Source organism: Anser cygnoides, chromosome 3, assembly GCF_040182565.1.
Source record: "Anser cygnoides isolate HZ-2024a breed goose chromosome 3, Taihu_goose_T2T_genome, whole genome shotgun sequence".
NCBI lineage: Eukaryota > Metazoa > Chordata > Aves > Anseriformes > Anatidae > Anser > Anser cygnoides.
Genome location: NC_089875.1, coordinates 112,042,787 through 112,106,461, shown reverse-complemented (window position 1 = coordinate 112,106,461; position 63,675 = coordinate 112,042,787). Strand labels below are relative to the sequence as shown.

Genomic DNA, 63,675 nt, shown 5'->3' with positions numbered 1-63,675 from the left:
AACATCTTTGCTTTAATACCAACACTATCCAGTGAGTCTTGAATTATTATTATTATTATTAATAATTTATTTTGTAATTTTAACCACTCTTCCTAAAGATCCTAGCTTTACTTCCTATTTGATCACTGCTGCACACATATTGCTTGTTCATGTGATATTGCCACTCACTGGCTATGTTTTTCTCCCTTCTCCTCCTGTGCCCAGCAGTCTGAGTTTCCCCTCTCCCTGCTCAGGGCTATTACTCAGCCCTCCGTTTTGAGCGGCTCCTCTCAGAGTGCAGGTGTAAGATACTTTCCATGTCCATTGGCTTGTTGACCTTGGAACCTCTAAACTGTAGAAACTGAGTTTGCCACACAGATCTGGATTTAAACCACCTGACAAATCAAGTGTATAGCTACTGAAGGAAGAGACCTCTTCTTCCCCTGCAATTTACCAAAGTCACTGCTGTCAAAAATGAAGAAGATGGATTCTGCTCTCCAGCCAAATGTTCTGCTCAATAGCTTAGCCTGTTGGGAAGCCAAGATCCACAACCTTTCCTGGCTTCCAGATTACTGATCAAGGTGGCCCCTAGTAAGTGTTCAGTGCTAAACAAACTAAATGATGACTTCCTTTACCAATAAAGGGCCTCTCCTCTGTAGAACTTGCAAATCTGCCATAATGTAAACATCCTTCCATCATAACAGAAACAGATGTCTTTCTATTAGTTACGTTGCTCTGTCTGCAGGTGCCAAAAGCATCACACATACTATTTGCTCTCTGCTTGAAATAGCGTCGGGCAAACCTTAGGTATTTTGGTGAAAATTCTGTTATGGCTGGATGGGACCTGAACTTTTGTGACTTATGAAATCAAGAGAAAGGAGCTGTAGAAATATATAGTTTTTTATTTGGAATTGTCAAAATCTGCAGGAGTCAAGCACAGACTTATTTGTCCACTTTCAGCTACTCAGCCTCTGTAGGCTGTCGGAAGCCAGCCCAATGGAAAAAAAAGTTGGACTTTAAATTGCCCATCTACCATTTATAAAAGAGTAACCTGATGGATCCCGATCCAATGTTTCTATCATTATTCATTTCAAGAAATCAGGAATAAAGTTTTATTTAAGAAAATAGTTATCTTGCACAGACTGTTTTCTACTTAGGGAAAAGAAAATATAGCATGTAGGGAAATAAGGATCCATATTTCTGAGCATTTCTAAGAAATGCAACAAGCAGATTTAAAGGTAATTTTTATCACCTTATAAGCCCTTGATGTCTTATTCTGGATAGATAAGAAGTGATCAGAGCTTACTAAGCACAGAAACCATATAAATCCCTTGCTATCCATCCTATAGATTCATCATTCTTTTTGAATTTGGGAGGAAATGTAACAAAAACTTATCCTATGAATGGGTCATCGAATATTTAAGAGTCTTCCACAGCTAATGACTCCTGTCTCTGAAGTGGAATGACATCCCAGAAATTCTCTAAATATTGCCGAGGTGTTTTCTGTGTCTTTGATGGAATATCTTCTATATGTCACCACATTTACCGCTCAATATCATGGTTCTGCCTCACATCACTAGGTGAAGAGGTAAATGAAACAGAAGACATACAAATACATTCCCTTCAAAAAATGGTGTTAAGCTTCCTGACAATGTGTGAGGTTTTACCCAACAGTTGTCAAAAGTAGTGATGGACCTGAGTGACAAACTTTAATCTCCTGAATATATCTGCAATGGATTTATTCAGTTCTGAATCCTAAAGCTAGTCCTACATCAAAGCTGGCTCTTGCCTAGATTCTCATTAGCTCTAGGTGCAAAAGCCCACGTTTCAGTTTATACTCATTTGAAAACATCCCACTTTTATTGGAAAAAAAAAACACAAAAAACTTACAACAACAAAAAAAACACAAAACCCAATCATTTATGTGCTGTGTTGTGTTTTCTAATAATGTATTTCTTAATTATTAGATATTGTAGTTAGAATGTTAGAAATGTAGTTGGAATGTTAGAAATGCTGCTATATGCACCTCTAAGACTTCTAGCTATTGTTTGTCTCCTGCTATCACTGGTACTGCTATTCTGAGCTGATGGCCACATTAGAAAAATCTAAAATCAATGTGTACCTGAAATCCTTATGCTGTGACTCTTAACAGCTCACCAGAAGTGATTTAAGAAAGAATTCCTTTCATAATTGTTTTTTTCTGATATTATTTGTGTGACATTCCCTCATGTTGTGAGATGGTATCTAATGAGCTAGGGATTCTTCTGAGACAAAGCCAAATGTTATGAGTTAATTAGTAATAAAATGTGAATGAAAGACAGTCCACTCAGCCACCTTAGGCTTGGTGAATGAAGGAAAGAGATTTATCATTTTGAAAGTCGCTAATTGTGCCTGTTTCTCTGTTTGGAGAAGGGAGTCTGTAGGTCTGGGCCAGTTGCCCTTGGGGACCTATCTGTTAACTCACTGTCACCTTCTCTTGAGATACCATCATCTTGTAATGCTGAGCAATAAAATTTGTAATTGTAGGTCTTTTGAAGCCCATAGCTGAAGGACACTAGCACAGTTTGTTTACACTCAAGAAGTTCAGAAGAAAAACTTAAGTAATCAGATGAGTATAATGGGTAGGTACTAAGAATAAACTGCATCAAATATAAACTGGCATTTCAACCTGTGTTCTCTTTAGTGTTGCTTTGTAGTAGAAATAATGTAGTATTAATATATATATACATAATATTTTTTTTTATTTTTTATTTTTTTTTTCAGAATTAAGGAACTGTATTCCCACAAAACATCAGCTCATCATGGAATTAATTATTATTGTAATTGCAATTACACCAATTTATATGAGTTTAATTTCATTTCTGTGAGATATTTACTTTTTGCACAGCTAGCAATAGGAAATGCACAGAGATGATCATTTATGGCATCGATGGCTTGCTGGAAAAAAAGAAGTCTTTGTTTTAGGGATTTTTCTGTTTTTCTCATAGTTTGTTTCCAAAATACACATATGGGCTCTATTTCAAGGCATCTACTTTACTCCAAGTCTAAATTTGCATGTGTATTTCAATAGATCAGCTCACATGCATGATACTTGGGGTGCACTTCATTAGTTCTCTGAACTGATGTCATGACAGACTTAGCTGCATCAGTTAATATGTAAACAAGCGTCCTTGCATGATGAAAACATTTTTCCTTCATTGATGTTTGATTTATAGGCACAAACACCTCTCAGCTTCCTCAGCCTGCTTTGGATCTGGCTAGGTCAAATCTCTGTACTGCAATGCTTTGTATTTCTGGTTCCAGATTTAGCCAGGTCAGGATAATCATCAGTCACTTTATCTTATTTGTAACGTATATTCCTAAAGCAAGTTGGTGCAACACCATCTTTGGTGTAAAGAAAATGATTAATGACTTGCCAGAATAGTGATATTTGTTGGCATTGGGACAGTTCCTCACCACACGTGAACTAGTCCAAGTAATCCAGATTCATACGAGGCATGCTCTATTGCTCACATCTGCATCAGAAAGCAGCACTAGGGCCTCTTATATGGCTGGGAGGTTAGGTGACCGGGTTTGGCCATGTTCATACAGTTAAATTCTCTTCTTACAAAGCAGGGGTGTTGTATCCAAATTATCCATTGGGAATTGTCCCTGTACTGTGCCAACTATTCAGTGATGCCTGGGAATTTTTTAAGGGAATGCTGGTTGGCATGGGCCAAAAAATATAAATCTTTTAAGCAAAATTATTATACAATCAAGCTCCAGTGCTTGGGACCATGTGCCAGTATGGATGTAATCATTACTTCTATATCATATAGGAACTCCAGAGGAAGCACATCACCAAGTGCTGAGGAGCTGCAAAGTCTGGTGCTGCACACAGAAGCACTGTCAGGCTATTGAGGGTGCTTTTAGACAATGGTGATGGTAGTGCCTAATAGAGGTGGCAGTGGTTATGCCTCCAGACTCACTCCCTTGTACTTTTCTTCAGCTCTGAGAGCTAAAATGTGGATGTTCAAAGTGTGAAAGCTCCAAGAGGTGGATAGAAATGGAGTGCCTCCCAAACAGGGTCTGAGCCAGGCTTGTGGAAGTACCCTGGAGAGTTTTGTAGTACTGAGACAATAAAGTCCATGTTGTCAACTAATTTGCTTGAGAAGGATAAGAATTTGATAGTGAGCATGATGGTTTCTAGAATAAAATAACTAACTAACTAAATAAATAAATGCCATTCACCAGCAGGACCAGAGACAATTTGAGAAGAAATTAATCCTGTACTTCTTTTAGCCTATAAGACAATTCCATAACATCATAAATAAATATATGTAAATTAACCTTCTTAGATTAACTTGGGTATTGTTAATGAAACTGGGCTAATGTGTCACTCACCATTTATATTTTCTTTATATTACTCTTTTAACATTTGAGTCCAATATACTTCCATCAAGAATTTGCCCTTGCCCTATCAAGATGCTTCTTGTTTCCAAACAGTGCTGTTGATGAAATATTTTCTAACATCTAATGTCTTTTCTGGTACAGAAAAAACACCTTTGAAATACTGAGTTTAATGGCAGGTGAATTGATGGAGCCACCACTTGGTTTTGGTGTGACAGCAGTATTTATGGGCAGTATTAGATGAAAGTTAAACTGGCATTTTTATGCCCATGCCCTTCGCCAGATGCTTGGAAGGACCAGATGTTGGTCTTGCTTTCTTCCAGCATCACCTACAAGAGAATGTAATATAAAACATGCCCACTGAAGCTGCTGGAAATTGCTAACTTTGTCTCCTGAAGGTCTGGGGGATGTTCACAATTACTAATCCACTGAGTCCCGCTCTGCTGATTTTTACTGTGATATTGCTTGTCTTCCAGCACCTGTGGGAATACCCCCTGACTATGGGCCATCCACAACCACCACAGAGCCTATCCCCTCTAAGCTGACAGCTGATGTAGACACATGGGATATGTAGATGAACAAAATTTGTTTTTCAGAATCATTTGAAACTGCTTGTTTGTGCCAGATACAAGCCTTTGTTTTCTCCCTCCACAAGTATATGTGAGAATCTTGGAAAAAAAAGTTCTTAAAAAAAAGTGGAAAACAATTTCATCATTCATGTTTCTGCTTTAGTTTAACATATTTGATGTTCCTATTAGTTCCACTTGGAGAGAGAGAAAGGCTTTCATTCTGCATTAGTTGATTGTTTCCATCAGTCTCCCTTCCCCCTTTCCCCCCATTTTTCACACCTCCTACTGTGTATGAACGCCTGCTGCACCATTTATTTTTGCAATGTGTAAACTGTTACTTCCTCCAACAAATCAGATCTGCTTAGGGTGAAATTAAAGATCTGAAGAGGTGGCCGTCCTGCTGGTTTTGACATTTTAAGATTTTAGTGCTGTGCAAGAAGCAGCTGCCCTTTTTTGACTATAGATATTTATTAAATCTCCAAAGGAATTATGGAATCAGAAATGAATTATTTTGGCATAAAAAGAAAAAGAGAGGAGTCTATTCCAGGAAATACATTCTGCACTGTGAGATGAGGTCTGGCAAGTAACAGGGTGAGAAATAATTAGCTTCTCTTTGGTGCCTCCAAGCAGTGGGCAAGAGTGCCTGGAACTTAGATTTTAGTGCCAAGGTTAAAAGTCACAGCACAGACTGATTTAAAACTGACAGATCTGTGTGCCTAAGGCAGAAGTTGGAGTGTGGCCTCTTTACACTGATCTGGGGCCCCAATCTGCAAATCAATGCCCTTGTAAGTTATCCATATACTTCAAATTAGCTCCTCTAGCCACAACGGGAAGATTTTGCTTCTGCATGAGGGTTTGTAGGAACAAACCTATATATTATGGGCCAGGAAAAAAAAAAAGAAAAAAAAGAGGAAAAAAAAAAAAAGGATGTTGCTATACTGTAGTCTGGCATCTGCAATGGACAGGTTCCAGGGCAGGACCTGACATATATATCTAGAAGATGGTATGATTTGTCTGACATGTCCTAGGATGGGAGAGGCTGTAAAGGGAACAGCATCTGCCAGATGGGAGGACAGACCTATGTTTTAGGTGCGTGAGGTGAATCCTGCCCCCAGGAAAGACAGGCATGGGAACAGAAGAAGACAGGACCTCTGTACAGGAATAACATAACTCTATATCAAAGCAGGCTTGTGGCTTTGCATCAGAACTGCTTTTTTTGTAACTATTTCCAGAATGGTGGACATTAAAAAGAAAACAATCAACCCCCTGGCAGACGGACCTTGGGCCAAATATGCAACATAATCATTGAAAGACTGTCCTCTTCCTCCCTATCATACCACGGACTGTTCCACTGTTCCAGCTTTTTTTTTTTTTTTTCTTTCTTCTTCTGAGCTTGCTCACTGTCTCTGAAGAGGGACTAAATCTAGGAAAGCAAACTGATCTGCTTGCAGGGGAAATGAAGACCATGAGAATAACTGGAGAACACTTCCAGTTAGAGGTCAGAGTCCCACCCACTCACTTTTTAGCATGTCACAGTAATTCTCTAGTTGCAGTAATGCCATTCCTATCTTTTATTCAAGTTTATTTGCTCTTATTTCACTGCAATATATATATCTCCCAAGAGCAATGACTACTGCTTAACCTCACTGGCTGAGGTAAACATCATAAAACAACTGGAGTCACTTGTAGGGGCCAGTTCAAAGCTCTATTGAATCTTTAAAAAATTGTTATATCAGTGCTTCTTATTACTATGACAACTGCACATCTTCCAGTCACGTGTTCAGTGATGTGACTAACATCTGTTGCATGTAGTTTGTTCTGTTTTGCCTTTTTTTCCAAAATCACAGAATTAAATCTATTGAGTTGAGTGTTTTGCTTTTGGCCTTTTCCTCTTAAATGTACATGAAATGTAAGAGAGGACAAAATGAAGAACTGCAGTGCACAGGGGAGGGGAGGTGACAGCCGTGATGGCCTTAAACCCCTGTGGAAGTTTGCTTTACCCTAAGAAAGCTCATAGACATGCTTTATTTTTTTGCTATAAAGCAGTCAAACCAGGGAAGAGCACACACACACATACACACACACACACACACAAAAAGAAAAAAAAATCCATCCTTCAATGCTCATGACCACCCGGGTGAATATTCGGGCACCAATCCTAAATCACTTGTGGGCTGCAGAAGCGGTGGTGGTACCACTCAGGAAAGCAATTTATGCTATTTGGGTGGCTTTACATGAGCCACCTTTGGACTGCAAGATTCCTTGAACTGTGTACAAGCCATGTAGCCGCACCTCTTGGATGCAAAGAGCAGGAGAGTAAGGCTGCATGCATACTTCTGAAGCAGTGACCTAAGTTGTGCTGTGGTCACCCCTGAGACCGCCTGATATGATCTGCACATCTTGACACTAGTAAATGTCCTCTTTCTTCAAAACAGGGTGGTTGCATGCAAACTGCCTGCTGGGAATGGTCCCTGGCCTGACATTACACATGATAAATATTGTGAGATGGGCTTGCTTAGATTACTAACATGGACATGTCCTACAGAAAAACAGTGTAGCAAAGGGAAACCTCTCTTAACTTGCTTTTTCTCCTCATTCCACACTGGCATGTCTACAACTTTATACACTTTATGCTCTTGCTGACCTCAGGGGCAGCTCTTTCATAAATGAGGTTACTCAGCTTGTTTTAGTATTGCCAGGATTAGGGCCTTAAATCACTACAGATTTTCTTAAACTGTTTAAGGATTATCAGGAAAATAGCAAAGGTGAGACAAAGCACTATGCTAATGTCTGTGCTAAAGTAAGGAGATGAGGCTTCTTGTTCAGCTCTGTGCTGAACTTGCCTTTTTTCATCCACAATGCTCTAAATCCAGCATGCTGTGCTTACAAGCAGCTCCTGCTTTGCAAGCTGGCTTGTTCAGTTTAGGATGTAGGTAAAAGGCTTTTCCTGCAAAAAGAACAATTATATGCTCTCAAACACACAGAAGCATCAGAATTCACAACATGCTTTTTACAAGGGCAATAAAGTTTTATATGCGTACACAGAAGAAACAGTTTGCCGCAAAATACTTAATGCACCCAATTATCTACTGAAATAAATGGATGGGAAAAAAATGGCAAGATTTGGCTCACTCTTAATTACTTTAAATTTGAAACTTTCTGTTCTTACCAATGAACTCCTATTCTGCCACCCATTCCTTGGTACTTTGCTTGGTCTGGATTCTTGTATCTGCACTCTTAGCAAGAAGGAGGCTGCCCAATGTCAGTGTGAAGAATATGGGAAAGGCTTGACATCAATTACAACATTACACACAACATAAAATTTAATGGCTTGAATCAGCCCTTCATTGCTATTTAAAGCAACTGCGTGTTTTTTTTTTTTTTTTTTTTTTTTTAGATACTAAAAATTAGCCATTTTCTAAAAGGTCTAAATTTTTCAACAGCACAGGATCTTACCCTGAGGTTTTTAAAATGTTATTTCAGTTCTGTGGTATAATTGTGGGGAAAGTTTGACAGGTAAATGGATTTTTTAAAGTCCAAAAGAAATTGATCTCTTGGGCAAATAAGAACTCTTTGGGGCAAATTAAAAGACATAAAATAGATCACTCTCTACTGGCTCACACTCTTTGCAACCCCTTGGAGAGGATGCAAGCCGAGGCTGGTGGGCTGAGACCTCAGGAAGAATTTCATCCACACATTTTTATGTTTGTTCTTAAATAGCTGGGAATCGCACCAAGGACTTGGGTGGCTGGGTGATAAATTGCTGGTTTTCCACCTTTGTGGCTGGAGTCAGAATATTATGTGGTGGCCTCAGCTTTGTCTCTCATCGACACGCGATCGTCTTGTAAAACACCAATTTCTGCCCCGGGGAGGAGCAGGAGTGGGGCTGGCTCCCCCTCGCCCCTGTAAGGGTGGTCCCCCCAGGTCAGCCCTGGGGTCACCCCCAGGGCAGCGTAAGGAAGCTGGCTTCTTCTGCAGCTGCAAACACTGCACCGTGGGTAAATAGAAGGCTCGGTTTCTAATTTTTTGACTAAATAATCAGATAAAACTTGAAAAAATAAAAATAAAAAAAAGACCCTAGAACTGTTCCTTAAAATAAAAGACCTTAGGAGATCTGCAGACATATTTTTCTCAGTGCACTGGAGTATAATTAAAAAGCCACTTTGATGCGGTGTGTTTTGCACACAGACCTTGACCACCTCACCTTTAATAAGGACTTAGTAGGAAGAAATATATGACCTTTACATTAGGAATGTTTTACTGATTTTATTTACAGTCCATAAAATTTTACTTCTCAGAGCTGCTGCTGTCTGCCAGGAGTAGCTTTAGGTTGGGTGGGATGGGCAAGGATGTTTAGTGAGTTTCATTTCACAGTGTATGAACACTGGTGTTGTTTTTTCGGAACTATTTTATTTCCATCTGAAGTATAGCTATAACCATGATCTAGGTCACAAGCCTTTCCTGGAGGGGTTGTGAAATTTTCCACAGACTCTGATATTTACACTGTTGTTTTCCCCCATTTAAAATATATTTGGTTTTAAATACAGCATTTTGACTGGAAATCATACTCAACAAAATTATTGACTATATGGAAAGAAATACCCATGGACCTTAACTTAAAAGCCTGGAAATATTTCAGAAAATCTTGTAAAGATCATGGGAGGGCTAGTCATAACTGCAGGTACTCAACAAGCAGCTTTTCACCCTGTAAATCTGGGCATCTTCTGTCATCCCACCCCAGTCCTGGGGGAGCATCCAGAAAGTAGAAGGCTTTGGGATGGGACCATGTCTTACCTCCTTTCCCAAGGGCTGATGTAAAGGAAACCAGGAAGACCAAGATTCCCTAAAGTAATTGGCACTGTCTCGTGCCCAAGATCAGTGAGTGATAGTTTTATTTCTATTAGATCTCAAGCTAAGATATATTTATATATGTGTATGTGTATATATATATGTACAGACACACGCATATACATTTTCTGAAAAGCTTTTGGAACAGTGTAATTCCTCATCAAAACACCACACTTGCTGAAGGAGAAGACAGGATTCAACTCTAAAGTATACCTTGTGATCAGATAGCCAGTATGAATGAAATTCTCCTACAAAACATAAACATCAGAAAAGAGAAATTCATCCTGAACCTTGAGGAGGAAAACATCCCAGATTAAAAAACAAACATTGGCCATAATGTGGTTTAGAAACTACACTAGCTGGTCTTTTACCTGGTACATGTTTGGAATGTAATAAAAATGAATGAGCAACCAACCATTTTTATAATGTAATTTTTCTAAGAATTTATTCTTAGAAAACAAAACCTATTTCATTACCTCAGAGGTTTAAAGGCCCCCAAATCTCTGTTTATTTTAATGGACAAAAAATATTTAAATAAAACATTATCTACCGTTGGACAGCAAGGCTTTCAAACCACAACTTATACTGTGGTTTTCTGGGGGCTTTTAACAGTCCCCAACAATTCAGCCACGCAAGGCATAAAAAACCCTAATCAATGCCATTTTTACATAAAAAGCAAAAGACTATGCTTCCCATCATAAAATGTTATGGCGTTTACACAAAAGCTGCAGCTAGCCTCATAAAACTCTATTGATTTCCCAGTGGGGTCCTCAGAGGACACTTGGCTGTGTTAGAGGACACACTGATTTCTATCACCAGAATAACCCTGGTTTCCTTTTGGAGACTAGATTCATAATACTGGTCTTGTCAAGTGAGCCTTTTGATGAGCTCATACTGGGTTGTGCAGAGAAAGAGCTGCCTCTCAAGAACTTCACCTCCAATGGTCTTTTATGAGGACAGACAAAAACTCTGCAAATACATCTCAGAATTGGAAATTTCTGTTATTTTGCTGTGAGTTTTCTTTGGTGATAGGTGAGTTTTTGTCCTTTTAAATGAGTGCCTCTTCTAGAGTATTATTCAATAGCTACATTAAATAGTCCAATTCTTAGAACAGCTAAAGCAGATCAGGAAAAAAAAAAGTAAAAAAATAGAAAGCAATCAGAAAACAAAAGAAAGAAGGAAAAAAAATAAGATTAACAGAAAATCTCCTGCTGACTTAAATTAATTTTAAATGAGTCATATACTGAGAATTTCAATTTGTAAAAAGTTTTTACATCAGACAGTTAAGCACTTTTCTCCAAAGACAACAGACTTACCAGAGACTGCTTTCAGAGACATGTCAAAGGATTTTTATACAATAGTCAACATCAAATGTTTGATTTTTCCATAGGGTGAGTAAAACAGAATGATGTGAAAAAAATAATAAAAATATGACCAAATTCTCTGTTGTGGCTTAAAATGCTATATAAGATTTAAAGTCTTATAAAACCTAAAGTCTTCGGGTAAAAATTCATTGTTATAAAAGAATAAGAATGGAAAAAAAAAAGAAAAAGAAAAAAGAAAATTGTTTTCTTTCTGTTCTTGAATGTTATACTCCCAGAAGTTAAATGAACTGAAAAAATTAAATCCTTTCTAAACAGACTCTCACACCAACTCCGACTATATTCTGTTGCAGAAGAGCTTACTCCCCACTCCTATTATTTACTTAAAAGCATTTAATAATAGTGTCAATATTATAAAAGTCATACACTTCTCAGCTAACAGGAGCTGGAAAATGCTTCCTAGGGAATAGGGTCTAATCCTGCAAGATTAGAGATTGCAACATCAACTGAATTGAGAATAAAGATGAACTGTGTCACATCACAGGTCTTAATTTTAAGATGACTCATTGCAAAGAGACTAGAGCAGCTAGATTTGAATTACAGAGAAAACTTGGAATGAAAAATGGAGAGATAAACCATGTTTGTTGGGAAATCCTCATCTTTAACTAATAAAGGCTTTTAATACGTACTTTTCTTCCCCCTCTTGCTCAATTAAAAATATGTTAATACAATGTTAAGTTTGAGATTTAAACCCACAAGAGTCAGGAAATTCAGAATTAAGACTCCCTTGGTAACCTTAATTCTGTTCCCATTGTGCATATTATATTTTATGATAGGGTCTTTCATTACGTGATCACATAACACTGGGGCAGTGTGACATGCAAAGAGTGGTGTTGAATAAGTGTGTGGTTTGTTATGGAGGTTAAAGAAATGTCAATGTCACTAAGTAGTCTTGCAAAAATGTAGCAACTGCACTTTTTATAAAATTATTGTTTCATTATTGAAATAATCACGTTGGCCATACTGTTGTATACAAGCACTATTTTATTCTTCAAAATGGTATGTGTAGCCAGATAAGAAAAGAGGTTTTTCTCCACAGACTGCTCTCAAACACTTGTGAAGGGGATCTTCAAAACCCATGTAGTTTTATGTTAGGAACTGCTGCTTTCGCTTTTTGTCTTTGGAAATTGTATGGGTGGTACCAAGCCCTGGGAAGATGTTGGACTACTGTTCTGGAATATGAACTATTTTGTTAACCACTAAAAAAGTGTCTGGGAACTTTTTACTATAAAAATAAAAATGCTTAAAAATATTGCCCAAAACTATTTAATATTCTGTAAGTAAGGTGTGAGTCTTGCCAGCTTTTGAGTTCAGAGGATATCTTCAGTAGTGGTCTCCTAATTTCTGGGAACAATTTTTGATTTGGAGATATAAAGCTATATTGGAGGCAAAGATCTGAGTCTTTCCTTCTTCAGACCTCCTAACTACATGGACACTAAGATTTCATCTTCTGTTAGGGCATTATTTCATAGAATCATAGGATCATGAAGGTTGGAAAAGACCTTCAAGATCATCTGGTCCAACCATCCCCTTACCACTAATATCACCCACTAAACCATGTCCTGAACCACCATCCAACCTTTCCTTCAACACCCCCAGGGACAGTGACTCCACCACCTCCCTGGGCAACCTGTTCTAATGCCTGACTGCTCTTTCTGAGAAGAAATGTCTCCTAATTTCCAACCTAAACCTCCCCTGGCGCAACTTGAGGCCATTCCCTCTAGTCCTGTCACTAGTTACCTGCGAGAAGAGGCCAACCCCCAGCTCCCCACACCTTCTTTTCAGGTAGCTGTAGAGAGCAATAAGGTCTGCCCTGAGCCTCTTCTTCTCCAGACTAAACAACCCCAGTTCCCTCAACTACTCCTCATAAGACTTGTGTTCCAGACCCTTCACCAGCTTTTTAGCCCTTCACTGGACACCTTCCAGGGCCTCGATGTCCTTCTTGTACCGAGAGGACCAAAGCTGAACATAGTACTTGAGGTGCAGCCTCAGCAGAGCACAGTGCAGGGGGACAATCACCTCCGTGGCCCTGCTGGCTACACTATCAATGATACAAGCCAGGGTGGCTTTGACCTTCTTGGCCACCTGGGCACAGTGCGAGCTCCTGTTCAGGTGAGCATTGACAAACACCCCTAGATCCTTTTCCTCTGCACAGATTTCCAGCTGCTCTGCCCCAAGCCTGTAGAGCTGCATGGGGCTGTTGTGACCAAAGTGCAGGACCCGGCACTTAGCCATGTTGAACCTCATCCCATTGGCCTCTGCCCATTGACCCTCCCAGGTCCCTCTGCAGGGCCTTCCTACCCTCCAGCAGATTGACATTTTCCCCCAACTTGGTGTTTGCAAATTTATTGAGTGTACACTCAATTCCCTCATCCAAATCATCCATAAAGATATTAAAGAGGGTGGGTTCCAACACTGACCTCTGGGGAACAGTGACCGGAAATGGTCTGAGTTTAGTCAACCACATAAATAATACAAAGATACTTCCATGGGCTAAGACTCTCCCCCCAGTCATAGGAAATCTGTCATATCTATGTTTTATTTAATGGCAACCAATGTGTGTTAAGGGCATGCCGATATACTGGCTTCCTTTTTTTTTTTTTTTTGGTTTTGTTTTGAGTGGGACAACTCCATGGGTGGAAGAACTTTTAAAGAAGGACTAGTAGTTTCCAGGTGGGTGAAAGGAGAATAGTTCTCCAGCTATGCATGTGTCCTGGCAAACTCTCTTTGAAATGCTGCATATGTCAGGATCAAAAGCACCAGAGTATATTCAGAAGGATGATTTGAGAGCATGTAGACATCCCAGATGTCTTGTCCAGCTAGGGTATGTACTACAGCCCATCACAGAAATGTTTGAAATGTTTCAAAATAGAGTTCACATTTTTGAACATAGGGACTACTTTTTGGACAGGAAGTTGGTCAGCTCTATCCTTTGGCATGATTGCTTGCAGTTTTTCTTTATATTTTGATTTCAGTTATTATTTTTTATCCTCTTTTTAAGCTTGTTTAATTTATTGCACAGAGGCAAAATGGTGGAATTTAATGATCTGTGAGAAACATAAGTTAGTTTAGATGATGTATAGGTCTCATCTGGCCCTAAACTTCATGAATTGATCAACTTTGGGAGCAGCCTGGTTTCCTACCTTAAACATCTAACTTGCAATGAAATTTTTAGTGCTTAGTGAATAAGCCTCAATGTGTTAAAGTTCCCTCTATAGGCAATGAAAAGATTCAGGTGCGTCTGGAATGTAACCACATAGTTTGGAGAGAATCTTTTCTGCAGGATTCAAGGATGCAGGATCCTCTTGCCAACACCTTTCTGTCCTAGCCCATATAGAAATCAGGGGGCACTAAACACATAACTTTGACTGAAACTTCTGTACTATTAAATTCTTGTAAGAAATATTCTAAAAAACAATATAACTTCTGATGAACATCAAGCTGACATGGCAGTAGAAATGCAGTGCTTCCTAAAATCAGTCATATTGTATTGGGGAAATTAAATTAAACATAAGCAACCAAGAATCTGGCTTTTCATTTCTGATCTTCAAAGCTAATTCATTACCTTAAGTAAACTATTCAGGAGTTATGAAGCTCAATAAAATATGACCCTGATGTAGGCACACAGGCCTGAGTTTTCTTATTTTGTAATGTGGCAATGACAGAAATAGTGAATTATTTTGCATGGGGGAGGGCATGAGAATGAAAGAGCCTTACTGACACCTCTTTGGAAAGAGGACCTGAGATTCTTCCCAGCTAACCTAAAACATGTTTAAAGTTTTATTCACTAAAGTTAAGAGCTGAGCTAAGTTATGAACTTAGAGGCCTATAAAGGTGGTGCCCTTCCTTTGGGTAGTGTGCATGTTAGAAGCTGAAATCAGTTGAAAGAATTTTTGCATATAAATGTGACAAATTGTAGGAATTATTGCAGTATGTTCTCTTATTGTAATGTTGTAATGGGTAATGGGTACATGTTGTCTCCTTCCTAAGAGCATCGTCTTAACCAGAAAGTTGCAGGAATAGCTGGTGTATGGCAGGATGGCAAAGAGAGGTGTTGCTCTGCACGCCATCACTGCAGCTGAGGTTCAGTGCCCCAGCCCTGGGCCACTGGATGGGATGTTTTCCCCTGCAGCTTCAGGTAAGCTAGTTAATCTCTGGATGCTCCTAAAAATTGAGGTATTATAATATTATACCCCTCCTTTTATTTTTCCCCTTAATCTTTTACCCCACTGAGTTCTTTGCGGCACACCCTATCCCTTGCTATGCTTAACATTCATACTTGTAAGTAATTATTAATGATGACTTCAAGGCATAAAACTAAAAGCTGCAAACTCTGAGGGCAGACACATGCTATACAATACCAAGGAGGACTTTAAAGGCTTCTCCTTCCTCTCCTCTTCTTTCAGATGCTAAAGATATAATTAGTACCGTGTTTCCTGCCTTTGACATTAAGTACCACCTCAGACAAGAAACATAATGATATTTTGTCAGCACAGACATAAAAAGGTTAGATTCAAAATGGTGGCATTCCTGTACTTAACTAGATAGTTTCAAAGAGATTTATAACCAGCTATAACCAGCTATAACCAGCTGTGAGTTTTCCTCACATGGCTGCCCTTTCAGTTCCAACCTGTTAAAGTCTCTGATGATCCTAAGACCTTGTACAGTTTGACATTTGAAGGGTATCATTGCTTCCTTAAAGCAACAAGATCTTTCTTCCCCCTGGGATTTAAAAATAAATAAATAAAAATAAAAACAAAAGGAGAAGAAGAAGAAGAAGAAAAAGGTCCTAAAGCAGAATAGTGACTAGCAGCAATGGGAAGGTTTAGGAAGCCAGAACAAGGGCTGTGGGTGGTGTGGGTGGTGAAGCAATCTGCTGCTCAGTCCTGCAGCAGGAGGGATATGAGAGGAAGAACCTGCTGTCTGCTGATGAGTGAGCTGAACAGGCCTCATGGTGGTTGGGTAAGGAGCTGGGTTAATGGTGTGGGCTAGACAACAGAGGTGGGAAGGGGAAAAAATGTTCTTTTTTGGAAGCAACAAACTGCAGAACTGGTAAAAGTTATCTTTAGGCACAAAAAATCTTAAATGCAACAGTTGATGGGTGAACCAGCTCCAGAAATTAATTGGAATTGATAATAATAATTTTTTTTTAGTGGTATCCATTCTCTGATCTGATTCACCGGGTGACTGCACAAACCTGAATTTCACTTACCAGCATAAGCATGAACGTTGTCTAAATTAAGCAACAAAATGCAGATACATAAACTGAGATGACTGTCATGATGATCTGTACTTGTTATTTTGGCTCTTGACATAAATATAAAGTAAAGGGGAAAATAAAATGTTGGAAATTCCAAGTACCACTATTATTGATTTTTAAACAAAAAGAGTATGTGCACAAGAATTACAACTGTCTAACAGACCTAGATTTGAAATCAAGTAACTTAATTTGAAATATCTACTTTTTACCGATTTTGAAAAGTGACAATAACAGTGTTATTTTAAACATTACTCCTAAAGCTCCTTCACTTCAGTTTCCAATTCATGTGTGTTAAGTCTCAGGAAAAATGAGAAAAGAGCACGAGCACTCTTTTTGTAACTAGCAGGAATTTATCTTGTCCTTCACAAACTTCTTGCATAGTTTTCTGACAAACTCTGTCCTTTGGGTTGTTATTTGAAGGTAGAGGGTCATCCTTTAGCCCACTTAAAAAAAAAAAGTTAGCTCAGGGCAATATTTACAATGACAGAACCCCTCACTTATTCAGGTCTGTTGGTATGCTATTAATACTGAAATTAGTATTAATACTATGGAATAATATTAATTATATTAATATTATTAAATATAAATTAAATTAAATTTAATTATAAATTAAATATATTAATATTATGAAATAATATTAATTTTAATTCTATTATTAACAATAAACACAATATTTCTAGATACTAAGCTTATTGTGACAAATGGAAAATCTGTTTTCTGTTCCAGCTCTGTAACAGATATTACAAGAGACTCTCAGCAAGCATCTTTTGCTGTTCCCCATGTTGTCTGTAAAATGGACATAAGGATAATTTGTAATTTACCTTATACATTTTGAGAGACGTACTGAATTAAGTACTATGTTTCTGAACAGACTGCTATGTCATTGTGGAAAAGAGGATCACTCAAGGTCATGCCAGTGTGCTGATTGGATTTCATTTTTTTTTGCTGCTGTGTTCATATTTACTTATTAAATATGCAACCTGTAGGTGGTAGGAATTGTTTATTTTTTACAGATGTGCTGCTATTGGATGTTATGTAGAGGTCAAGTTAATTTCCTCAAATATCTTAGTCTGTCAGACATCTTTTGAATGTTGTTTTCTTTTTCTTTATGTATGGGGCCCTTTATGCTGAGTCGGTAGCTCATACCCTTGCAGCTTCATATGAACGGGTACTGTGGCTTTAGTGACTCACAGACTTACCCTTCTGCTCTCTGAGAAGTCATGCAAAGGGGAGATGGAGGTCAGTCTTGCTACAGGAGCTGGGTCAGCTTCACATGTTTTTATGAAGGGTGGTAAATGTCAGTTGTAATTTCAGATAAAATATATATAGTGAGATTTCTTTGCCATTCACACAGGGGCAGTTTTAACATGAGGACATGACAGCTTTATGTCTTTTTCTCTATGGCTTGATCTCATTCTGTCTGTTTAATTCTTTTAACCTAAAGATACAAGGAGGAATTATTTACATTTGCGTATGGATCCTGGTTTTGATTTTATTACGTGTGCTAGTGTTTAAACAATGTGTATCAAGCAGTGCTTTGCTCCTGCCTCTGCTGCCTGGGTGAGGCCACAAGAAATACAAACAGCTCCTAAAGCTGTACCATCACACATCTTATTTGCAGCTTGATGGCTAATATGGCCTCTGCAGGTCCCTGGGTGGCCCTGAAACAACAATGGAGTGAGAGTCATTTTTCCTTCCTCTTCTACTTTTATCATATATTTTACAATTTATATAATTTACTTCATGTCCCCAGGATTCAGACTCACAGCATGATCATCAGACCTTTCTAAAGCTCTAATTTCTTCTTTTGGTTCTAGTAATGGTTTGTCGAACTAGACCCTCAGAGCTCCTTCATGTATATAGAGTAGTCAAATCTCCCTTCTACTGATACAGAAGCTGAAGCAGGTTCTGAGCTAGCATGAAGGCAGAACTGAGGAACTTGTTGGCTTGGGCAGCACTCAGGCCACATGCCCTGACCATGCACTGATGGATGCATCTGAGAGGTAGGGGTCTAACTCCAAAGTAGTCACTGTTCTCTCTCAGCATAGAGGGACACAAGCACTTCTCAAGTATGTGCGAGATCATCCCAGGGAAGATATCCTATACAGACAATGAAATGTCTACAGATGTGAGCGATTCTCTCAAGTCATGAAAAGGGTACTTAGAGGTACTGGCTGGTTTAGTTTTGGACAGCAAACTATAACAAGCCCCCAGTTAAAAGAGGAAAGTGCACCATTCTGGATGGCAGCCTGAAAATCCTCTCCTGGAAGGTAAGACAGTGCTTGGGCTCTGAGGCCGTTCTTCGCTCTCCTCCTGCAGAGCAATAACGAAAAGCTTGAAGTAATGTCATCTAAAAGGAAATGTCCTGTAAGGTTAAAAATAAAACATAAAATATTAATAAATAATAGTAATAAAAAAAAAAGTTTTGTTGCTCATCTCCATCCTGCCTGGCAACCCCATCAATGGTCCTGCCAGTCAGGAAGCAAAAGTTAAAGATCTGTCAATCACAGATAGTAAATAAACTCCATCCCATTCCCATCCCATGACCCTTTTCTCCTGCAATGCAGCTACCTAGCTATCAAAGTAATTTCCTTTTTTTTTTTTTTTTGGTCTTTTTTTAGCTGCTGAATGCAGCTGATGATTATTTGAGAGGTGATTCAGGCCATTGCTGGTGAGGTGAGAGGCTGCTGGTAAAAGGGTAGTGTTTGGGGCTGCTGCTGGAGCGAACAAGAGAAATGAATGACAGGATTACATACGGTTATCCTGTTTGTTAGCACTTGCTTGGGTCCCATCATGTATCCTGGCCCTAGCCCCTCTGGGAGGGTCACCAGGAGGACTGCAGTCTCTGCTCTTGCTTTGAAGTCCCTCCTGGGAGGAAGTGGGTAGGCTGAGATTCGTTCACTACCCGAGACTGAAAGATGCTGAATTCTTGTCTTCCTGGACAGTGGTGACATGATATCGCCTGTGGGGAACTGATGGGGCTAATAGGAGGAGATAGCAGTACATCAGACTGAAATCCAGATGAAAAAGAGGCATCCTTTCTGCAGGGAAACAAAAGCACCTTATGGTCCTGTGTATTTCCAAGGCTGATTCTCCTGACATTTTGGGGGAATTTCCTTACATTTAGCTGCAACAAGGGAATGCAGTTCAGTAAAGAACATTTCACCGTAATTTTGCCACAGTCTAGTAGTCTAAGACTAGTCTACTAGATCCTGCCCTCCCTCACCTTTGATGTTCATTGTGGCTTGTCCCTGAAGTTTTCATTTCTTATGTTTGTTTGTTTGTTTGTTTGTTTTGTTTTGTTTTTGGAAGGAAAAAAATGTTTCGTATTGAAGGGAATAAATTGTAGTTCTTCAGGGAAAGGAGATCAGAGTATGTTCCTCACTATATTGCTGAATATACGTTTTGAATGTATATTTGGCTTTCCCTCTAAGACCTGTGACACAGGTAAAAGGTGGAGAAGATACTGCTGATGCTTTCTGTCATTGTGAAGCTGCAATCAATTCCTATTAACAAAAGGCCCAAATCTTCTTTCAGTGGTGTTGGCTAAGACTACAGGAGGATCAGGATTGCTTCAGCATTTTTAACTTTCAGAATGTCTTTGATGTGAAAGCATTGTGAAGAAAACAGGATTTTATGTAAGATGACCACAGTCCCCTTCTCTCAAGGAAATAATTTCAGATTTTCCTACAATCTTCAGTCTATAGCTCAAAGCCTTGTGCTTGCCTTTGAGATGATTAGGACTTACAGCCTAAGTACTGAAAGCATTAAGTCCACCTCTTCTCTCCCTCTTCTTTCTCCAAAAGGCTATTTCAGTGCTTACTCCTGTCCATCATACAGGTGATGGGAAAAGACAGAAGCACGTGAAAATGGCTATGCTGGATCAGACTAAAGGTCTCTTTGGCCTGGCAGCCTGGCTCTGAAAAACACCAAGGGAGGCGTCCAAAGCCAGTGAAGGTCACGCAGAGATATTTCCGTCTTCTCTCTCCTCCCACCCAACCTCCAGTGATATGGGATTTCCTGAGCATGAGGTAACATCTTGTTGGACCCTAAATTTAATCTGAGTACAATGCTTTTCTAAAATTACTATATTTGTTTGTATTGGTGCAGACCATGTCAGCATAGCCTAGCACAGAAGATGTGCTAGGTGTTATGCAAACATGGGACAGAATGGCTCTTTCTGCCACACCAGAACCATACTGACAATGAACTTGCAATGCTGGTATGTAAAACGTATTAAACGATTTAAAGTAAAGAAGGGTGAGGCAGCTGTGAGACATTATTAGTCTGCAAGCATATCAGAAAATCAAGCATCTATATATTTTCCATTTTACTGGAGGTATCATGACAGAGCAAAGTTCAACAGGAGGGCCTGAGGCATTTTTCTTGCTAAGAAAGGGCAATGAACAAGCTAACCATGTTCTCATCTTCCTGTTTTTATGTTCAAACCTGTTTAATCATCTCCTTGTTTTTGATGCTTATAAAAAATGCTTGAGCATGAAGGGAAACTAGGAGCAAAAGTGTAAGGTACTTCTATGACAACTGACAATGTGGATTCTGAGGCTTAATACCTAGGAGAAACTACCAGAAGATTGCTCTTTTGTCATTCTTAATAAATGAGAGGAGTGAGGTGGGCAAGATATAGAGAACGTCTTGAAGACACAAAAAAAAAGAGATGAATTAAAGGAGGGAAGCAAAGATAAAAGAGAGAAATTGATGTGGTTAAAGTGACTTACTAGGAAAATTATGTTCCAAGGATCATTCTGAGCCGATATGAATGGAAATGATGCTGTTTCCCAAGGCCAGGAAAGAATTCACTGCAGTCTTCATTCTGAAAAACTGCTCCAGCTCAAGTTTTCTGTGTTCAGTTTCTTGTGAGAAAGGGTGGTAAGAGTTACCAGTCACTAAACACCAGTGACCTATTGTAAATCCCTGGGATCAGCAAACAGCTATGATGAGTGTCAGGCAGTAATTCCAGAGCTGCAGAGCTGCAATTCCTCAAGTGCTGAGTGTGGAAGAACTTGGGGAAAATTAAGTTCCTACCCACAGGTTTCTGATATTTTTTTGCTCGTCCTGTCCAATAAAAGCTATATAGGGCATAGGTACAGTACTTATCTTTTTCTGATTTGCTAACCTCATGTGCTGTTTTTTAATATAAAACTGCCATATTTTTGTTTGCATGGCCATAAATCTTTAAGCAAGATCCCAGGTTGTTGGAGTGGAGGAAAAAAAAAAAAAGCATTGTAAAAGATAACAGTGTATATTTTCTATTACCCTAGAGTTCTTGTTTTCTTTCTTTTAATGTCAGCCCCAACACTAAATAATTATTCTTTTTTACTTTTCAGTTATTCTAATGAACATGGTGCAACTGAAAAATAAGCATTAATGTACAGAACCTGCCAATTTCCTTCCATTCCCATCCTTCTCATAATATATTCCTTTACACTGGTTCCAATAGCCACTCTCCCTGGTAGCAGAAATACTGTAACACTGATGTCTGTCACCTTCTCTTTCTTTCTCTTCTGCCCTATAAGTATATAGCTTAATGCTCTTCTCAAAATGGCAAAAACTCTCAGGAACAGCCCCTTGCTTAACATGTCAAAATGTGAGTTCTGGCTGGCAATTGCTTTGGTTTCATTCCCTTGAGATCTGTCGATGCCAGAAATCAAAGCATAATTTTGCAGATGTTGAGATCCTTTAAGCCCCCTAGGTTGCAAAACTAAGCCATAAGGCCAGCTGGCACTGTGTACGTGTGCTAAGAATGTAAAAGTATACATTTTTAGTTTTCAACCAACAATGACCGACCGCTGGTAACTTCAACAAAGTGAAGCATTACTTGTTTTATTTTTGGAGAGTAAGTGGCTCTGTGCATTCCCCTGAGCTCTTCTTCTGTTCTGTAGTGCTGCTGTTTTAAAGATGCCGTTCAGAATTATCAAAGTTTCTTTGGTGCCTTTCCAGCATATTTGCCGTTTTCAAAGGGATGCCATACTCTGACAGCATGTTCAGTTCATGGCAGAAAATTTAGGAGTTACTTCAGCAAACCTTAACTGTTGATTTCAAACCATTTTACATTTCTTTTAAAGGAAACATATTCAAGGGGGAGGAAAAATAGTACAATGTCTGAATTAAAAGAAGAAGAAGATAAGACAGCTACCAGGCTCTTTACTATATGTTCTTATATGCAAAGACGCACCATATAGTCAAAGTGGGTATGGGAGCTTAGATATGGCACAATTCTGTGCTATGCACTAATGGCAAAATTAAAAAACACATCTTTACATTTCTGAAGGACTTGGACAATGAACAGTGCAGTCACATTTTTTCATCTGGAATTTTCCTTTCATGTATCTGTTTGAGTCCTTTCATTCAGTGCAACATGTTTTTCCTGAATCTTGAGAGTAACTGGTAAAAGCAATGTTGCTGGTGAGGTGATTTCTGAGATGATATGCAGATAGCTCTGCACTTATTTCCTATTAGGACAAAGAAAAAGCTTTTTGACTTTTATGTATGGAACCCATCCAGTGGAGAGACTGCCCAGAGAGATATTATGGTCTTGTTGTCACTCAGGATTTGATAGAGTCAACTTCAAACTGATGGGATTCACCCCTAGATAAGCCACAGACTGAGTCAGGATCTCATTGATGGCATGTGAACAACATGGCAGACACTCATGTGTGGTTCTTCAATGTCCATCTGTTTACTCTGACTGCAATGTTACTCTAAACTTTTTTTCCCTGCAGTTCTGATCAGAAATTCCAGGACCTGAGGAACCTTTCCTACAGCAAATTACACCCAAACTGCTAGGTTCTCATGCACAGTTTAAATTTCAATGAAGTGGTATTTTCCAATGAAAAAAAAAAAAAGTTTAATTGAAAAATTCCTGACAAGCTCTAATCCTATTAACTTCACTGTGGTTGCACATATGCTAATGAGTGCCGTGTGTGTGAGACTGTTGCTAAATTTGCAAAACACAATACCCAGGACATGCATATTATATGTAGTTTGACACAGGCACATATGGTTTATATTCTGTATTCTAAAACAATATTATGAACATTTTATAAGGTTGCAAAAGTAAGTATTGTAAATTCAAGAAATGCAAAAGTTATTGAGGCATGCACTTTGGACTCTCCCCCTCTCCAATGTAATTGGCCATGTTCACCTTCCACTTCCTCTTCTTTCCCTTCTTGTCCCTCTCATATTCCTCCTTCCTCTCCTCAGTTCCTTTCTTCTATGGCTAGCCTTCCTTAGCAAATAGCACATGACACACATGGCTCCAATGCACCACTAGCTGTCAACATGAGCTGATGTTGTCGTAGTGCTTTCTCTTATCTTCTTTCTGTCCTGTCTAGCCAGACTAAGCTCTGCAGGGTAAAGGGTATCCACTCCACGGAGTGTGGACAATTTACTGCATTGCACTTGACTGATCTGTGGACACTTCTGTAGCAAGTACAGTTCAGCAATACTTATTTCTCTAAATATATGCATTATGATGTATTATTATCTTTAGCTAAGCAATTGCTAACTTGCAATCACTTTCTTTCTTTTTTTTTTTTCTTGACCAGAGGTTCTAATTCTCCTTGTGCACCAAAATTATTTCAATTTCCCTATGCCTGTGAGTCTGTAGAGATAAGTAGTTGTCTTTCTTTTGCTAGGATAACTACTTCACTTTGATGCTCACTGTCCCAAGCCTAGGCAGAAGCCTTTGTTGATATGAAACTTCAGTGAAGTCTTCTGGCACTGTTCATGCACAAGGATTTGCCTCTACATTTTAACTTTGAGATGAAACGCAGACAGACATTTTCCTCAAGAGACAGAACAAACAGAGCTGACGGAGAAATGTCAACCCAATGGGTAGGTGTGTCAAACTGCCTTCACACAAGTGAGAGTCTAGACTAAGGTAGACATCTACTCTCCATCATTAGTCCACAGAAAAAGATGGCTGAGATGAATTCCCCTGCAGTGATACCTAATTTAATCATCTGTATTTAGGGAGGATAAGTTGTCTTCTGTAAGGATATGCTCTTGCTATTCAACAGATTTAACCATCCTGCTTAGACACCATGGCTAATTATTAGGTGGCTAATGTAGGATGAAATAAATCTCTTATTTTATTGCAGTTTCAGGTGACTTTAGCTGCTGTACTGAATCCTGTTGCTTTCAGGGTCTTGTGTTTCAGGGTCTTGTGTTGCCACTTGCAGAATGGTGGGGAAGTCAACAAGAGGGGTACTGCGCTGTATGTTTCTTGCCACACGGGAGCTGGTCTAAGCTGCAAGTGCTGTGATGCAACACAGCAGTTTCAGCAGATATATATTAGTGTCACATTGACCTGAAACAAAGTGTTTTTATTCAGCTTAACAAGATGAAATATTTAGAATCCAGTTGATTTGACCCAAAAGAATGTATTTTGCTTACATTTTCCCTATGGAAAATTGAAACATTTCTGGAAAAATGTAATGTTTTCCCACAGAAAACTCTTTTTCACTGAAAAAAAGTTTTGATGGAACATTTCCAACCAGCTGTAATTATAGTGCATACATAAAAAGGACCAAACTGATGCTGTAAGGGCATTCCTAGCTGTAATCTATCCATAATCTCTGAGTGTTAGTCTCTGTAACATCATAACTTTTGAAAGTTATGAAACTTTTTTAACATTCATAACTTCTTAAAAACTCACATAAATGGACTGTGTTGTATTCAACGTACACTGACCTGTACTAAATTAAAGGGCAAACCCGTGACAGAGACAGTCACTTATTAGACACTGGGCAAGGACCACCAAATTCATGTTCATGTCTGAAGCTGTTGATGCATCCGATTCCAAGTCCCGGAAGGTTTCAGTTTTATATCACTAGCAAGTCAAAAGGAGATGCAAATGATAATTCCTGAAGTGTGAAAAAGAATTTGGCTCTTTTTAGATAAACTGCAATCCAGTTTTCTTGGACATAGGTACATTTTGAGGAGAATGGAGGGTTTTTGCACTCCTCCCCCAACCCCTGCTGGAAGTAACAAGCTTATTGCATTTTACACCCAGGTGTTTGCCATAGAATCTGACACATAACTGTGCCCTGGAAAACTATAAAACAATATAATTTATAGAAATAAACTGAGTGAGAATCATTATTTTTTATTGGTACCACTTAATGTGCAGAAAAAGCATACTTTCCAAAAATATGGAATAAACGTTCTGTTAGCCTTATTGGGTCCAAATGTTAGGGTTTAAATTATTTTACTATGCAAACTTTCTTTCATATCTTGGCAGTAGTGATTTCCATTTTTATTCCTTTGGTATCCATAATCTTATTAAAATCAAAAACATATGCTTTGAGATCATTGGACAGATCCCTTCTCCCACCCTACCCCCTTCCCTCCATGTTAAAAAATTCACTGAAAGACCAAAAATCAAGTATTGAGAATAACAGAAATAGCATAGGAGAAAATGATGCAGGCTATCAGGCCTGAATGGGAAAACAGTTTGAGGAATGTAGTTGGGTTTTCATGCTTTTGATTTGCAAGTCATTAAAGGTGCAAAAGTCTCCAAGCCTCCTGCTGGCTGCCATTCGGAACCCACTCCCTCCCCTGCAACAGGAGGTGCTCATACCGGGATCACATATTTACAGTATGAAAAAGAGTACAGGGGGATGTGAGCTATATGACACTTCTGGAGATGTAACACTTGCTGCAAACCATACATCTCAATGTCACGGAATCATATCTGTGGGGCTGAAATGTTAGCTCATTCCTATGAATTTATGAATTTATGAATATACCATTTTTTTTTTTTTTTTTAGTAGTAGTAGCAGTGCAATTACAAAGCTCTCAACATGCGAGCCCAGCAGTTCCGTGAGTTCCGTGAAATGTATTGTGCATTTCACCTGGTTGCTTTTTAGCCATGGAATACTCAGCAGATGACAGGGATCTTTGATCAGATGACAAAGGCCTTTGCTTAGATATCTTCATGGTGGCAAGAAGATATTTTTTTTTAACTGTCTTTATAAAAACACTTAAATTTACATAAAATCAGTGCTTGTGATAAAATCTGACTTTTGGAGGCAGAGGCCTAACAAAATACTTCATTTTGTCTTCTGAAGTAGTTATTCTAACCTTTTATTCATCTCTGGCATATTCTGCATGAAACTAGCTTTCATCTATTGTGGTGTCCAAAGCTGGAATGGCAGTGAAGATTCCTGTCAATAATGTGAGGGGATTATGAATTAAACTGGCTGCAAACACTCCTGAATCTTCATCACAGTGTAGCTCAGTCTACACTTGAAAAGAAATGCAAGCATACTGAGGTATGTAGATTCACTGTAAATGCACCCAAACTGTCTTTATTCTGCCTGGTAGTGATATCATGTGATAGTTTATTGAGTATGTTAAAACATGTTTAACATTAAGTATAACCCAAACACTGAATTTCTTAAGGGAGCTGTTATTTACGGCATTGCAGCTTGTCAACTAATGATTCTTAGAAACATCACTGGGGATATATGAGTTGTTGCTATAGCTTTGGGAAGGGCATTTTTTAATCACTGTTGTAGGAACAGAACAGAACTCAGCCAAAACTAAAAAGTTGCAGTTTGTGCTTTTTTTTTAAATGACATTTTGAGACTGAGATCAGCAGGATTTACATCCTGCTGAAAGCAGGATGAAGAATTCCCAGTAATTTCATAGAAGCTGAAACACACCTTCTGGGTGTGGAGGATTCTCAGGACTTTCAGTCACTTCTGCTGACACAATCCAACTTTGAGCTGGTAGTTGAGATGTGACAGGTTCTCAGTTCCTTTGTTGTTTGATCCATGATTCGTATCATATGTTGTGATTCTGGTACTTTAGAGTGCTAGACAAATTTCAAACCTGTCCCTTTAAAGATGCCACTGAATTTCATAGTTTTATTTGATCCACCATTTACTCTGTTTGGTCTAGTATTGAAAGCTGTGAGGTAGTAGTATACCTTGAACACAAAGTACACAAAGTACACTTATTTGAGCATGATATAAAATGCATAACTTAATCCACTTCTAAAATGGGGTTCAGCATGCTGAGAAAGGGGAGCTTTTATTCCAGATAAGGCAATTCCTTGATCAGAAGGGGAACTGTGCCAGCTTGCCTGGGTCACTGAACCCAAGGACCAAAGATGAGTAGAGTTGTTGTAAGTGCCTTTTACAGGACAGGGACACACCCCCCTCAGCCTTGGTTTGTATCTCCTGAAGATGACAAATGCTTTCTACTTGCAAAATCCAGGCACCTCCTGAACATTGTAGGTTACCCCCTGTCTCTCATCACTGGCTATTTCAAGAGCCTGGGATGACTGACTCCTAAATGTTACCCTATTTGTAGACCATGCTATTTATATTATCTGCTGATTAAACTGAGAAAGAACAATTGCGGTTTGTTTGAACTTGTCGTGAACTAAGGCAGTTTATCAAATTGACAGTTATGGCTGAACTATAAACTCAAGTCCAATTTTTCAAAATGGGTATGCAAGAACCCCAAGAACTATAACTGAGAATCAAAATAAGAGGAGTACAATAGGTGTGTGAGGAAAAGGACGTTGATTTTAGGTCGTACCAAAGCAGCTCCTATGCAAGTAATGTTTAGGCACCTGAACTGGAACACAAATATCATTACTTTCTGGTATTCTTTGTTAAATAGTAATTGAGCATACTTTCTGCATGATGGAGAAACTATCTTAGTTATAAATAGGAAACTTTTGAATATAATTAACAATGATTTTTTCTTCTTTTGCAGAAAACATCCATAGAAAATAAAATTAAAACAAAAATATTTTGCTGAAAAAAGAGTAACTTTTCCAGGAAGACATGAGGACTGTTTTTCATTAGTGTGAACCATGGGAAATATTGCAGCTTCATCAGTGAAGGCCTGACATACGATTTCTATCAAAGACACATTTCATTTACCCTGGGCTTATTCAGCACTACTCTTATACAATGTTCCCTACCAGCTGTTGTTGCTGCTGTTTGCTAGTAATTGATTGCTTTGTTCCTGGCCTGAGAAATAGTGTTATTTAGTGCTTAAGCTTCTAATGGGCTACCAGTTTCTTCCTTTACCAAATACTAATTGTGCCAAAAAATATGGACAGGCCCCTAACAAAACTTGAGATGCAAGTAAAGTTTTGAGTTTTGTTGTTTAATTTCATCCTTCCCCACATAAATTATACTGCAGTAAGTATTCCTGACCCTCTAAAATAACACTAATTTGCCAAAGTATCTGCTTCCTTATGTATCAGCCACATGTTCTATTTTTATCCCAGTGGTGAATCCAAGAAGTCAAATTACCCATTACTAATGGTCATGTGGCTGCAGTGACTGAGAGTCCAGAAAATGTAGAGAAAATGTCTGAAAATATTTTTGGGAATGTACAAGAAAAGCAGACGTGTGTACACTTTGTAGTAAATGATAAGATACAGTAGTCTAGATACTAAGTTTTTTGAAAGCTCTTTAAGGAGGACCATTCATGGACATTCTCATTATGCATTTTCATTCTGGTCCTGCTTATTCATCTAACTTGAAACTATATTACACAGTTATGTCACACAGACTTCAACAGCACTGTGTGTAAGAGCAAATGTGCACCAGCTTGTGTCAAGGGCATGAAAAAGGACCAGCCCTTGTTGGTTCCCTTTTGGTAGAAAGTATTTGCTAAAATTGGCTGGGAGCTGTCCTAGAGGATTCTTGGTTGGTATGTATCGTGAAAGTGATGAATTCAAGCACAGAAGTGAGATTAATGGATTTATGGAGGGTAGGGTTCTTTTTTCTTGCAGGGATTATTATTATTATTATTGTGGCTGCATTTTTAAATGGAATGAATGGTGCATTTAAATTCAATTGATGTTTAAATTTAATTGATTTTGCATTTAAATTTAATTAATGCTTATAGATGTGTTCTGTATGTGACTTGCTGGCAATCCTATTGTGAATGATGCTCTCGTTCTAATTATTTCCTCCAGATTAGGATTTTGGGAGCTTCTGGAAAAGTTACGTCATACATGATAAAGGGTCAGAATGTTAGTGCCTCCGGTTAACCTGATATCATTAGAAAATTCACTTTATATTGAAAAGAAGAAGCCACAAGTTTACTTGAAGGTATATACATTCGGTTTGGGGAAATACAATACAATACACTGAACAGAATTTGCTTTGGAATTTGCTTAATGACAGGTTCTATAATTAGATTAGGCCTCAGCATTCCTGTTAATGATGTAAAGGAAGCTGGCTATGCATTAAACGTTTGATTTTATTTTATTTTTCCCAGACAGGAATAAAATAGCTAGAGAGTTGAAAACAAAAACAAACAAACAAACAAAAAAGTATTCATTAGTTCTAATAAGTGTGTATATTGAAAAAATCATTGGTAAGAGTAAAGTAGATTTAAAAATTTATAGGCATAAGATCTGGATCCAAATATGTAGCAAGAAAAAAAAAAAAGCCCCACAAGAGTTTGATAAAGATTATTTCCTCTTCATGTGTGTCCAAGGCAAAGGTGAAGAGAATTTTTAAATCTCGATGAGGAGAACTTGTACCGGATGTTGTCGGGTCCTATAACACTAAATTTAAAACATGGACCTTTCTGCAAAGGAAATAATCAATCCACTGCTTTGTGTTCAGATGCTGATCAGTCAGAGTTTTGCCTGATTAATGAGTAAAGATCAAACCAGAATATTCTGAAAACCATAACTGCGGATGTGATTTGGCCATTATCAGTGTTCTGGGTCTGCTCTTGGGGCAACATAACAACTCTCTGATCCCTGTGCAGAACTCTTCAGAAAGTCTTGGCATCATGCAGTACTAACATAAACAGTTTACAGTCAAGGAAATTGTGGTATAAAATGTCTGAATAACATAATGTAGGTGCAACATGTGTTTTGAAAGTGCACTTGGGACTTGGCAGAAAAGCAGGAGAGGAAGGAATATTGGAAAAAATAACAAAAATAACTCATCTGTTTTTTTGATTTTTTTTCCTATTCTCCTCCAAGCATTTATTGAACTACAGTGTAATTAGCATTTCTCAACCTTAAAGATTTGTACCATGATGGGATGTTTATAATTATCAAAATAAGGATATTCAAGATATGCAGTGTTTAAAGAATACTCTGTGCAACCCCAAACTCTTCTTTCTGGATTAGATTCCCAAGGGAAATTTCATCTCCACTTTTCCCTGAAATATATTTCTGCACCAAGTAGAAGCACATCGCTTTCACTCCCAAGCCAGGACCCCCAAGGAGTCCCATGTGCATTCCTTTTGCTCCTGCCCCTACTTGGAGCATGGTTTCCTTAGAATTTGTGTATTTGGAACACTTTTCCTACATGTGCTTCACCTGATTACAATAATAAAGGAAAAAAATTGGTACTAGTGATAAAAATATTGACTACTTTCTTTTGGGAGAAACCAGTATTTGGTGAAGTTCCAGTTTTAGGAGTTCGTAGTCAAGTTAACATGGGTTGCTGACTGTGGGAAACTGTATCAAATTGGATTTTCTGCAGAAACACTGGCTATTATCACAGATCTATGAAAAAAGATCATTAAGGCTGGAAATGAAAAAACAAAACAAAACAAAACAAAAACCACACACAAAACCAAACAACCAAACAAAAAAAACCACACCGGCAACAAACCAAACCAAACCAAAAAACCATAACTGATCATCCAATAGATTATCTGAAGGGTTTTCTCTAGTACTTTATAAAGTCTATGTCAATGTCAAATTTATGATCTGGGTGTTTTTCAGTACTTGCTACTTTTCCTCTTGTCCAGTCTCACTTTCTGTCTGTTCTGGTTTGGATACAGAATTCACTTTCCTTGTTCTTTCTAACAAATTAATTCTTACTAAACTGAAATGTTCTGCTTTGTCTTAAACCCACATGCAAATGTTTTGAGGAAGTTAGTCGAAAATACTTTGTTGTAGTTCTAAGTGTGAAACAATATGCTCTTAACAGCTGCTACAACAATAAAAATTGTACTTAAAGCCTGACTTATGTATGTCCCATTGAGTGCTCAAGTGCAAGCCAAGTTTTAAATAGATTGGTTCAGTAGCTCTAGAGGTCTGCATGTTGAAGAAATTCATAAACATTTCTTCTATTATAAAAAACTAAACAAATTCCATTTGGACAATTTCAGGACATTCCAAAGCTTGTTATGGACTCTGAGCTGGTGACAGACCAGAGTGATTCATCTTTGTGACAGCAAAGTTTAACAGATCCTTGGTCAGGGATTTGGGCCTCTTTGTGCAAAGCAGAACACACATTCAAAAGAAAAAGATGCTCCTTCCATATCAAATCCATATTTGCAAACTGTCTGCTGAACATACAGCACTATGAATATTTATGGTTACTGTGTGATTCTTGTAATAATAAAGACACCAACAGACATAAAGGTGAATGAAAAAATAAGTGAATAATACATTTTCTTCTCTCCAAGATGGGGTCCTTCCCATTCTTTTTTTTTTTCATCTTAACCCTGACCCATGCACTTTGCTTCCATAAACACAGAACAAGGAAATTTAATAACACCAGAAAAAATCCTCAGATTAAGGGCAAATATCTAAACTGAATTTAAAATATACTTAGAATAGGATTTTACATATTTTACTTTGTACAGTACAATTTCACGGAGATTTAGCAGAGCTTAAGTACAGAAAAGAGCAGATAGTCATACACTGAGTGCAGAGAGTTAGGTTAGACTTAAGCATTTGGTTACCCCTTAGGAAGGGTACATGAGAGTTAAGGTACTGAGAGATAAAGGCAGATTATCTGTTCATTTTAGCAACTAGTTTTACAGTTCTCTAAACTTTACAGAGGATTGAAAAACACAGATCTCAATGTGTGCAGTGGACTGTATCACCTTTTTGCTAGGAGGTTGGAAAGAGCATTCTCGTAATTTCTCTGGGATTCTCTGATCATTGACTATTCACACTCCTAGCACTCAGAGCCTAGGAGCACTCAAGCAGAGTTCATTTTTCTTTCTTTTTTTTTTTTTTCCTTTCCCCTTTTATTTATTTATTTATTTATGGATCTAGGTTCACTGTTATTTATTTATTTATTTCTTAATAATGAGGAGCTTTTTGTATCCTGTGTTAGCTTTTCAGGACTCTGTCTTCCCAATGTCTTGGGTTATATTGAGACCACAGCATACTTCCTGGCATTCAAGTGGAATCCTCAGTAGAGCTCCCCAGTGACCTCATTTGTCCCTTGATAAACAGGCTATGATATCTATTCTTAACTGTGGCTGCACTCTCAAGACAGGAAGTCCTGTGTGTAATGGATGAGAACATATCTGGGTAACATTGGAATACATAGAATTAATATCAATATTATCTCAGGTTTGGATTTGATAAGCATCTTTTTGGAAAGGTGTGACTAAGATAACTAGTCCATGTCCTCAGTCATAAGGATTGGTCTCTATGTAAATTCCTCACGCTTTTTTTGCCCTTTGGAGAACTTCTCACAAGTCTTTATAGCCTGATATAAAACTAATGCCTGGAAGTAAATCATCAGGTAGAATTATCATGTATCAGGGTTCTCAGTGCTTTTCCAAAGCTGGTCAAATAGTTTCTCCCAAGTATAATGGTTTAACTAGACAACCATTTTAATTCATACTTCCTGTAAGATGCAGAATTGTCACATTTTTTTGAAAAGTTGAATTTGACTTACATAAATCTGATTCTATCTTCCCATATAAAACTATCGTTTATTTCATCAACCAGATGGAGAGTACCTCCCTTCTCCCTCCCTCACAAGTTATCTTTTTCATCCATGAGCTTCTGCACTGAATGATCCAGTCACCTTTCAGTCTTTAATACTGAGCTGAGATCTTTACAGTTTGCATTTTAATATGGCTTAAAAATTTACTTGTTAGAGAACTTCCTACAAGAGCTCCCTTGACCTGGTCTACCCAACAGGTTTCCATCCTCTCCTCATTCAAGCCTTTCCTTAAATGATCTGTTGAGCTCAGCTGCATGTGTCTATGTTATAATCACGGAATCAGAGCCTTGTCCTTACACTTTCTTCAAAGCAGACTTGTGACATTTGCTTATTTGAGGCTATGTCAGAAGCTGTCTGTTACCACATGAATGCCCATAATTATTCTGCCTCAGTTACCTCTGGCCTATCCCTAAAGTTACCTCTGAAAAGACCTTATCTCTTGCTCCCTCATCTGAAGAACTGACGATCTGTTTTAAAAACTTTTTGCCTCCATAAACAGACAAGCAACCTAGTTTGTACTGAAGAAAAATAGATATAATCATGGTCATGATAATTATAGTGGTCATGATCTTATAAAAGTTTCCTTTTTTTTTTTTTTCTGATATCCTAGAAAAGTCGTTTCACATCTCAGGTGAAATCTCTGAGCTTATAATACTTCACATTTATTCCTGCCTTTTTTCTTTCAATAACCAGGATTTTTTTAATATTTTCCTTCCAGTTCTTTTTTAGAACAAGGTAAATAAACATCTGCCAAGGCTGTTTAGGGCAGAAATGATCTTTTCTTACCTCCAGAGAATGGAACAGATGATCTTCTGAGGTCCCTCCTGCTCTAATTTCTGTGAGTCAATGATTTATAAACTAGAAGATTTTTCAGTAACGCTGATTTCTAGCTCTTTCTTGGCAAAAAAGAAAAAAAAAAGAAAAAAAAAGGTAATAAGGACTAAGGAAAGAGGTTTAGTAAGGAAGGGTTTAGCAGATAGGTTCCCCAAATTCTTGCAGATGTCAGCTAGCTATGTTATAGGTGGTCATCATTTCTTTGTAACCCTCTTATGCCTCATTCATGTGACATGGAAACAATTACATGAAAATGCAGATGTAGATTCCAGTAATCTCTTTGGAATAGATAAATAGACTTTGAAATAATTTACAAATGATGCACAAAATCTGTGGGCCATCTGCTCACTGTTGGGGAAAAAAAACATGTTTCTCCCAAAAGGCTTTTTATATACAGAATTGCTCTTTTCACACAGCAAGGAGGAAAACAATAGATAGCCAGCAATCTGGAATGAAACTCACTCACACACACTCAGAGAGCTGCATTGTGATCATCTTTTGTGAAAGCAATTAGGGAAAGAACTGTGTGTATATTAAGAAATTTCTTTTTCTTTGGCCACACGTGAAGCCAGAGAAAGGACCTCTCACAGCAAGAACTGCCTGTGCGTTCTGCTCTGCAGACAGAAAATGAGGTGGCTGTAAAAAGATGGAAGAAGGCAAAATGGGCTTATAGCTATCGTCCACGTTGTGTGTTACCAGTAGTGCAATATCTGCTCCCGTCGAGTCCCTGACAATTTGAACACAATTTCTTCTGGTGTTATTCCAGTATCTTGTAGGGCTCTGCCTATGCAAGTCACCGACAAGGCTCCCCTAAAGGTCCTTTATAGGAAACATATAATGTAAAAATCTGCTTTAATTCTGAGAAATGAGCTTTATTATGCATTACCCTTGTATTGCTGATTTAATAGTTAAACCCCCTTTGAATTAGAGACATGTAGACTACACTCTAAGAGTAATGATCTAGAATTCTTTTGTGTGACCCTTAATCATGTAGGTCACATAAATATTACTAGTGTTTGCACAAGCCAAGTCACAGCATTCTTGGTGGCAAAATTGTCAGCCTAGACTCAGCTGATCTACAGAGGATAGTCTTCTACTGTGAGTCATAGTCTGCACGTGGCCATATCAGCACTTCAAATTTTCTTGACAACCCCATCTGTGTCTGTTGGCAATGCTCTCTAGCTTTGACCAGAGTGGAAACAATTCAGTACGATTCTGAGTCAGTTGAAAGCTGGTTGCCAAACAATAAGATTCCCAGCAAGAGAGTGAGTGGCTCCCTGCAGCTGACAGTCACGTTTTTTCTGCCAGGGATATCCCTCTGAAAAGTTTTAGTTTGAGAAAGAAAAAATAAAGGGCTGGCAGGATTTGATGCGAGTTACAGTGCGTAAGGGGGATCTTGGTACAGTTGGGGGCCAGGTGAGCTATCAGCACGTGCCACCATTCTGGCTACGTGGTGACTGGGAGACAGCACTTGACCAAGAAGTCATACAGGTTGTAGGCTCCGTGACATGACACATGGTCTTCAATTGGTGTCGCACATCAATCAACCAAACGTGAAACAAGTGGGTCTAGGCTGGAGTCCAGTACGCTGATAATTTGTAGCAGAGTTGAAGGGTGGAGTCCTGAAGAACGAGAGTGCAAAATTCCCAGGAAGAGACAGAATACTTAGCTAGTAAATCCCAATAGACTGCTAAGGGTCTCAATTTTGGCAGCAAATTTTATGAGATGCCACACTCCTACTAGGAATGAAGTGAAGGTATCCTGAGTACCTCATATTTCCTCCATTGCAACATTCATCTCCGGAGTTCCATAAGCTTTACTGAGTTTGAATAAATGCATACAAATGATTTTGAAACATTAGGCTCCAAATATCAGTTGTGGTCAGTAATGAAACATGACTAACCATATCAAAATTGGGAATGTCATTATAGTAGCAAGCAATCTGAGACTGACTGCTAAAGCACATCTCATCAGAGATGACAAGCATCTAGAAAGTCTGATGACATAAAAGTTAAAAATAATTGGCTGTTGTTTGGATTTGTGAGATAAATTGGTCAGCTGGGACTCAAGGAGTTTGTCTTCTTGATATGCTTTCCCTGAGTACTTGGGCAACGTTTTCCACGCATGCAAACTTAAATGATTACTTACATGACCAAATTTGGAAGAAAATGCTCAAAATCCCAGTCACTGGCTGAGGCAGGAACATCCTTAAATTTGCCATATCACATACTACTGAGGAAAATCCCATTGAGCTCAATAGGGTAATTCATTGGAGTAAATGCTCGTCAGTGGGAAGTAGTGCTGTAAGAGGAAAAGTAAGGCTGATTAGAACCATGCTTGTTTATGGTATGAAGGGATAAATTTTGTCCCACTTCTGGCCATCAAGTATTACTCAGCTCTGTGAAATATCTTACTGCAACTGGTTGCAACTCTGCTGTGAGGGTACTGCCTCAAGGGGATCTTATCTTGGCTCACTGTCATTTCAAAGGCTCAGAAATAAGACCTGTTTAGACCATTTGCAAATTTGGATGGGGAATCTGTAGTACAGCAGTGTTGCCACACAGCATTCCCACATACGGTTTTTGTTACCCATTGTCTGTTCAAAGTGCTAGACACTGGCCGTGTGACTCCTATAAAACTTTCTTTTGTAATTTATTTATCTAGGAAACCGCAGTTTACACTCAATGTCTGGTTTCCAGTGAAGTCTTGCTTTTATTTCCAGCTGAACTTGCTAAGGCACAAAATGGTCAAACAACTACTGAAAGGTCACTTGGTGATATTAGCTGATGTCTCAGGCCAAATCACTACCTTCTGGCTACTTGGTATATTTTTTTTTTATTTTTTTTTAGCTGTGCTGCTCTTCTACTCACCTGTTTAAACTGCTTTTTATGGAAGCTGTAATGCAAAAGCCTCACACCTTGCCTCAGAGAAATATTTCAGGACTGTATTTGAGGAAAAATAAAACAGAGAACTTACCTTGACAAAACAATTCTGTATATGTTGACTTCATACCAGATGTGGGTATACATTGGTGTATGTACTCCACAGTCATGGTGTCCTAGTTGGCCAGACCTACAGACCTCAAAAATCTCTCTCCTTTTCCTTCTCTCCCTTTGCACAGGGTACTGTCAAGTGGAAAACAGCAGAAAAAAGATGAAACACAAACAATTCTGATTCTGTCATGGAGTTATTACACTTGCCCCACTGTGACCATGGATTTGGGATCAACCGTGATTGCGATGCTAAGATCTTCATATAACCTGTTCCAAACAAAATTATTAAATTTTGTTCCTTATGGGAATTTAATAGGTCATGTTTGTTCAATGATTGTCCCTTGCCTTACCCATTCTGAAATAAAATGAAAAGTCTTCCCTGTGATAGTGTTTGTAGTTTGAATTGATAGGATGACAAAGTGACAGAAGGGTGAATGGTAAAATGGTCTGGGCTAGAAAGGAGAGAGGTCAAATAAAAACAATACAATCATTTGTGTAATTCAACTTCAGCAAAAGAAACCAAATTTTCTATTTGAATAGACTGCAGCAGTCACAAGAATACTAACAGCATAAAGAACAGAAAAAAAATTAAGATATTTTTTGCCTTTCTACAAAAGTCCCCTTTGAAAATTGTCTGCTTTCCTCTTAGGTTGTATTAAGTACTGATCTCCATCTCTGTGTTCTGTGTATACAACAGAATGGTTGAGCAATGTGTTGGAGAACCAATGAATGTGGGAGGACATTGGCGTGTGATGCTTGAAAGCACAGAAAAGCCATGTGGGTATATTATTTCATCTTAGACCATGGAAGTGGAACAACAAGTCCCAGCCTAAAGAGATAAGAAAACAGAAGCAGCATAATAAATGGAACAAGTAAATTTTATTTGATTGGCAAGAACAGAAAAACCCTTAACCAGCTGCTCAAGCTTATGGTGGGCTTCTCCTGGAAATGATTTTGATGGACTATCCTTCTTCACGAACGTGGTTTCTGGGAGATGGGAAAATAAATGCATTTTATTAATGCTGTAAATACTTTGAGAGACACTTTAATGTTCTTCCTTGCCCACATACAAAAAGCTATATTACATTTGTGGTTATGCTCTGCATACAGTGTTGACAATTCCAAAAGATCAGAAATCACAAGTCTGGATTGCAAAACTGTGAGACTAATTCCATAAGTATATTTCAGCTAATTTCTTTAAAAATTACTATATTGAATTGTTTGTTCTGTCTTAAGTCTTTGGTAGTCTTCTCATCCCTTTTCAGCCTCAGAGCACTTTGTCCCCTAGAAGGTCACCCTAGTCCCAGTTCCCTCAAATGTATAGGATCAGATGATTCAGCAACCTTTTCCAGAGCTCTCCTATCATTTCTAGCATCATCAGTTCTGTCACCACTCATCTCTTCGTTCCAAACAGTTCTTTTTCACCTCCAAAGACATATATACTTACTTCTTCCCTTACTTTCCTAATATCATTTTTGTCCATCTTAGAGATCCTGAAAGTAGCCATCTTCCCCTGTCTCACTTACTTCTCCATTCAAAATAAGGATGTCCATCTCAGGATTCTTCCATTGCTTAACAGGAGGAGGTCTGGCGAAGGGACACCCAAGAGCTACAAGTTTAGAGTTTTAAGAATTTGCTCACTGGGAAACTGGGCTTTTTCTGTCCTTTCCTCCCTCCAGTAAGAAAAATGGTTAGTCCTTGGAGGAATATGAGAGAAGCTGACTTTCCCCCATTAGGTCCTCTTCCCTGAGGCAGGAAGACTGGTCAACAACATGTGATATTTTTCCAGGAAAACTAAAATTCAAGAGGAAGCTGGAGCTGCTCTTGCTGTGCTGGCAATGGCTCCAGCTGCAACTGAAATAATCTACCTTCCCCCACAAAAATCCAAACGATTGCTTCCTGCTGTATCATAAAGTATGAACTCAGTGTCTGCAGAGCACACTGATAAAATGGATTGCCAGCCATCTACATTTGTGACAGAGAGACTTGGCTAGAAAGTAGATCCTATTTTCCTCTTCTTACCGTATGATCCATCCCACCTGTCAGAGGTCAGCATTGTTTTACAGCAGGGCTCTGCCTCCCCTGATTACCATGCTACTGTTTTTAGGTAATGTTCACTGTGTAATAACCTGAAGCCACAGAACACACTCACAGGAGTTTCAGTGCTACGATCTGAGTCCCATCTTGCCTGCTGTCCTGTGCCTGCAGGCCGCCCATACCAGCTGTTTCCTGTTGTAGATCTACAGCACCAATGAACATTGTGAAATGTTTTTAGCATAGATGGGAAGTGTCCAGAGGAAACAGACAGGATGAAAGGAAGGAGAGTTCACTCTGGCTGCTGGCATTATAAAAGGAGCTGGGAGTAATTTAGAAGAGAAATACAGAAATGGTTAAAAACTTCAAATAAGATGTTGCTGCTGCTTGCTGTGTTCTTGTCACATCCATAAACTATATTTCTTTATTCAGATACTTGGAACAATTTCCTTTATCTTCCTGGTAAGGTGAAGCAATGGTAATGATTTTTAGCACTTGAAGCCATTCTTGAGACATTTCCAAGAGAAAGCAGTATTTTCAGCACATATGCACATGCATGCGTGTATCCATTCTGACATAGTTACTAATCCTCTTTCTGATTTTTTAACTCAATATTTATACACATATAAACTTAATACATGTAAAGATATTTATATTTCTGAGCTGGTTAATTTCTGTGAAAGATAATGTTTATTTAGAGATTTAGCTCTAATTTCAGAGTTCAGTCCTGTGGTCTATTTTCTTGCAAATGGCCCCAGTGTCTCTATCATAAATTGTAAGGACAGAATAACCTCCTCACCTTTTTATTTAGGTATTGCAATTGAGCTGCTTGTGAAGTAGTAGTGATTATCATCCATTCACAATAAAATAGAAAATAGATGTGATTTACCAAAGAATACTCACCATCTCTGTGGCAGATCTCGTCTCTTCAAATGTAAACTCTAGAATGTAGGATCTGTATTTATTATATTACTTGTGAAATACAAATGCTATGAAATCCTGAAACATTTTTTATGCTGTATAATAACAATAATAATAACAACAATAGTTAGAAACAGAACTAAAAAATTGTGAACCCTGCTCCTATTCTCTTGTGTAGTTGTATTGGACTATGTTGTCCAAATTGTTGCAACAACGATCTTAAGTTTATTTGCTTGGATTAGTGCCTGATCCACTTGAGAAAATGATTCAGTGACCTGAGTTGGTTTGATATATTTTTCTCCTAATTTTCCTAAGTTGTGCTCCAGAAGTTAGGAGTTCTTATCATTTTAGTATTTTAAGAAATAGTGTGATAATTGGGACTATGCAGTAAGTTGAATTCAAACAGAATAAAACCATTTCAGGCATCCCATTTGATGAATGAGGAAAGAAACTGTTTTTCAAGTTATAAATGTTTTTGTTTTTAAATATCCAAAGGAAGGAAGGTTTTGTGACTGATGTAAAGACTGAACAGGGAGTTGGAAGACCTGGGTTCAATTTACTGCTCTTCACAGACTTCCTGTGTCACCTTGAATAAGCCATTTACATTTACCAGTTCTTCTCTTTCCTTCCATCAAAAAACAAATAATTATATCTATCAGCATCACAGGAGGTTCATGAGACTTAAGAAATGAGAAAAAAAAATTTAGGAGAGTTCTGGCTCTTGGAAGTTACTCTACAACCTCATGTTCTCAATATGCTCAGAGCTTTAGACTTCAGAGCACCATGGAGGGTCTATCTTATCTCCTCTGCATGTGAGGAACTGCTTTAGACAAAGCAGGATAAGAGGGATTCTGTTACTTGGTACTGTGCATCTGTGAAGGTTTATTTCTGTTATTTTTATATTGCTGCTAATCTGGGTTGATGTTATACTTGTGAAATTTGTTAGTTCACATTTAAAAGGCTGTTTAGGATGCTCAGGGTATCTGCTGCAATTATAACATTTATTAAAATGAAAAAATAAGTGAGTAATATCTGCATAGGGAACTGAAATATTTGGAGGAGACTTGCAGAGCTGAAGTAGTTCTTATGTGTTATTAGAAGGTTATAATTAAAAGGATCTTCAAGATTATATATATTTTTTTTGTTAGGCAAAACAGTTCATTTTTTGGTAGTCATTTGACATCAGGATACATTCACAAAAATGTATGTGTTGTTGCATGTATATATTTATATGTGTTAATATGTATTTCCACATGTGATGTGTATGCATAAAAAAAGTTGCCTCTGAGTGCATGAACTTGTGTATGAAAGTAGGAACAATAATTTTGGTATTGCAGCTGTGGCTGTTTTTGACATCAAAGCGAAATGAAAACAGTAAAAGTAAAAGAAAAGAAGGAAAAAAAAGAAACATAAACTAAAACTATTATTAGAGAAGAACAAAGGAACTGATCCCACAGACAGTTTTTCAACAGCTGGCAAGGTTCATCAGCTATTTTTACCGGTGTACTGCTGGTCCTGTTAACTCTGTCATTTTTTCTGTTTAGTTTTCCTTTTTTTTTTTTCTTTTTTTTTTTTTTTTAAGTATCACTTATGGTTGGATTGATTTCAATTTCACAGGTGTATGTGTTAAGTAAAACCATACTGAAGTCAAGGAAGTGCAAAAATCAGCACCCTCAATATTTCTGTAGAGATTCATTGCCTTGATCTGCCAGGCAGGTGGCCTTTTGATAGTATATATTTAACAACTGGTCCAGCATTTCAGTTATCTTCTCTGGGTTTTGTCATGCTGTAAAGCAACCCTCCAAGTAAACACCTTCATTCCCTGTTTGCAGTGAGATCTGAGAGCCATGAGACTGCCAGCCCTTGGCATTCAGAAATTGTACTGGTCTCCTAATAGTAAAAAAAAGTACTCAGAAATCACATGACTTCATAAAACTGGGAAACTCCTAGTTTCTTCTGGTTCATTTTTCTAGCTTGCAGTTCTGGTCTAGAAACTGGAATCTATTTATTTTATAGGAGGAAAGCTGAGATTCTTGCTTAATCATATGACCCCAGGAGCTGAAGCTTAATGGAAAAGAAACAGCAAACTGTCATAAGACTCAGGATGCAAATTACGAGATTTGGCAATGCTAAAGTCACATACTCCCCTGCTTCTGAATCTTGGATTGACTAAAAGATATGAGCTTTCAGCATCCTGCAGAAGCTGTGTGCATATCCAGAAGTTTCCTCCATAAATGATTCCTGCTGATGCAGCTTCTCTTCCTTTTATGGGGCTGATGAAAGTATTGTAACCGGTAGCAAAGATTTTTCACTACCAATAATGTTGTTCCAGAAACAGATTGTGAAGCGAAACCTAGAGAATATTTTTAACAATGAACTGATTAAAGAAGCTTAACTAAGAGATGGGTTCTGCCCATCAGGAGTTAATTATTTACAGTTAAGGTTTTGGAAGAAATTCATCATTGGGATGAGGGAATATAACTGCTGACTTAAGTAGAGTAGCACACATACACAGGAACAATAAAAATTTTTGTTTTCATCTCTCAGGAATATTTTCCAGCTATGGCATCTAAAGAAAGCTAATTCACTGAAAATATGTAAATATAGCCAAAATTAAATGTAAGTAGTAAAAGATTGTTTGCCCCTTTTGTGATGTTATTATTAGCTTGTGATAGGCATGTCATTATTATTTCCCATTGGGTCAGGTTCAGAATTCTCTTTCTGGGCATCTATTTCTGGCAGTACAATGTCGATAAGTATGTATCTGGACAGAGGAGGGGAGTCTAAATACATAGTTTTCTTATATGGAGGCATGTGTTCATATTTTGAATGGAATGACTTCCACTGAGTCATTCCTTACTCCTGACGGTTGAGTAGGAGCTGTCTAAAACTAGCCAAAAAGATAGACAAAGTACAGAGATGTGGAGGAAGCATCTTCTTTCAAACTACAGTCCCTAAATCCTGAATGTTGACTAGGAATCTTCACCTGCTTCAATGTGAAGCAGAGACAATCTTACTTTATTATCTGCATTGGTACAATTGCTCAGAACTGAAAACTTGTACCCAGTGACCTCCCTAGTGGGAGGAATTCAAATGGATATTTGCTATTCTCTGAAGAGTTTTCCCAATAAACAGCAATTAAGCAGGCTGGCTATATAGGTGAAGGGAACTCATTGCTTTCCTCTTTTCTGGGAGCTGAGCCACTGCACAGTTGAATACAATAGTCATGGGGACAGTACAAGCCTTGAAGGCTGAATGAAAATCATACCACTGCTCAGTACTTGATCCTACCATTCTTCATTTTGTAAACAGTTGTGTCCTTCAGTCTGGATGAAAGCTGCTGTGATGAGTGTGCTCTACCTAGAAAGCAGTGTCCATGTGCATTCTCCAAGTTCTGCTTAAGCATCACGAATAAGGCCTTTCTGAGAGGTAAAAGCATAAGCAGGTTGTTCCTTGTCTCACATACGGGTTGCTTGGAGCTCAGACTGGACTAGAAGTTGGAATAGTTTATTGAACTAGCAAGAGCAAGTGGCTCTCAGTTCTCCCCCAAAGAGCTAGAATGGAGTCACATCTTCCTTTGGGCTACCTTTAATCTATATACACTGAGCCCTTTCAGAACGACTTTGTTAGATTTTGATCATGACCATTCTTGGGGTGAGTACACTTAGCTTTGGAATTACTTGATAACATGTGGAATAATATTTACATTGGCCTGTTATGAGAGGAAAACATGAATATTTCAAACTGTGTTCCACATGTTTACTTTTTAAATCCTCTTAAGCCAGCTAATTTTTACACTGAGTCTATACATTCATTACCTGGTATCACACACTCAAAGAAAATATCTATGGACTAGAGCTGAGAGGTCATCATGCTGATTTGCTTGCACATACAGAATCATTCCCTACAGAAATATTTGTTCTTAAAAGTTTTGTTTTGCCTTGTTTTAAATGGTTGATCAATGGTTCTACCATGAGTTCCCTTGGGAAAGTGTTCCACTGGCAGGTAGACCTTGATGTTAGGAATATGATTTTACTATTTAAACTATATTTTTCTCCTAAATAATTTCATCTGTTTTCATTTGTTATTTTATTTACCATGATGTCTCCTTCTCCATGCAAATTAAAAAAAAATATTTCTTGGGCATCATCAGGATGGGGCTCAGTGGTGTCAAGTGATAAGATGAGAGGCAATGGGCACAAACAGCAACACAGGAAATTCCAGCTGAACGTGAAGAAAAACTTCTTTACTGTGAAGGTGACTGAGTACTAGAACAGATTGTTGAGGGAAGTTGTGGAATCTGTACTCTGGAGATATTCAATAGCAGCCCGGACACAATTCTGAGTACTGTGCTCTAGGGGACCCTCCTTGAGCAAGTGGGTTGGACTAGATGATCTCCAGAAGTCTTTTCCAAATTCAACCATTCTGTGATTCTGTGATTTGTGATCATCAGAGTGTTAAGGATAGAAATCATACTGTGCCTGGAACAAATGTGCACCTTCATAGCTGGGGCTTGGTCATAGATGGTTTGATTTCATTGCCCACTAATGTTATCTTGTATCCTTCAAAGTCAGTACAGGATCCTGCCCAGCCCCCTGCTGCTGATCCACAAGGTTCTTTGTCAGAGCTGCCAGCCTCATGTGGATGTTTCAGAGGATTTCTCAGATGGTGTTCATGGTTTCTATTAAGGCAGCTGAGTTGCACCAAGAACCTCCACTTTAATATTAGTCTTCTGAGTAAGGTAAGCATCATAAGACTTAATGTGAAGTCCTCTTCATGTCAATGAGGATGTTAAGCTTAAGTCTGGACATTGAGGTCAACCTCTTTCTGACTCAGGATAATCTGTGCCTATATCTGCTCAGTTTCTACAGGGAAAAGCTTTCTTACTATGATTAGAGATGAGACGTTGGTGGATTTCAGCTTTCAGACCAAGGTACCTTAATGAGTGCTACAATTACCTGAGCCTGGGCCTCTCTGACTACACTGGCTACTACTCATAGTGGGTTTTAGTAGCCTAAACATAATGCCCCAATTGATGGATGGACCACTTGGTGGGTAAGGAGTTGGCTGGACAGTTACACTCAAACAGTTGTGGTTAGCAGCTCAATGTCCAAGTGGAGATCAGCAATGAGTGGTGTTCCTCAGGGGTTGTTATTGGGACTGGCACTGTTTGACATCTTTGTTGGTGACATGGACAGTGGGATTGAGTACACCCCCAGCAAGTTTGCAGATGACACCAAGATGTGTGGTGTGATTGAGACGCTGGAGGGAAGGGATGCCATCCAGAGGGACCTGGACAGGCCTGAGAGGTGGGCCTGTGTGAGCCTCATGAGGTTCAGCAAAGCCACCTGTGGGCTCCTGCACCTGGGCCAGGGCAATCCCAAGCAAAAATACAGGCTGGATAGAGAACAGGTTGAGAGCAGGCCTGAGGAGAAGGACCTGGGGTTGTTGGTTGATGAGAAGCTCAACATGAGGCAGCAATGTGCGCTTGCAGCCCAGAAAGCCAACCATATCCTGGGCTGCATCAAAAGCAGTGTGGTCAGTAGGTCAAAGGAGGTGATCGTCCCCCTCTGCTCTGCTCTTGTGAGAACCCACCTGGAGCCCTGCATTCAGTTCTGGGGCCCCCAACACAAGAAGGACACGGACCTATTAGAGTGAGTCCAGAATAGGGTCACAAAGTTGATCAAATGGCTGGAGCATCTTTCTTAAGAGGACAGGCTGAGAGAATTGGGGTTGTTCAGCCCGGAGAAGAGAAGGCTCTGGGGAGACCTAATTGCAGCCTTCTAGCACCTAAAGGGGGACTAGAAGAAAGAAGGAGAGGGACTCCTTATGAGGGAGTACAGTGATAGGACAAGGGTTAATGGCTTTAAACTGAAAGAGGGTAGATTTAGATTAGATATTAGGAAGAAATTCTTATGGAGGGTGGTGAGGCACTGGAACAGGTTGCCCAGAGAAGCTGTGGATGCCCCATCCCTGGAAGTGTTCAAGGCCAGGCTGGATGGGGCTTTGAGCAACCTGGTCTGGTGGGAGGTGTCCCTGCACATGGCAGGTGGGTTGGAACTAGGTGATCTTTAAGGTTCCTTCCAACCCAAACCATTCTATGATTTTATGATCCCTTGCAGTGATCTGAATCTCATTGACAAAATTCAGCTGCATAGACATATTGTTTGGTGTCATCTATAATGTGTTTATATATTCAAACTATACACAATCTGTTGTACATATAACACAGATCATGCCAGGAACTCACATATATTTGAGGAGTCTTGTGGAGGTGGTGGAAGTGGTGGTATACCTTAGGCCATGTAAAACTGTGCTAAGTACCTATATTTTCCTTTTGCTTATACAACTCAAACTCACCTTGAAATTCTCAAACATAAATGTTCAGATACCTCAGAATCTTTAAGAATTATGTTCATTCAGCTAATTTAGCAACACAAGATAATTTTTTGTGTGTTTTAATGTCTTTCACTAATAGTTTATTTAGGGCATCTAGTTAGCAGTAGGACAGGTAAAGTTTAAAAAAGAAAATAAGGGATACTCCATTGACACCTAATTCAAATAAAAAAAAAAAAATGCTTAAAAATGATGGCCACATCAGGAAACTATCAAGTAAATGATTACACCAGCTCATGGATGCCTAGGGTATTCACATTGTTATCAATGGTATCAAACTTGAACACCCTTAATAGAAGTGGCTTGCTCTGCCCCCGACCATATAAACCCCCAACCTAAAACCTAAATGTGGGTGTTCTGAGTATCACCTGATATGGAAGTCCAAAATCAGCAGTGTGAAACTATCACCTACTGAAGGCAATTACAAAATATTGTTCTGGAACTTTGTTGATTGTATGTTTATTTATGAAAATTAGGCTTCCTCTACTGAGGTCATAGTGCAATACTACAGTAATAACTCAAGAAATGGACTGAGACTGACACTTCATTGCCAATAACTGAGAAACAACATGACTGCATACTCAAAATACAAACTAAGATGTTTACAAAGATAAGAAATTCTCTTACAGTTTATTGTTTAACTTTATGCTGACTCTGATGTTGTAAAAATAAAAATAGTCTTGTATAAGTAATACATGTAATGTGTCTTGAAAAAATTTTGGTTCTAGAAGATGTTAGTGAAAATATTGTTGTTGGATTAATTAATTGTTTGAAGATCTGTGAAAATTATCATACATTCATCTTCATCTCTGAGATGGAAAATGCCAAATTTGTTTTGTTTTGCTTCACTGTCATGAGTTGCAATAAGATTTTTTTCTCTGCTATATTTTGATTTGAAGATTTATTTGTGTACATATCTTTGTTCCCTTTGTTTTAATAAATGATGACAAAATTCATGTTGGTGATATTTCAGACATGTCAATCTAAAGTTGATTTGCATGACAAAAGTAAGTAAATTCAGGAAGAGTAGGTAATTACCCTTGTTTATTGCTTTAACTGAGGAATATAATACTTTTGAAAAGAAAAATCAGAGTAAAATCTAATAATAATAGTAATAATAATAATAATAATAATAATAAATTCTTGTTTATTTGCATGTGAAGAATGTTACCAATTTACTTATTTTAGAGAAAGGTTTTGCAAATATTTATTACGAGAACTAATAACATAATATACGAAAACTTTTACCCACAGATTTAGCATTACAATTAGTCTTACAACAACCTGAAGAAGTAAGGAGTTTCTTCTAGTATAGTATGTGTCTTGTGCTTTACATTGAGACTCACAATGCAGAGCATGTCTACATATCTGCTGACCCTGTGTAATACAAATCATGAGCTGCATCCTCTGAAAACCAAAAGATTAAAAACAATCATAAATCTGGAATTCTTTTGATTTACCTTCTGTCATCAGAGTTGTTAGCTTTGAAGTCTTCAGGAGTTTTTCCTGGCTTGATATGTCATTTTTGAAAACAGAAAACTAATGTTTGCATTTAATCCTGAGCTGAAAAGTGATGTAGGAAAGAAAAAGAGAAACCAACACAACCCTTCAAATCAGGGACTCCTTATGAAAACAATGAGGGTTCCCAGTACTGTCAAGGCACCTGTCACTCCCCTACCACATTTCACCTGTGTAACAATGCATTTTTGTATTTGCTACCTTGTCATATTAACTCAGATGGGAAAATACTCTGGAATACGTTGCAATGTGCTCCACCACATTCTGGCTTAATTCACAATGTTTCCATGTTTTTGCATTCCCTTCAAGTAGCGCAGAAGAACCTTCACCTCAGTCAGTTGTTTCCTTCGGAAAGTGAAAATGTGAATCACCTTTACTTGTGTGTTCCTAGTAGGAATGGGCTGTTTTCTTCAAATTTGGATGGCACGGCAACTCAGGGCTTCCTGGGTGTCATAGTATCCAGTATCACAGTCTTATTTATCTTCTTTAATCACCTTAGGCATCCTGGTAAATAATCGTGGCTGACTGATATGTGCCTACCAGTTAATACATAAATTTACTTTCAGTCAATTAATGTGGCCATAAAATTACCAGATGGGTAAATGCAGCTCTTTCCTCACAGTGCACAGAGGCATTTATCCAAGCCAGAGAAGGATCCAACCACACCCTTCAGAGCTGCGGCTGCACATACATACAAAACTACTTGTGCGGATGTGACTGCAGAGAATTTAATGCTGAACACCTGGGGAAGCAGAGCTGGGGTGTGCCCGCTGTGGCTCTCATGGCAATAACAGGCACAGCTTCCAACTTGGCAGCTCATCTCAGCCTGAGCTTCAAAAGCTCACCAGAGGAGCTAGCGGAGATTATCTTTCAGGGTGAGGTCAGCAAAGACATTCCCAGTCTCAATTCTTTTACCTTAAACAGAAGCCACTCCTGGGTTGTGTACTTATACCACTGTGTACCTGAAGGTTTTAAGGAGGAGAGGTGGGATGAAATAAATAGGAGTTTGTTCAAAAGGTTATCAATGACAGGAGTGTACGTGTGTATAAATGTCTCCAGGCCCAGAGACATCATCCTGCAGAGAAGGAACACAGAAACTTGCTGTGTTTTTTTAGTTTTTTTGTTTTGTCCCATCTAATTGGTTTAAACTGATATGTTTTCAAAACGGTATTCACCAGGACAAAGGAGAGCAACTACCTTTTCTTACAAAACAAAAACAAAAGATCCCAGAAAACAACAACAACAACAAAAACCAACAACAAGAACAAAACAAACAACAACAACAAAAAAAAACCACACCTTTTACTGATCTTGTTAAGCACAATTTTCACAGAAGCTATTTGCTGCCAGAGTTGTAAGTTTTGTCACTATTCTCCTTATCTTGTTTTCAAAAGCAATGATTAGGAAGATTTTATGTACCTACTTTATGTATTTACCTTTTTCTTCCAAAAGGTAATGAGTAAGTGAGCACCTGCTGGTTGATACAGTGAATCAGTGAATACTTAAATATAAGCAAATGTATTCCCCCCCCCCCCCCAAAAAAAATATATATACTGTCTTGCTCCCTGAATATGTAAAGATACAGCACATGTAAGTATATACTATATATATACATGAATTATTGTCCATGATAAAACATTACACATATTATACAAATATATATTAGTTTCATATTTTCTTTTTAATCATAAACTATATAGTTCTACCTGAAAATTTGCATGAACAAAATTACTTTTAAAAAAAGGAACCAGAAAATAGAAGTACTAACTGGAGAGCTCTTTCTATCACGACCTGTACCTTGGGCTGGAACTACTCTGAATGTTGATGAATACCTTGTATTCCCCTAAATATAATCAAAACGAAAGTTAAGCTCACAGAGATATATATGCATTGCATTTTTGTGAAACAATTTACTTGAAAACATGATTGCAATGTTTTGTCCTACATCTGTCTATTTTCTGCACCTTTTTATTGATGTAATAAATAAACCACATGTGAACTTTATATTCTTTAAAAGGAACTATATTGCTCTCAACTCTGCTTATATTCGTAAAAGTGGTTTAATTTTGTGTACTGACGTCAGCTAAGTCAATTGGATTTAGACCTGCCCTAGAATAATGGCAGTAGAACTTTCATGGGATCCAGTTCCGCTGTTTTTGTATCAGTGGGAACAAAACTAGGCTCAGAGTGTAGAAAGCTTGTATTAAACTTTGGTTCAATAGAGGATATGGAACGAATATAGTTTATTCTTAAAATGATTTATTTAAATTAGTAGACCAGAATTATACTTAAAACCAAGTGTCTAAATGCACCTGTTTAAGTCAGCTTCTTGTTCTCTCAGGTATTTAGGCATTGAATTTTCCCCATTAGCAACATGATTGACACTGTGGTCCTTACAATAACACATGATTATAACTCTGAAAATAGCAATTACATAAAATGGAAACCAGATGTTGCATGGAATTTGACTCTCTTGGTTTCTCAGTGAAGTAGATGAATTTGTAAAGCAGAAAACCACAATCATTATTCAGATGGATTGTACATGAATTAATGACATAATATCTAAATCATATATGGCTGAAAATAATGATTAACTTCAGCCATCAAGATAAGCTAATGGAAAACAGATTTTTTTAAAGAAAAAGAAATCAAGGACATGCTCTTTTCAATATATTTTATCTTTATGGTAATAACAAAACCAGACCTGTTTTAACATTTCTTTATCCCTCAGATATCAAGGATATATGTTAAAAATAAACTCTTCACAACTTTTAACCTCAGGGAGTGAACCGAACAACCATTTTCATTGTTACTTGTTGAAGGCAAGTGCTTTCCCATTTTAGGCTGTAATAAGTTTGATCAAATCACCTCACTTTAATAACACAGAGTGTTTAGTGAATGAGCTTTAGCAATGGTTCAGTTTTGCATCTGCATAGAATACAAGTGTCATGTCAGTGCTAGGTCTGTGAGTTCACATCACAAACATGCAAACACACAAGCAGACACCCTCTGACAGAGCAGCAGACCACCACATTGCTTTGCAGAACTTTAATGCACCTACAACAAGAAGTATCACACACACATCTCAACCTTCAGTTAGCAGCATCCTAAGTGGTTAAATTTATGAAAGCCTTGGCACATCATTTTCACTATCATGGATTCTCAATGACATCATCATTGTAAAATTAGGAACTTTCTTTCTCTCTTTCCTGCAGATGTGGAAGTTTGAAATTGCATTCCATGGTCCTGTGCCACATTTCATCAGCGTTTTTCCTTTGCTTTCTCCAAAGACTGGCCACATGTGGTGTGTAGATTGCTGGTGCTGTTTGGGATCTCATATCAAATACTGCTACCTAATCCCAGGCGGGCCTTGGCGGGCCCACACCTGCAGCTGATTGAATCCTCCCGGAGTACAAAGGCCTGATTTACAGCATCAAGGATACAGGGCCTGGTTGCAGCTGGGCTCCAGCAGGAAAAGGAAGTTGTTCATCATCTTGTGTGCATTTCATTAACAATAGTGTACCCGATATGTAGCTTATACAATAATTTCAAATCACTGACAGAGAGCATTATGGTATTTGGCATTAGGAGGAAAAATACTTCAGGATGGGCAAATTAAATGTGAGCGTGAGGTTTTCACGTGGCCCACTGAAGGTCCACAAGCTGATTTACACTGGAAGGGCTAATATTGAAATATTTTCTTTCTTTAACTTTATCCCATTTCTTTTACTTTGTCTGATGAATGGGCTGGTACAGCATGTGAGCCTCAGTGTACAAGTATGGGAGAAAGTTATAGCCATTTTCAGAAGAAGCAACCCCAAAGCTATGCTAAAGTAAGAGGTGACTATGGCTACAAGACTATTGTTGTCTTTAAAAACAGGGAACTCAGGGTTCAGAAAAGAGTTTTTAGATAAATTCCCTTATCTTGTTGGTGCACAAATGGATTAATCTCATGAACATTTCAGATGCCTATATTTGCATTAGCTGTATAGATACGGGAGGAAATGAGCATGGTTAATATGTCATTCTTCAAGCCTAGGTGTCCTACCCATACACTCACTACAGTCCCATGAATTCAGAAGAGGTTGTGGGTATTTGTTTCCTAGTAGAACAAACCTTGCTGTCCTGGCTGTGGTCTGAAATGTTTCTTGCTGAACATTCAGTGATGTGGCTTATCTATAATAGATGATTATTTACAAGAAAATTTAATTCTTTATTCTTATACAAAAATTTTCGAATTTTGTTGAGTGTTTAGATCTCCATCTCACTTTATAAAGTAAACTGGTTTCTTATTTCAACAGAAAAAAAATATTTTATTTTATTTGTCAAAATGGGGTAATTGTATTCAACTTTCCCCAATCAGAAGACTTCCAAGAAGGCTCACAGAAATGACTTGCATATTTGAGCCTTTTAAATTGAAAAGACACAAAGTTTGGTTGAATAGTCTCTAAATTGAACTCATGGTTATTTTCTGAATCAATTAAGTAGTTTCCTGTCTAAATGGTACTGTTTACACTCCAAAGTCGGTGAACTTCTGCAATTGCAGTGTCAAATATAATTTAGATTTGATGGTATTGAGCTGAGGCATTTAAAGAATACATCATATATCCATACAAATTCAGCATAGTTTTGATGCTGCTAGGACAGATAAGATAACACTAAGAGAATTACAACCTCTCTTGTTTGCTTTGTGATCAGCAAACTTAAAAAAAAATGAGATCTTGAATAACATTAAGTTTAACATCTACACAATCAAAAATACATTTTAGACGGGGTAAGATTTGCAATTTGAAAAGTTCATTAGTTTTATTGTAACATCATAGTCTAACAGCATGTTGCTGAAAAACAAAGTAAAACTCAGAAGGCCTTTCTACCTGAAAAAAAAATAAAATATCTATTCTTTTATATCCAATTATTTCATTAATGTGTAACATGAAGTATTATCCTGGAAAACAATTCTCTCTAACATGTAAACCCAGTTGATAACTGCAGTTCTTTATTGAAGAAATAAGTTAAAAACAACAATACAGTGTTAAAAGCCCACAAAAAGAAAAATATTATTTCACCAATTGATATTCTTATTATCACGCCTTTCATGTACCAATTGTGTGAGTGGAGCCACATGAATTAGTGTGATTTTCTGAAAAACTGTTTTAAAAGTGTGTAAGATATTACCCAGAAGACTCACCTGACTGGATAGTTTTAGAGGCACAAATCATGGGGAAAACTCAGCTGTGACTGTTGTTTTGTCCTTGGTGCTGAGAGATTCTGAAATTATCAACTAAATGTTGTTCTTAAAGGACATATAGCAATTAGAATAGTAGTAGTGAGGCTGTCTGTGTCTCTTTGAGATGTTTTGTTGACTGCATCCAGATTTTCTTTAGCACTTCATACTGAGTAGCATTTTCAGACTCTCTTTCATGGGTACCTAGTTATGCCAAAATTGTCACTACTTATTTTTCCTTAGCCTCCTCATTTTTATTTTTTTTTTGTTCCCAGTAATATTTCCTCATACACAAGTCCCAGATTTGTAGTTTCTTACCGACTTTAAGGTCTGTGCTAGACACTCAGCCCAAAGCCTTCAAATATCTTCTTGTTTTTACTCCCTTACTGCTTACTCTTCCTCTCCTCCAATCTAATTAAATTAGTTGTGTTTATTACATTTTTTCTCTAGCATGAAGTGTGTCTGTGGTGTGTTTGTAGGGCAGGACTCCTTCACCAAGGTTTTGAAGTCAACAGACTCCCAACAAGGAACATAAATGACATAAAGTCCTAATGAGTTTATGAGAAAATGAATTTATGTTTTGAGACGAGACATCTCATTGTTCCTCCTTGTGAGCATTTGAGACAGCCTCTAACCTCTTAGTGTATCCAAAAAACCCTTTTATTGCCTGTTCCCATAACCATGTGCCTGCCTGCTCTGATAAATGCTTGAATTACTTGGCTGTCCTGGCCATGTGAGAATGGCCAGCATTGGCTTTTTAAATTTGCTACAGACCTAACTTCTCTATACCCTCTCCCACACCATTTTGTTCATGCCTTAGGTTTTGAAAACATCATGTGAAAATGAGAGGAAATAGGAAGATCTAAGACATTTGTCTTAGATTGGGTATCCTGATTTCATGATGAGATGAGAAGTTATCTTACATTTCTGAATTCCAGAAATATGAATCTTATTGAGGGCTGGAATAAGTCCATTGAAATTGTCTGTAAAAATAATTTCCCTTGAATAGTTACCCATACAGTATTGTTGCTTATGCAGTTATAAAAAAACATTTAGCACTTTATAATCCAATCTCTGCTCCTATGCAAGCCTGGGAACATATTCTGCTTAGAAGGGTAACAATTTTTACAAAGTGTTCCTCATGGAAATCACCTGGAAAATGTCCAGGATGGCATTCCAGATGTTATAGTTTTAACAGTCACAAAAATGCATTGCACTGCATTTCCAGATCCTGCATACAGTAAAATGACTGTATGGGGTAGCACCTTCACCTTAACCCAAGAGTACTGTTACAGAATTGTTTAGCATTTGATATGTAAGCTGGGAAGTTCTAAAGTACTCAGTTGTTGCTGGCCTACCTCTGCTTACAGGAAAGCCAAGTGTAAGACCTGAGTTGACTTTACAAAAAGCAGAGTTAGACCAATACTGAAAATCTTTGGTAATTCCACATACGCTCTAAGATTGGTCATGTACAGTTCCCATCTCTATATGTATAGGTGTGTGTATCGGGGAAGGTCATTAACTTCTTTCTGAACATGGCTTCTTTGCTACAAATATACAATGAACTGCCTTTTTGATCTTTTGGGAAAGTTATGTTTTGCATGGCTGTAAGTGCCAAAACTTTATCTGGCACTACATACACATGTGATGACTTCAAATAATGTAGAAATGACTCTGAAACCTGCTATTCAGGGTTAAAAGAAAACACATTTCATAGTGGGATAATACGTTCAACTCTAATTCTTATCAGCTTTTAGGCTTGTCCGTGAATAATGTCACCAGTGTTTGAGCCACCTATCTGACAGGCTGTTGGGCTGTTATCTTGGTGTAGAGCAATACAAAAAATGTCAAATTCAGAGCTTGGATAAAGCCTGAAACTTATCTTTGGAGCCATGTCAAACTCCAAGCTCACATGCAAGTTAAAATGTTAAATTTGTTATATTTGCTTGGCTGTTCTTTAATAAAATATCTAGAAATCCAATGCAGATTCAGTAATCTAATGCTAGCTACTGCCTAAAATGCACATTAAAAAAAATAATAAAATATCTCTTTCAAGAAATGACTGCAGAAGCATAAAATAACGCACAATGATTAGAATCAAACAGTCTGAACATGACTATACAAAGAATCCCAGTGCTGTTTCAAGAGTTTTAGAGTGACTTTTCTAGTTTTTTACAGAGAAGTAGGTTTCACCACAAATGTCCAAAAATAGTACTGGTGCAGAAGTTCACATGGGATCACTCCTCAAACCTGTCCAGATCCCCCGGACGGTATCTCTTACCTCTAGCATATCAACTGCACCACTCATCTTGGAGTCTTCTTCAAACTTGATGAGGGTAAACTCAATTCCACTATCAATGTCAGTAATAAAGTTATTAAATAGTAATAGTCACAGTATGGAACCTTGAAGGACACCATTTATTAATGGTTTCCATACAGACTGTTTACTGTAGGTCTTTGGGTGCTGCCATCCAGATGATTACTTATCCATCTCATAGATGTTTGTATGTTCAGGGTCCTTGGGTGGTCTCAAACCTGATTTTTTCTTATGATGTGTGGGGCTTAATTCCCAAGTCAAGACTTGAGGTTCAAGAAACTTGAGAGATGTAGGAAGAGTGATTGCCAGTGAAAACTTGTCATACTCAGAAGAAAGATATTCCCAAACAGATAATAGGAGAGGTTCCAAAGAAAGACCAGATTCTTACAAGGAGGAAGGTGGGAAAGACTGACCCTGCACTCCTGAAGCAAGAAGTAGAAAACTTGGATAATGCAAAATGTCATCTCTGCATAATGAGTTAGTGAAAAATTTAGTTTGCTGATGTAGAATCGGAGGAAACATATAACCTTAAGACCAGCTACAGTTAATTTAATCAGGAAGAAAGAAAGACCCATGCATTAATGTCAAAGGAATAGTATAAAAGGAGGACAGGAAGAAATGGATAGGTACAGCAAATTAAGGATAAGAAAATGAGGTAATATCTGAAATACTGCAAATACAAACAGTAATAATACCTGTGGACATTTAAAATGAAAAAAAAAAAGTGGGGTGGAAAAGTCTAATGGTCATTTGAAACTGCTTTCAGGCAAGTTCAGTTGGTAATTTGGACTGGAACAAGGGCACTTGACAGGGCTCTGGGAAGATATGTTTGAGGCCTTGGTGACTGATGGGAAACACTGATACTGAGCAGAAGATGAAAGTGTAGGAGAGGGAGTGGAAAGGGGCTTTGCAGTAGCCTCAAACAGTCACGCAGAAGCACAACACTGGTGCCAGCCAGAGTGCTGCCAAGGTGAGTACATGATAACCGTTAAGGTTTCTGTGTGGGTAGATGATGACTATCTGGAATGCGTTGTCTCCCCTGCTGCAGTGCCAGCACCTGCCAGCATCCAAGCCAGCACTGCTCCCAGCTCCCTTACCGCCATGGTCCCACAGCATTTCCTCCATCCTGTCTGCCAGCTGAGCAGGGGGCTGTGGGGCTGAAGGCCCAGGCTATGACGGGTAGATTCTTGACCAAGGTCTGGGCAGCACTTTTCAGGCAGCACTGGAAGATCCTCAACCCTATGCTGCCCTTGCTGTGGTGAGATCTGGCAATCATCTACAGGACACTGTGGTGGCAGGCAATGGCAGTGGAGAGGCTCATTGTGCACACTTTGTGCTGCATAAACTTCTGGAAGCCGTGCCCTCAGAGGAAAAGCTGAAGACACTTGGGTTTTCTAGTTTGGAGAAAAGAAAGCTAAGAGGCGAATCCTCATTGCTCTCTACAGCTTCCTGAGCAGGGGAAATGCAGGGAGGTGCTGATCCCTTCTCCCTGGTAACCAGTGATAGGACAGATGGGAATGGCACAAAGGTGCACCAGGGGAGGTTCAGGCTAGGTATTAGGAAAGATTTCTTTACTGTGAGGGTGGTCAAGCACTGGAACAGGCTTACTAGTGAAATGGTTGATGCTCCATGGCTGTCAGTGTTCAAGAGCCATTTGGATAATGCCCTCAATAACTTCCTTCTACTTTTAGTTCTCCCTGAAGTAATCAGGCAGTTGGACTCAATGATCTTTGTATGTCCCTTCCAACTGTACTATGCTATTTTATTTTATCAGGCTGGACAGGGAGGCTGTGATCCAGCAGCTGCGGCCTGGCCCGGAGGACAGCACAGTAATGGTTGTCTATGGACTTGTCAACACTGTTGTGCACCCGTGCAAAGAGGAGGCCTGGAGGCAGCTGAATCACCAGGATGTCTCCACTGCTGGGGGGGCAGGAGGACAGGCCCACAGCCACCCATAGCACCAATGCCTTCCTGCAGAGGACTCCTGCCGCAACACCTGGACCCTCCAGCAGCACTGCAGGTCCTAACATGGAGGCGCTCCTGAGCACATCTAATATCACTAGCTTTAGATAGTTCTTCTTTTATAAAGAAATTTCTTAAGCCACTTTTTTCTGTTCTCCTCTGAGGTCCAGATGCACCGGAGTAAAAGTGAACCTATCTTGATGAATGAGTATCATGAGTCCATTTTTCCAAACTGTTTATGCTTAAAATATACTTATTACTTTGTCAAAAAAGAACCAATGGTCTCATGAATCCTGTACAGATAGTTGCTGTTGCTCAGCACTACAGCATCACTGTCCCTCTGCCCTTGCAGGGCCTCTGAGCCCTGATTCTGGTGCGTTGTGTCCTTAAAACATGATGGGGCCTGGCCCACTGCTCACGCAGGGCCTCTTCACCAGGGCATGATAGGGCAGGGCCCTTGGGCCTCTAAGAGTCCCTTTCCTGTCAGCAGGCTGCCATATTTATTTAGAGCTTGCCTGGATGTCATCTCATTCTCTCATGAAGGTGCTTTGTAAAGAAAAGTTATCTGAGAAAAACAAACAAACAAACAAACAAACAAACAAGAACCTATCGATTTGCAAACTGTCTTGAAGGTAGTTTACTGCCATTTTTTTCATAACGGGTCATTCCCTCTCCTGGTACTGTCTGCTCTCTTTTTAAAGCCCCTTCAAACAAGAGAGATTTCTTCTCATTTTCTGTTCAGCATAGAACATTTTTCTAGGGTCTATTTTTTTTCCAGAAAGAGAGGGGCATTTGAAACTGCAGGGTATACAGGGAAGATCACAGAAGAAGACCTTGTACATTTGTTTATTTGTTTATTTATTTATTTATTTATTAAACACTCTTAGTGATGCTAACGTGTGAGGATATTTCTATCTCTTGTAAAGTAGCTACTTTATTTTGGAGAAAGTGTGTACTGAAAACCATTTCTATACGTACTCTTTCTCTTCTTGAACATTTCTCCAGGGGATCATCTTGCCTTCTTTCATTTCAATTCACAAATCATTATTTTTCCAGCCAAAGATTCCTTTATTTGGTAAGTAGCAGAGCAGAACTTTATCCACATGTTGTCACCACGGGTTTGCAAAATAGCCTATTCAAGTGGGTTGGCAAATTTCAAGTAAAATGTGTGTAGAAGTGAAAACAATATCTGGCTTCTTGAGTTACCAGACTTAATTGTGCCAATGTATGCTTTCATTGCCTGTTGCTGTTCCACAACTTTCTCAAATATAAACAAAACAGAGTTCCAAAATATTAGAACTTTCCAGCTTTGAGAAAGTTGTTTTCTTCCTCAAATTGGGTAAGAGATTTTCTAGCCGTCAAAGAATGGAAAAAGCGTTCAAAAATATTTTTTCTACCCAACCACCTTCTAATGCTTATTCCGTATTGCATTTTTACCCATCATGTTGTTGATGTATGTTAGAACACACAGCAGAAGGTATTTGCCTACCAGCTCCCTTCAGTGTCTGTATTGACATAACAACTATTTGTCAACACAGCATGGTGCTTAGATGTAAGCAGTCACAGGGCACTAGTTGAGTGCCCTTTTCACCTGTTTGACAGCAACATATTTATGTATATTAGTTAAAAACAGATAATACATTTATATTATTATATAATACAACAGAACTTGAAGGTTTTAGAGAATAAAATCTTAACCCCATCAACTATGTTGAGCATGAAAGTTATCCCTGGAACTAGCTGTGATTCACTGTGTGCTCCCTGCCTCTAACATACCATTAGACGTGCACATGAATATACTCATACATGTTTTGTTCATTCTTCATAACCTAGATTTCATAAAACTAGGCAGAATGCTCTCCAGTAATGAAGATGGAAGTGGTCATTTGTGGTTTAAATTTCATTGTTCATCAGGAAAAAAAATTTTTGGTGACAGCAACATAAAGATGAGCTCATAAAGCTCCAGATTCTAGTGATAGGCAGGAATGTGATTTGTAATTAACATGTTTTGTTTGTTTGTTTGTTTTTGCTTTTGTGTGTGTGGTGTTTATTTTTAATGATCAAAGTTTGGTGTGGCATTACTAGTTATTCCCTCCAAATGCTTATTTCTAGCAGCAATACTACAGAAGAGCAAAATAAAATGCCATTCCCCTTGCAAAACTTGATTTATTTTAATGATCTCAGTGAGCATGGGTATGGTTCTCAGGTTAAGCAAAGCATTAATTAAAACAGCTGCTCTGCCTTATTTGCTTTAGTTTCCTAACTGCTTGGATTCTTCTTTATTACAATTGTTTTGAGAATTTTTGAGGCTTGAATTACGATGGTGTGGATTAGAAGCTGACTACCCTAACTGCAACATCTGTAAACTCTTAATTTCTGCTACAGCAGGTGTCAACTTTTCCCTAGATGACTACCCTTCTGTTGTTCTGGTTACATGTAGCCTTGTCAACAAGCTGTTTGTCAGCTGGTACTCTTATGTTTCCGTTCCTTCATACCATTGATCAAGCTAAAAACTGGAGAGGATCTAGGGTGGAATTCCCTTTAGTTCCACGGTGGTTGATTTAAAGTATAATCAGACAGGTCGGAGAGCAAGAAAACGCATATGAATAACTGTGAATGATACTGTCTTTTATGATACTGTATTTTGTAAGGAGTTGCAAACTGGAACGTTAATACACTGGAACTAACTTTACTTCCTACTTAGCAAAAGCCATAGGAATTCCCTGGATGTCTGAGTATATATTTCTCTAAACAGGCCAATATGATTAACACATTTTGAATGATGTAGAATCCACTACAACTTTTAGTGTGTTGTTCCTTTAGTTAGTAATCCTCAATGTAATTTCATGCCTGAGTTGTATTGCTCCAGTTTCCAGCTGTTGGAAGGCATTTTATCTACAAAAACACTATTCCCTTGCCTGATACTATCAACTTTCTCTTTTTACAGATTGCAGTAAAATATTTTTTTTTACTTTTTGTCTCCTTTTTACGCTCACCACTGCAAGAGTCATGTTGTCCAGTTCTTTAAAATTTCATGTGATGATGGTCTGAACCAACCTTAAACATCTCCTTCCATATATTTTCAAGCATGCTTCATTAATGACTAGCTGTGAGACTTACTTGAGACATGCCATGGAACAAAGAGTCCTGATGAGAGGCAGAGTATGTTAACCCAGGCTCAGTGCCATGCTGATAGCTGTGTGCTTAGCTAACACAGAATCTGTTCCAATGCCTGTTGAAATCAGTGGCTGAGGTCCCATCGGTTTCTCTGAGTTCTGGAACAGGCACATGTTTATAGGACTTTACAGATTTTTTAATAACAAACATACTTTGTGAGATTTTATGTCTTATGTGAACCTTTATTTAGTCCCAAAAGACTTATTTCTAATCTCATTTCTAGTATCAATTCCAAATAACGAATAGATGAAAAATAATTAGTAAATCTGAGATGAAGCCATCACCTTCCGCTTTGTTTTCCCATCAGATATAAAAATCAGTTTCCAGTCTTTTCACACAATTTCTCTGATTAACCATTGCTTATTAACTATTTGTTAATGATTAAACATTTTCACAGAAATTCTGATTAACTTTCACTGAATGTCAGACTGACTTGCCAAAACTTTGCCTCAGGGCCTGTGCTAATGTCAAAGGAGTCTCTACTTGCTTTCAAGTAAGAAAAAAGTGTTCTAATACTTTTCTTGCACTGCATGGAAAGAGAACCTACATGTATAAACAAACACCAAAGTTTGTTCAAGCTGCAGTTGGTTAGGAAGAAACTCACAAGCAGAATGGGCTCACCTGTAAGGGTGAATAGGACTCTGCATGTAATCAAAGTCTGGTTCAGTTGTCCGTCCTGCACAGAGAGCCCTTCTGGTGCCAGATGCAGAGCACCACACAGCCACTCTCACCAGGGCTTAGGCATGAGAGATAAGAAGCTTATCTACAACTTGCAGAGCTGCATCAACATTGTACAATGCTTGATGCAGTAACTCCCAAATCAGGATAGGCTAACCCACGCTTCATGCCCCTGCACTGCTGCCACATAGCTCTCAAATCACAGTCTGCTGTGGGAAACCACCCTCACATGCTGACGTTACTTCTCAATTTCCTGCAGCTGATTGTACAGGCAAACTCTCCCTGTCTGCATGTTTATGATCCAAATGTTGTTGAATTCAGTGGCCAGACTGCCACTGGTTTCTCTGGTCTTTGAAATAAGTGTTCTGCTTTGGAATGGCTCTGTGCTTTCTCTGACTCCAAAGTTTCTGAATCAGTGTGTGCAGTCTGTCTCTATTTCTGCATGTTTCCATTATTCTGAAGGGAGCAGAAGATGGAATATGAGCTGGACTGTTTGCTTACTATGTGGCAGCCGGTATGTGTGCCACAGGTTGGACACTGCTGTTGGAATAAAGGAAAATTATAGGGAACTTAATGGCTATAAGAATAATGTAAGTTCAAAAAGTGCCAAGAAAATCCAAGAATCAGACTCCAGGGATGTTTTTAACAGAATATGAAATCTCATTCTGAAAACTCTTTGATACCTTTAATAAATATTTTTCCATTTTTCCTCATAATTGTCTGGAGCAAATAATTTATTTGTTCCTATTGCTCAGCCCTTTTACAATACCACGTCAAAAGAAACTTAGCAATCACATAACTGCTGAAAGAACTCTTTTTTTTTTTTCCTTAAATTCTTTATTAAAATCTACCTTAGTAAAGTTGTAGCAAAATTTTAAATTCGATATCCAAAGAGGCAAAGCAAGGAGTGACTATAAAGGTATGTGTGCCTGTCTATTAAGCTTTTCTACACCCTGAAGTCAAATTAAGCTAGCTACAATAACTTTACTGACCTCATATTTTTGTCTGAGGGTGTCCTCTGGCTTTTCTAATTCACTAAAGATCACACAGTATGTTATTCTTTGACAGCAAATATCTACGGTAACAAAAATGTTCTGCCATCCTCACAGAATATTTTATTATGTTTTTTAAAGCATTAAATCTATGGGAATTTTCAAAAAAGCAAAAAAATAAAAGCTTGATAAATAGAGTCTCAACTTGTTTCTGTGATGAATTGTCTCCAGCAACCTGGTTAGTAGGGCCATTCAGTACATATTTCCATGATTAACTCAATTTTCATTTTAGCTTTGCAGTTCACCTTTAAATATTTAGTTTGGTTCCTGTGGACAAATGTTGATGTTGGCTCTTGTCAGACTGATGAAAATGTTACACAGATGTCCTTTGGTGATCCAGTACCACTAAAAGGTCTGCAAATTGCTAAATGATGAACTCTCTTTCTCCATCATTTTTCTGTTTGGTGACTTTCACTTAAGATCCTTTATCACTCATTCTGTTTACTTGTCTAATGTCCCCCACTCTTCCTAAGTAATGCAGCAATTTCTGTCTGAATATTCTGTTTGCTTGGCAAAACCAGTTGCATTATACTGCTCTAGAGGACTGCATTTACTGGATGCTGATTAATGTTTATGACAATATACTACATTTTCTTTAGAAATATGTTATCTCAGATTTTAAAGCAGATTCTTCAGCAGTTTTACTAGTAGCTTACAGAGTCCATCCTTTAACAGAATATTTTTAGATTTAATAAAAGTAAACCAATGGCTCACATCATTTCAGGAAATCTAATTTAGTCTGCACAAGAATACTATTTCGCAGTCTTTCTTCTTTTCTTTCTTTCTTTCTTTTTCTTTCTTTCTTTTTCTCTTTCTTTCTTTCTTTTCTTCTTTTCTTTTCTTTTCTTTTCTTTTCTTTTCTTTTCTTTTCTTTTCTTTTCTTTTCTTTTCTTTTCTTTTCTTTTCTTTTCTTTTCTTTTCTTTTCTTTTCTTTTCTTTTCTTTTCTTTTCTTTTCTTTTCTTTTCTTTTCTTTTCTTTTCTTTTCTTTTCTTTTCTTTTCTTTTCTTTTCTTTTCTTTTCTTTTCTTTTCTTTTCTTTTCTTTTCTTTTCTTTTCTTTTCTTTTCTTTTCTTTTCTTTTCTTTTCTTTTCTTTTCTATCTGTCTTCTTCTTCCTCCAGGAAATGTGATATCCTCTTTCTTTTCATTTTTTTTCCGTAGCTGACTTGGTAGCAAAGAAGTTGTCATCTCTGGCTCTGTTCCCTGACTGGTCATTTAGGGGATATTTTACTGTGCTCATTTGAACTAGTCTTTCTGTGTCTTTGAGGATGCTATAATTGCAAGATTGGGAATGAATAGGAGAGCATGTAGTATTCACACTAATTTAGAATACCTAAAGCTCAGAGACCCCTTTCTTCGGTTCCTTCCCTATACAGCTAAAGGAGACAGGTAAACTGTCCACAGGGTTATTCAAAACAGGACG

At 38.2% G+C, this 63,675-nt stretch overlaps 1 long non-coding RNA gene across 1 annotated transcript; it reads left to right on the top strand.

Moving 5' to 3' along the window:
- The first annotated feature begins 14,289 nt into the window (after nucleotides 1–14,289).
- Nucleotides 14,290–31,087, top strand: LOC136790538 (uncharacterized). The gene is made up of 5 exons (XR_010830649.1): nucleotides 14,290–16,129; nucleotides 20,234–20,458; nucleotides 24,083–24,281; nucleotides 26,569–26,722; nucleotides 28,179–31,087. It is a non-coding gene; the product is annotated as an uncharacterized lncRNA (long non-coding RNA).
- The last annotated feature ends 32,588 nt before the right edge of the window (nucleotides 31,088–63,675 follow it).